We start from the raw sequence: 70,657 nt of genomic DNA, 5'->3' as shown, positions 1-70,657 counted from the left end.
CAGCCCAAATTTCATGAAACAGCCAATTACCATACAGGTGTGCAGTAGGGAGAGGAAAATGCTTTGCATTATCTTTTAGTGGGGAGTTGATTTGAATTGCATTTATTTTTCATTGACCTGATTTTAGTGTTACATTATGCTGTTGTTTTCTTCTATTTGTGAATCTCTTCCTCCAAGGAGCTTGGAGTGGTGTACCAGGTGATGAGTGGGTAGGGAATTGAGCATTATATTCACAGCTACCCTGTGAGCTGGGCTGGGCAACAGAGAGAGCAGCACAGGAACATAGGAAGCTAAGTGTATGTGATTTATTCTAGCCTAAGTATTTTTGTGGGGAACATTTATTTATACCTTTTATCTAGTTAGATCATTGGTCCCATCTAGCTCAGTATTTTCTACACTGTCTGGTAGCAGCTCTCCAAGGTTTATGGGGTCTCTCTGCCAGCCCTACCTGGAGACACTGGGGATTGAACCTGGGACCTTCTGCATGTAAGGTGGATACTCTACTGTTCTGCCGCTGAGCTATGGACAGACTCGAGGCTCAGGGTTCACCTCTGAAAATAGCTGTATCTAGAAACATAGGAAAGCTGCCTTATACTGAGCTAGTCCATCTAGTTCAGTATTGCCTGCACTGACTGGCAAAGGTGTTCTCCAGGATTTTAGACCTACCTGGAGATCCTAGGGATTCAACCTTCTGGTTGCAAGGCAGATGCTCTGCCACTGAGCTGCACATTAGCATATACACAACTACAACTTAAAAGCAGCCTGCAGCAACAGAGCTCATAGGACTGCGCCAAAGACGGGGAATTTTTTTTTAATGTATCTCTTAGATCCCCAACTCCATTGCATCCATGAAATCCCAAGAAGGAAGTTGAATCAACTTGAGGCCAGGCCAATATAAATATAAACGTTTTAACAGTTTACTTTAACCTTCCAATGGGAATGGAGTTGCTTAACTCGATTCATATTGCCAATGATCTCCCACCACCCCCAGCACCATCCCACCACCCTCATTTCTTTCTGGAAATCAGGATTTTCCTTAACAAAACGTCTTGTGGTCTCTTTCTAGCTTTTGTTCCTTCATGAGCTCGTCTCGATGTTAGTTTACTTTGGCTACCCCACAGAAGGCTAAGTGATTTCCTTTTGAAGTTTTTATTGATGAATGATCTCCTATAAATAACTCTCCAGAGTAGCGGCCTGATCTCCCCTCGTGTTCTGAAGCAATCGTAGTGACATGATTAAAACAGGGGGAGTGGGTTGAAATTTATGACCTCCTGATGTGGAATATTTCAGTGGGCTTCATACTCTTTTTAACTTAATCTCTACAGATGTAAAAGTTGGAATGCTGGATCGCCAACAACTCTGATTACCCACGTCCCTGATGGGATGGAAGTAGTAACAAAGCACGCTGTCAAAGCTATGCTGCTAAGACTTTAATGTTGTGGATAAAATTCACGCCTTGGGATAACAGAAAGAGTCAGGTGGAAGTCAGCCTCTCTCCAATTTCGGGGTGGATGTAAACCAGCTGACCACATTCCATGCATGTGGACACCTGTATTCACCCAGTAGCAGGCAGAACATCCAGAATTTTATGGCAGAATTTGGCGCCTTGAAAAATCTCAGCATCTGTATTTTTTTAAATGCAAGGCACTGCTTCTCATTGCGGCAAAAATTATGCTTGCAAGTGTTAAGATTTCCTAGAGAGAAGTGGACAGTGGGGCTCAATCTGAGCCAGAGACTTAGCCACCAGAATCTGATCTCGATGTCATTGAAAATATGGAATGTAGTTATTTGGTGGTATGATGCACTTAGCACATGCTCAGAGGGAACTTTTCCAGGGCTGAACCCATACATTCTCTTGCCCCTTCAGGGAAGGATGAGAGGCCTTGTTTGAAGCTCCCTGATTCTTAGAAGTAAAATGAGCTGTGATACTAGGTGAGGACTTGTTTATCATGGCAGAAATTCTTTCACTTAGTGCAATGTTGAATTATTGTGGCAGAAATTCTTTCACTTAGTGAAATGCTGAATTCCACCCTATAGTCATTGCTCCACCCAGTTTTCCCTCTGGCCCCGCCTACTGCTGGTACGTTGCTCCCCGAAGGGCTGCCTGCAAGGGAGGGCTGGAAAATGTTTCCCGTCCCTTGTGTACAGGTATATCATGCAGGCCTGAGATCAGCACCAGGCATCCCTGGTGATCCAGCAGGGCCACTTCTGATGCCTGTCCTGGGGCCCCGTTTGTTTGTTTTTCCTGGCTTGGTGCTCCAACTGAAGAGATGCAATTTTAATTTTCTGTCATGCAATCGGATGAAGTGTTTCCCTGGTGCATCATGGAGGATCAAAATGATCCTGATAAGCTGCCCACAGTTCTCTATCAACGTTACAAAAGCCCTCCAGGCCCCTACTGATGGAGGAGGGGCCCCACACAGGAGGGCAGTTTGTCCCTTAAACCTGCAACCAGACCTGAGCTCATAGCAACATGTTACAAGGTTAATCGTGGCATCCTCCAGTTCTGGAACTGACACATGTTCCATTTAGCCTGAAATAGGAAACATGCTCTGTGTTTGCCGTGTGTTTTCCGGTGTACAAAAAAAAAAGCAGCTCTCTTGTGCAAGAAACGGCAGGCATTTTTTCTTCTTCTTTGACCTGGTTTCCAGAAATGTGGGAAAGTTTATTTATTTCTCCATGCATTCCTGATTTGCAATGTGCTCTCTAAAAATGTCGCTCAGATTTAGGCTGAGTGAGCTCATGCTAAATTTAGCAATGATCTTTTAAACAAACATTCTTTATGCTTTGCTGAATGGGCACTGAAGCTGGATTAAAAGGCAATTGCGTTTGCATGGATGTTATTCACAATGTTTCATTCTTCTCTGAGCTCTTGTCTAAATTGCTTGTAATCTGATGGAGCGGAGGGGTGTGTGTCTAAAAACCTGTATGATTTCAATCTGACTGTGGAGTGTGGGAAAGAACCCCCAAATCAGAACCTGCTGTGAAGCTCAAAGGATCTTGGCTTTATTTTATTTCTCTCTTTGAAACACCAAGAACAAGGTTCTAAGCCTTAATGTTTGTAGGCAGTTTCTGTGCGCGCTCAGTGGTGGTTGGTGGCCATTGGGTTTGGTAGGGCAAAAGGCAGGGAGGCCAACAGTAGGTGGAGCCAGAGCCAATGACAGGCAGAGCCTACTAATTCTACTTTATTCCTCATCTTCCTCCCTCCCTTCTGAATTCTACAAGGACAATAGGAAGAACATAAGATGAGCCTGATGGATCAGGCCAATGGCCCATCTAGTCCAGCATCCTGTTCTCACAGCCAACCACATGCCTGTGGCAAACCCATAAGCTGGAACACAGCACAGGAGCACTCTCCCCTCCTGCAGTTTTGAGCCACTGGTATTCAGAAGCATTACTGCCTCCAACATGGCTAGTATCTCTCAATAGCCTTTTCCTCCATTGATTTGTCTAATCCTCTTTTAAAGCTATCCAACTTGGTGGTCATCACTGCCTCCTATGGGAGTGAGTTCCATAGTTTAACTCTGTGCTGAATGAATAAGTAATAATCAGTCCTTACCTTTCCAATATGCAGCTTCATTGGATCTCCCTGAGTTCTAGTGTTATGAGAAAGGGAGAAAAACTTCTTCATAGGGGAGAAGCTTAAAGGAGAAGGAAGCTGACAGCCAGTGTTGGAAGATGGCAGACAGATTTAGGCTGGTTGAGATTGGTGGGGTGGTAACCCCTTAAACTTAATGGTTTAGTCTCTGCTACACACACACACAAACCTAAAGATCATAACCCATTGAACTGGGCTTCTTTCCCCATCCAATTATCTGTCTTCACCTTCCCATGGTGACTAGTGGCCATGTGTCCAGCTTTACAAAGGACTGTTCTCTATCTGAAGAGCTAGCTGGTCCAAACCCAATGGAAGGATAAGGAACACTAAGAAATGTGTATTTTTGTGAGTGTATTCTGCAACATGTCGTTGGCCACATTCACACCGTACATTTAAAGCACTGTTGTTTCCTTCAAAGAGTCCTGGGAGCTGTAGTTTGTTAAGGACGCTGAGAGGAGACCCACTATTCCTCTCCCAGAGCTACATTTCCCAGAGCTGTTTAGACCTTCTGTATTTATTGCCTTTTTATCCTACCTTCCTTCCAAGAAGTTGAAGGTTGGGATGCATAGCTCCCCCCCTCCCCATTTTGTCCTCATAACAAATCCTGTGAGGTCATTTCTGTTGAGAGTTGAGGAGTGGCTCAACAAGATCAACAAGTGGCTAGCCATCTATCAGGAAGGCTGTAGTTCAGGCTCTGCAGATGTTGCTGAACTACAACTCCCATCATCCTTAGCCATTGGCCATTCTTGCTGGAGCTGACATACAGAGGGCCCCACAGCTACTGTACTTGAACCCTGCACTGAGTGGGAGTTGACCTCTAAGCTCTCTTCCAGTTCTAAACACCTGTGACTCTATATCCATACAGTGATGTAGTGTGTCTACTAGATACTTAAAACACCCATTTTGCAGTCCCAAGAAGGCAGCAGAAACAGCAGGCTTATAAAGACTTGTCAGCCACCACTGACTAGTTGTTGAGCTGGACTTGACTTGGTAGATCAAGGATTGTGCAGGCTTGAAATAGGCTCTGGAATCCTGTGCTGGATATTAAAATGGGGCCCAGCCCTAATGTTGCAGACACACATCACATCTGCTATAACACCTCAAGGAATCATTGGATGTGGACCTCTTTGAACACTGTAGCTTCTGCATTCATTTTGGGTGTTAGTCCCTATGGAACGGCTGCACAACCAACTTCATGGTCTGTGAAGTCCACAAACCAACCTTGGAAATATCCCTGACACTTCCATGCTCAGGCTATTGCTTCCTATTTGAATATATATTCAATGAACTCTATTTGGTCTCCTGACTCATGTTCGCTATTTTTTACTAGCTCATGAGCCTAATTCCAAAAGCTCTTTTTCCTCCTACTGAACTTGTGCTGGAGACCATGAGAGGTCACTGTTTGAAGGATCTGGCCCGTTATAAAGCACTTAATGATATGTCTGGATGAAGCATTAAAAGAATCCTACAGGGAACAATTCAGGCTATGGCCAGACAGATGAATAACAGACCTTAATGGGCCTTTTCCCATCTGCAACATTTCTTACTCAGTGGCTCTCTCTTCTTGCTCCTTAGGCTGAAATCAGGACTGCCTGTGTAACATCAAGTACTTTCTGTGGGCGGGGGGTACTGGGGGATGGAATTATGGTTTGCCTTTTGGTACTTGCATAGATCTGGTAGTCTGGTGAAGTATTTCATGATAAAAACCCAGAGACTCATGTGGGCGGGCAGAAAATGCAACCTAAGAAGGAAAACGTCTACCCTTTCCATTGAAAAAGCATCATCTCATCACTAAGAGGCCACCTAGTCGGGCATCTTGTTCGTATAGTATTCAGTCAAATGCCCCAATGGGAAGCCCACAAGCAGACCCTGAGTGCAACAGCACTCACTCTCCCCACTTGTGATTCCCTGCAACTAGTATTCAGAGGAAGACAGACTTCAACCTAGAGGGGGAACATAGTCATCATGGCCACCAGCCACTGATAGCCTGGCACTTGCCACTAGCTTAAAAGGAGTGTGCCAAGCTTGCCTCTGGTTGTTCAACAAAATATGTGTCACAGAATTTTGCCATTTCAGAGAAGGGAAAGGATAGCTTTTGTGTCCTGATTTTTTTCTGATTTGAAAAACTGTTGTGTGACTTTCTAGATCCTCAAAGGACTGGGGAGGCACAAGTTGATAATGACACCTGTTTGAAGGTGCTAACTTTCAGAGGGAAAGGTGTCCTGTAAGGAAGGATAGCTTTCCAACTCAAATCTTGTTAGTTTTGATTCCTCATTTTTCCAATCCTGTCAATCCAATTTCTGTCAGATTTTCATTTTTCTGCACATTTCCACATGTTGTTGTTGTTGTTAAAAAGTCCACATGAAAATTCACCAGGGAATTTATTCTAATATACACATTTATGTATATGATTTGGCCAGCTGTACCCTCCTTTGCAAAACAATTTCCCCTAATATAATGCATTTTAATGTTATTCTAATATTCTGGTCACGAGCATGTGCCTTTTTATACATACTTGAACAAAATCTATGCATATTTGTACTCATTATTTCTCTAGAGAGCTTCATTGCAAAATGTGGAGATGTGCAAATTTTGAAGTTTGGCTGCTTTTCAGTTCATGCATTATTTTGAAAACAATTAGGTAGGTGTGCCTTTAAACGTGAACTGATTTGAACTTCTCCCTTCCACCATCTACAGTATAAGCAAAGTTTTCTTTAAAGTTTGAGGAAAGGAAGGAAGGAGTCAAAAAATCTGGTGCCTGGTACAAAATAACACCAAGGAAACAAGGTGGCCAGCCTGTCTGTTAACTGTACCACTTTAGAATAAAGATGGATGCTCAGCTGGTGGAATGTTCCTCTATGCCCTCACCCTCCATAACAGCAACAAACAAACAACAAACACCCTGCATATAGAAAACTAGTGTGTCGGGCAAAAGGGGTTCTAGCCTAGCCTTATCCCTGAGATGCTAGTTTTTTATGTGAAGCTAGGAGTTTATGGGGGAGGGGGTTGTTATGGGGAATCATTCCACTGTGTAGGTCCTCACCTACAGTCTGAAGGGGCAGAGCTCCACAGAGATTTACTGCCCCATCTACTATGTACTATGGGTGAATGTGAATGTGAACATAGCAAAAACATCATATCTGGGGCAACGTTAAGCCATAAATCTGCCAATGGAATTTTGTTTAATAAAATTCAACCATTCAGAAATTCCCAGAAATACAATAATTCAACTCACCTGCAAAGTGGGGGTATGTGGCGAACACATTTGTGGGAGCTGGTTCTGACTGAGGGTGGCACAGGGCAAGAGAGGATGAGAGACAGTGTGTGTTAGTTATAGCTGCAGGAGCACTGCAACACAAGTTGCTGTGGTATAGAGATATGCCCATTGCATTGCACTGCATTGCTGAACATGGTGTGTGGGCATGACTTAGGCTTGAAATCTGACCAATGTACTTCTGTTTAAAATCCTCAGAGTGGAGATGTTGAATCTGATTGGCTGACTCCGTGCAGGCATCTCAAGCAGCAAATGTGGAGACCTGTTAAAGGCTAACCAACATGCAATTATTTAATTGTGCAACTGAGTCTGAGAACTGTTTGTCTGTTCTTATATATGTGCTTTCATCCTCATCCCATAATGCACCCATTCCTATGCAAATGCAGCTGAAATCATAGCAAAGTCTCCCCCTGTTTAAAGCAACTCCATTTTCCTCTTCTCTTTTCTGTTGTGCAGCTGGTATCAAATGTTAGATTGTAAGCTTTTTAGAGCAGAGACCTATTCCCTTGTGCATTGTAAATAAAGGAGAAGAAACAGGAAAAGAAAAGGGAGGAGGAGATTGGAGGAGGAGATTGGAGGAGGAGGATTTTGAAAATGAATTTTGAGTGTATTGGGGTGATAAAGACAGGGTATGCTATAAAACAATAAACTGCTTCATCATAGCCACCCTGACATGTGGATGTGTGCGTACCACTTGTGTATTTTTGAAGGGGAGGGGATCAAATGCAGACTATCCTATGAGAAAGGAATGCTGTTTGGATTTTCTACCTCAAGTACCAAAGCATCTTTGGATGCTGCTGCCCCAGGTCAAGGGTGGGTATATCTCCTACTTTACAAAGAGCATTTCTCTATTAGAAGACACCCTCTGTTCAAAGGGATGACCAGTCCAAATTCAGTTTTTAAAGACTGTAGGGAAGCTAGGGTCACGTCCCTCTACCTGGTCACACACAGATGCTCCAGAGCAGGTATGACAGGAAGTCCTCCCTGTCTGGAGCAACATTCCCCTGTGTGTCCACTCTAGGAAACAGGAAATGTTGTATTTGACAGCTTCAGTGAATGATATGTCCCACACCCATCACCAGTGAGCACCCAAATAGCACGCCGAGCAGGAGCACAGCTCCCCTGGTCGCCATCATCCCCAGTATGTTGACAATAGTGTATAAAATACTGAGTTGGATGGGCCAATGGTCTCACTCAGTATAAGGCAGTTTCCTATTTTCCTATGCTGAAATTAGGCTTAAAAATCAATAGAAAACTGGAAAGCTTATAGCCAATAGGATAAGTTGCTATGGGAGCTAATATGCAACATGTGTGTGGTGCTCACAATGGTTCCCCCATTTTTTGCCCAAGGGCCCAATAAGGTTAGGAACCCCATGGTTTATGTGGCAAGGCTCAGGCTTCTGGATTTTTCACTTCCTTTCCATTTCCCCCACCCCCTTCCTTTTTTTACAGATCCTTTCCTCCATATTATTCCCAGCCTTCCTGCACAAGCCTATGGTTGTGGTTTGGAACAAACAGCAGTTTCCTGTTACGTCCTAAAACTGTGGTTTGTTCAAACCATTGTTAGTTAACATGTTGAAAAGAATAACATGCTACATACAGCTCTCCTGGGACCACACCACTTCAGAATGCAAGTAGGGGTGTCAAGTTCAAATGATTAAAAAAAAACATGTGAAGGGGAATGAAAACCTTGCAGTTAGTACTGTAGTGTATGAGAGAGTGCAGTGGCGTAGCGTGGGGGTGCAGGGGGGGTCGGCCGCACCGGGCGCAACATCTGGGGGTTAGGGTTAGGGGGCGCAAATCCACGGGTTAGGGGGCGCAAATCCATGGGTCAGGGGGCGCAAATTACTTGCCTTGCCCCGGGTGCTGACAACCCACGCTACACCACTGAGAGAGTGTTAGGCTAGAACCCACTTTTATAAGCAAATTTTCCACATGCAAGGAGGGTTGTTGTTGTTTTAAGGTGGGGCATTATTAAAACAGGCAATCCTGCATTCTGAAGTGGTACAGGTCCAACAGGGACCATGTGATTTCCCTGCATGTGCAGATAAGCTCTGTCAGTCCCTGCAGTAACACTCTAGCCAGGAAAATTTGCGGAAGGAAGGAAGACTCCTTACTTGGAAGAGCTGTGTGTGTGTTTGGCTGACAGTCTCTCCCCTCTGAGCCAAAAGTCACCAACGTTGGATCAAGGAGAGGTTAATAAATCCATGATGTTGGGTTTCTCCAACGTTTTGAGGAGATGCATTAGGACAGTCCTAAAGTTTAGGGTCTGGGCTATGAGCCATGGAACTGTGGTGGATCAGGAGTTCTCAAGAGCCAACAGAAAAAAAGGCTGAAAGCCAAGTTGTGGGCAAAGCTGAGTGTGTATGTGTGTGTTTTGTTTAGCCAGGGATATTGAAATGGGGTGGGAGAGATTTATTTTTGTGTGTGCGGCTCTGACCCTGCACACAAAACCAAGCATTTCCCATTTGGGTAGGAATTTACAGGAACTTGGCAGCTGGAGGGTGAAGTGGTGTGGTTATGAAGAACCAGGATGTTGCAGTGGTGTGTCAGGAGGGGAGGGGTGCAAGCCTGAACTTTGTAATAAGGACTTTCTTTCCTCCTTGAAGAGTGAAACAGGCCTGGGGAGAAAATGGACACCCCATTCCATCTTGCCTCTGGAATACTAAGGTTCCTTCCATAAACTAGTATATTTTACTGTATATTCCAGCTGCAACACTGAGCTCATCTCCAGGAGTGTTGTTAGTCATTCCCTGAGTTGGTGAGGACCATTTGACAACAGCAAGAAACTTGTGGGTTTTGACTAACATGGTGTGTAAGAAGAAACACCAACAAGGTGGTTCTTATGACTTCTTCACTCCTGCAAAGAACCTGATAGGTAGCCAGCCAGCCTCTGTTAAGAAACTTCAAGAGTTTCATCCTCTGAGGAGTAGGATATTTCATGTAACCTTTAGACATTATTATTTTTATATTTTTGCCTGTTGGTTCAGGACCTACTTTCAGAAGATTTGTTTCACCATCTATGTGGAAGCACTTCAGCTGTTTGATGATGGCTAGCCTAGTGCCTCTTCTTTACTCTAAACATGCTCTTCTCCTTCAACCACTCCTCCGAGGGCTTGGTGTCCTGGCCTGCCGCCATATTTGTCACCCTTGTCTGGACAGCATCCTCAAAGGGTGCAGGAGATTTTTTTTCCTTCAAATGGCTGAGGACAGCGGTCAAATGACTGATATAGTCATCATCTTCATCTGCGAATTTCTCCAGTTGTTTTTAAAGCCATCCAAGATACACACACAGAGAGAAAGAGAGAGCAATAAAACTCCATGTGTATATACTGCTGGCAGATTACAAACATCAACAGTAAATATTAATATAACTACAGTGGTACCTCGGGTTACAAACACCTCAGGTTACAAACACTTTGGGTTACAGACTCCGCTAACCCAGAAATAGTATCTCAGGTTAAGAACTTTACCTCAGGATGAGAACAGAAATCACGCGCCGGCGGCGCGGCAGCAGCAGGAAGCCCCATTAGCTAAAGTTACCTCAGGTTAAGAACGGTTTCAGGTTAAGAACAGACCTCCAGAATGAATTAGGTTCGTAACCAGAGGTACCACTGTATAAACATTTGTCAATGCCATTAATAAACATCAATATATAATTATCAATCACAAATGATTTCATTAATATAGCCTATTATTCTACATCCAAGCACATTGTGGGCATGACTCCAACTTCCAATAGCTATTTTGTGGAGAAAAGAAGGAGAATTGCATTTGCCCAGCAATTATTCTATTTTAAGCTTGGTTTGTTGGGGAGATGTGTGATTGCCCTAACAGAACTCTTTTCTTTAGAAAACCAGAGGTGGGGTGCATCAGTTACACTGTGAAGTGGATGGGGGACCTGTGGCCCTCCCAAATGATTGTTGGGGTTCAATGACTGCCATCAGCCCCAGCTGGTATGGCTAATGGTCAGGGACGAAAGAGCTTATAGCCATGCAAGGGCTGCAGGTTCATCTACCTTTGGTTTTCCTTCAGGAAGGTTCTTCTCCAGCAAGGCTGCCATTTATAGGCTCCAGAAGGGCATGAGAGAGGAACACAGGAAGCCACCAGACACTGAGTCAGACCAATTGGCCCATTGACTTCAGCATTGTCAACAATGACAGGCTGTAGCTTTCAAGCGTTTCAGACAGTCTTGCCTAGAGGTGTCAGGGACTGAGCCCAATAGCTTCTGCCTGTGAAGCAAAGCCAGACTTCCAGGCCAACTCTTGAATCTGTTTTTGATGTGAAGCTTCTAACCTTGTACACATTTACTTGCTGTGACTAAGCCCATTGAACTTCATGTGGCTTACTCTTGAGTAAACATGCATAAGATGGTGCTATCATGTTTTACTATAATTTCTTGAATTTACTTTTACCTCATAATGAATAAAGATGAGTTTTCCTCAGAGCTGTCTTTACCCAGGGGTGCAAGGGGTGTGGTGCACCCGGGCATCAAATTCTGGGGGGCATCAAATGCATTCTTACTGCATAACAGTCCCTCTCAATTGGTGGCAGTGAAAAGCAATGGAGTAGAAGTCCCCACCCCCTCTGTCGCTCTGTTACAGGTGAGCAATCCCCCCCAAAAAAGCTCAACAATTCTGAGTCCCCCCCAAAAAAAGGTCAACAGCTAAACTAAATTTGGGGGCGCATAAAACCTGTTGTTTGTGGTGGGCAGGATTCCCCACTTGGGTAGCATTGGGCAGTCTAGCTCAGTATTGTCTACGCTGACTGCCAGAAGCTCTCAAAGTTTGAGGCAGGAGACACTCTCAGCCCCACTTGGAGATGCCAGGGATTGAACCTGGGACCTTCTGCATGCAAAGCAGATGCTCTGCCACTGAGCTATGGTCCTCCCCAAAGCCTCTGCACATTTATTTGGGAATGAATCCTACTGAAAACAATGTGATACATTTACTTGTCAGCTGCCATGCATAGGTTCTTGGCCTTCTGAGCATGTTGTCATAATCAAATACACACACATCCCACCCTGCATAGGAGCCTGCACAGGAAGTAATGGTCAAAAACGACAAAATGAATAATTAAGCCTTGTTTTGACAAAATATTTTATTGAATATAGGTTTTTGTTTCATAATGAAAATTCAAAAAATAGGCTTTTTATGACAAAAAAAATCATAAAGATATTTTATGACTAATATACAAAAGAGAGCCTTGTTTATTTATAGCAAGAATAAAAGATTGTCTATGATGTAACTTTAGATTTTTTAAAAAAATAATATTATTATTAAAAGCTAGGAGAAAGTGTTAATTCATATTTCTGGAGGGTTTCCCTAGCTTTCCTTTAAGCAGGGCTTCAGGTGGGGGTTCTTTAGAGTGGTCAGTTGTTTTGTTAGTGACTCTAACGAGGTCCAGTTTGAGATGCAGACAGCTCACCCCCCGCCCCCCCAAAAGCACCATGTGCTATGTTTTCTGTCTAAACAAAGACACGCTATTGAAAAGCAAACCGTCTGAAATGACCCCCACCTAGAGCTGCGCGCCTGTGTGCGTGTGTGTGTAGGGGGGAAAGTCAATTCAGCATGGATTATTATTGTTATTATTATTATTATTATTTAGAAAACAGCTGTATTCGTATTCATTCAGAATTCTACGGCACTTTCTTTCCCATTTCAGAAAACGTCGACGGTCACTTTGAACGAAACGATTAGGTGCCATTTCTTCGGAGGCCAGAGGCTATCAAATCAGACATGCAAAAACGACTGGAATAAAAGAATGATAGAGGCACAGAACCGGGGAGGGAAAGAGATGAAGAGAAAACTGAAATTCCGCTGCCCAGAACGTGATTTGCATGTTCTGTTTACTCAGAAGTAAATCCCACGCAGCGTTTTCGTGAGATGGACTGCTGAGCCCGGTTTGCTTAAGGTCTCAGCCTCGCAACGCAATCCTAGGCACGCTTTAATCGAAAGGAAAGTTTCCCCAGGAAAGTGGGCACCGGGTCGTACCACCTAGCAAGTTATTGCGATGCTCGAGGGTTCATACATTATCTATCAAACAAGCAAGTGGCTGGGTGGGTGGGGGACGCCCCAAGTCCAGGAATGAACTCATTCCCTTTGGAGGTGCGATCCGCAAAGCAGTTAAGCAAGCGCTTCCCGAAGATCGTCTTCGAGCTCGAAAGTGAAAATGACTCGAAGTGAAAGCAATCAGCTGAGCTGACTTCGAAGTAAAGGAGTAGCGTAACAGGCGTTTACATTCCAGAGATCAAGACAGACGATTTCCGCTGTTTTTTGGAGGGTGGGGAGGAAGACTTGAGAGGGCTGACCCGGGTTAGACACTGCATGTGAGAATCCCATCCCAGTCTCCCTCGGCAGGCATACCGAGCCACCCACCTGTCCGACGTCTCCTTGGTTTGCAGCGTCTTCGGAACCGACTCAGAAGCAAGCGGCCGTCGAGGGAGGGTTTACTGGAAGTGAAACACCGTCTCAGGGAAGCGGAGAGGCACGTAAGACAGGAAAGGGATTCCCAGCTGATAAAATCTCCCTTGAATCTGGGAATCTAGCACCAGCGAAGCGTTGAAAGCCGTGCGCGTCTCGACGCCGGCAAGGAGGCAATCGCCGGCGAGGCCGTCCAGTTTGGAGATGCCTTTAGCCGGCCTGTGGAGGGCTTTCTTGGAGAGGATGCTGTCTATGCTGAAACTCTGAGGCTTAGCGGAACTCCTCGGGGCGTCGGGGTCCGCCGGGTTGGCTGTGGGTGCCCCTGAAGGTGTCGATTCCTGGGGGAACCTCGCCCCAGCATCCCCCAAGCCGCCCTCTCCCTCGAGGAGCGCATGATCCTTCAGGGAAGACTCGGGGCGCGCCGAGTGGCTCCTAATAGTCGCGCATCCGGACGGGGTCACCTGGAGGTGATGGCGGAGTCCGCTTGGGCCTGATCCAGGGCCGTTCCCTCCTCCTTTCTCCCCTCCCTTCGTGAGGTCCAGCCTGACCCTGGAGTCTTCATCCTTGCCCAAAGTTGGCGCCAGGTCTTCCTCGACGGCGGAGCTAATGGTGAGGAGATGGTGGTGGTGGTGATGGTAATGGCGGTGGCTCTCCCGAGGCTTCTTGCCTTGCTCCTCGGGCGCCTCTGCACCACCACCAGAAGAGGTTTCTCCGTCCCTCTCCATCCCCTCGGCATCCTCTCCACCGACGGCGCTCCCCGCTGCTTTGGGCTTCCTCTTCCTCCGCCGGTAGTTCCCGTGCTCGAACATGTCGAGGCACCGGGGGTCCAGCGTCCAGTAGCTCCCTTTGCCCGGCCGCCCCTTCTCCCGGGGGACCTTGACGAAGCAGTCGTTGAGCGAGAGGTTGTGCCGGATGGAGTTCTGCCAGCCCTGCTTGTTGTCGTGGTAGAACGGGAATCTCTCCATGATGAACTGGTAGATCCCGTTGAGCGTCACCTTCTGCTCCGGCGCTTCCTTGATCGCCATGGCGATCAGCGCGATGTAGCTGTACGGAGGCTTCTGCGGAGGCTCCTGCCGCGACAGCACCCCCGCCGAGGCGAAGCCCAGAGCCCCGGGGAGCCCTCCCCGCTCTGTCCCGTACAGGTATACCATGGGGGAGCTGCCCAGGGCAGCGGGGAGGGAGCCTCTGTACAGCTGGCTCATGGCAGATCCGAAGTGACTCGGGCTTGCCAGGGCTAAGGGAAAGTGGGGCTCCCTCTAGGACTCCCCCAGATCTGCCTGCGCTGCAAGGATCGTGGTGGCGCCCGTCCCTGCTCGCCTCGCTTTGGGCTCTTCCCCTCCTGTCGCTGCTTCATAGCGCTTTTTTCCCCCAAGGGGGGTGGATGGGGGAGAGAGAGAAAGGAGAAGAAGAAGGGGGGCGGGAGGAAATGTGAAATAATTGTTGTAAGTTTGCGATTATATGTTGACTTAGCGCTGGAAAATAAATTGTCTCCGATAAACAGCCGTTTGTGCGCCCTCGGCCCACCCACATTAATTAGAACTCTGCGCGGCGACTGCAGCCGTTCCACGTGGCTCGGCCGTACCAGCCAATGGGTCTCCCCCGCGCTCCCTTCATTTGTTTATAGCATTAGTCTGTTGATAAGTCTGCCCACCCAAGACGAATCAAGCTGTGTTTATTTGGAAAAATTTCCGGGCACCCAATATATAAACGCACTGATCTGATGTTTGAAATCTCACGTCCACCCACCCCCACCCCACCCCGCTCCTTCCTCCCACCCACCCCAACCCCTGGAAGCACACACAAAAGCAAGAGATCTTATTCGCTGCTGCAGCTTAGAAGGGAAAAGACGGGGAGCCAGCGGGGAGCTCGTTATCCTGGCTTTCTGGCTCTCTTTCCATTCCGGGGATGGGGAAGGGCCGTGGCTCAGTGACAGAGCATGTGCTCTGCATGCAGAAGGTCCCAGGCCCAATCTGCGGCGTCCCCAGGTAGGGCTGGGATTTCCCCTGCCAGAATTGCAGGAGAACCGCTGCCAGTCAGTGTAGACAATACTGGGCTAGATGGACCAACAATTTGACTCTGTATAAGGTAGCTTCCTGTACCTTCTTGCTATATTTCAGTGGGAGAGCATCTGGTCTGCATGCAGAAGGTCCCAGGTTCAGGCCCCAGCATCTTCAGCGAGCTCAGTGTAGACAATACTGGACTTGGTGGACCAATGGACTGACTCAGTAGAAGGTCACTTTCTCTATCCCTATACAGTACTAAACTCCTACCTGTGGCCCTTCAAATGTTGTTGGAACTCCAACTCCCATCAGCCCCAGCCAGCATGGCCAACAGTTAGAGATAATGGGAATTGTAATCAGCAGCATCTGGAGGGCCACAGATTCCCCATCCCTACCCTACTACAAGGACAGGGCTATGTGTGCTGTGGCCCTCCAGATGTTGGGAGATTTCAGGAAAGAAATAGTTGTGGAATTGGAGACTCCAAGATAATGGTGGGAAGCTCCAGGGCACTTTAAAAGAGAGAGAAATGCATGGGAGAAGCAATCAATGGCTACTAGTCATGTTGCATCTCGTGTACCTCTGAGCATCACGTTCTGCAGATCAGGAGCAGACATAGGCGCCGACTCCATGGGGCTTGAGGGGGCTCGAGCCCCCTCAAAAAATTTTTTGGGGGGGCTCAGCCCCCCCAATAATCTCGGGCGGGCGCCCTTTCAGCAGAGCGCCGCCGCCGTCCCCCGCCTCCTCCTCCCTCCGCCTGCTCCTTCGCCAGCCAGCCAGCCGCGCGCCCTAATCGGAGGCACTACCGGAAATCCCGCGAGAACAGGGGAATCCCGACTGGCCACACCTCCCAGCCAGCCAATCGGCTGGCTGGGGGCGTGGCTTGCCCTATTTAGGGCCGGAGCCACTTTATTTGCATATTCATGAGCTTATTTATTATTCATGAGCTTTCCCGGGCCCCCCCAATATTTTTTCTAAGTCCGCGTCCCTGGGAGCAGAAGAAACCCATTGTACTTGTCTACCACATCTGGGCTTTCCAGAGACATCTGCTGTCACTGTTGGAGCAGCTTGCTGGACTGGATGGGCCTGGCAACTGATTCAACAGGGTTCTTATTATCTTCTTATCTCTCTGGACTCCCAGTGCCTTTCATTTTCAGCCAGCATGGTCAAAGATTGTGGGAACTGGCATCCAACAATATCTGGAGAACCACTGGTTGCCCACCCCAGCCCATCTGGATGAGGCCAGAACAGCTTTCTGTTTCAGCAGTGGGTTGCCAGATGCGTTTTTGAGAAGAAACCCACAAGCAGGGTATAAAAGCAACCCCCTCCCCCCGCGCCAATTTATTATGAGTCCTTGGTATATGGATTTCTTCCAATCCAATAACTGGTCTAATGAGATGTCCCTTTGAAGAATCTATGCTGGTAGCCAGCAGCAGCACATCTTCTGAATGAATTCCATAGCTTAATTCTGCCTGGTTTGTGAAGATGGACTTTCTTTTGTCCTGTAGTCAGTGCCACTGAACAATCCCAGTTCTGGAGTTACTCTTTTTGTAAACTGCTTTTAGGTTTTACTACAATCAAGCAGTATATAAATCTTGTGAAATAAGAAAGGGAGAAAAACGATTCTATGGCCCTCTTTCCACACACCATGTAATTCTTTAAATGTTGTTTCATGTGCCTCCCTCCCTCTAAAACCCAGCCCTACGCATATTTATTGGGGGGGGGGGAATTCCACTGAATTCAGAGCAGCTTACTCCCCAATAACTGTGCATTGTATTGCAGCCTCGGGGCTCATTTATGCTTGCCCTGTATATCAGTCAGATTGTATACCAATTAATTCTCCCAGGTCTGAGAGTGCTTGGAAAAACTTCCCAAAATTTATTAGGGAAGAAGAGAATGAGTATGTGCACGAAGGACCAAAGCCTCTACCATGCCATATTCTTTCCCCTGCTATAAGTGACCCCAAGAAAGATGCTTGACAATGGAGGCTGGTTCATTAGGGCACATGGGGCACTGCCCCACCAATCTTGGTCTGCCCTTAGCTACACCCTCACTTCCTGCTTCTTTACAACCAGTCTAGGCTGTCAGCTTCCTACTTACTCTCAGTGTTGTCCCTTATAGAGAGCAGCAGCGATGATGGCAAAACTAAAATTAGTTGGCTGCACCTGTGATTGGCTCTGGCTCCACCTTCTGCTGGTCTCTTTGCCTTCTGTCCCACCAGTTCCAACAGACACCGGCCATCTCTGATGCCTAAGCCCCTCTCCCACAACTTATCCTATGTGCAACTGCAGTTAATACAAGAGATGACATGTGATGGTGTTGAACGTTTTGGTGCCTGTAGCAGAAACCCAACATGGGGACTGGAGAAAGTAAAGGACTTGACCATTTGCTGTCCTTTCCTGATTCCACCCCCCCCCCAGACCAGCTGCCTCTTGGCAGGTCCATCCACCCCTGGAGAGAACTCAGCAGAACAATCTCATGTGTGTGCTGCATCTCAGCCAATAGGTTACATTGACATCCGGAGCTGATTTAAAACTAAGCCAATTGAAGCCTTGTAAAAAAGAAAAACCAGGCTGCCTCTTGTGTCTGCTTTTCCTTAAATCAGCCTGTCAGTACCAATGTAAAACCTGCGTGGTGTATGGCGCTTGTGAGTGTGCAATTTCTCTCCCACGCTCAACCTTGCACTGGCAGCATTCACACGTGTTGCAAAGAACACAAGAGAGAAAGGCACCACAACACTTCTCCCTTATTTTCTAGGGTTTCTTCTTCTTCTTTTACTTCCTAGTGTGAAAACAGGCTGGCATCTGGATTGTGTCAGCTGTAAACATTGCAAATGTAGGAAATAAAAGCATGGAAATAAACTTGTTTTAAACAAAATGTTCATTCTGGTAGCTCACAGATGGGGAACCTGCGGCCCTCCAGATGTTGCTGGACTCCTATCCTCCATGGCTCCCATCATAAAATATTGGGGGGGTAAGCTCCCCCTTAATGGATCACATGACACAATGCACACACACCATTTGAATGGGAATGTGCATCAACTTTGTGGGAGCCTGCCCTCTCAAATATTTTATTGTGGGGGCCAAAGCCCCCACGGCCCCTAGGAGTTGGCTCCTATGGCTCCCATCCTCCATTCGCCTTGCTGTCTGAGGCTGATGGGAGTTGAAGTCCAACAACATCTGGAAGGCCACAGTTCTGTGTGTTGGTTCTGCAACACTCCCTGTTGTCCATGTGGTCTGGTGACCAACCACCACAAACTGACAATAGAGAAACAAAACAAAAAAAATCCTTCCAGTAGTACCTTAGAGACCAACTAAGTTTGTTATTGGTATGAGCTTTCATGTGCATGCACACTTCTTCAGGTAGTCTCTCCTGATTTGTCTTGAGAAGTGAGCCTGCAATGCATTTGAACCCTCACATGAAGCAGCATGGGAAGGTGGCTCAAAGATCATGAGAAGAACAGGATTTTATGCATGTGGCAGGGCTGGCTTGGGTAAGCATTGACAGCCTGCTGATGAAACCCCCACTCCAACAGAGTGGGGAGGGCACTGCCAATTCCCAGAGCTGTCTACTGTTTGCTGTTGTTGACCTATCCTTTCCTGATGTGTGAGTAGTGACAGCAGCATGGAACAGCAGCCTTCAGCAGCCTTGCCCTCTCCCTCTGAGGTAGTGATGCGCATTAGACCCAGAGACAGAGGCAGTGGAGAATGGACTATTACAGTCAATGGGACACTGCTCCACCAACTTCCACCAGGTGTCACCTGTCTGCCTTCAAGCAACCAGCACTGGTTGTCAGCTTCTTCCTCAGTCCCTGCATTGCCCATGCAGAACTCAGCAGAGAGAAGAAGGTGGTGGGGGGACTAGAAAGAATTAGCTTCCCCTCTCATTGGCTCTGACTCTGCCTACTATGGACCTCCCCACCCTCTGCCCTATCAGTCCCAACGTCCAGCACCAACCACCACTGGACAGTGGGCAAGCAAGTTCAAACCAAAGTGATTAGGAGGAGTTGGGGCCATTTGGGGTGGAACCCTTGCCATGTCCAAGTCCCTGACACACCCCACCACCACAAAAGCAAACCTAGGAAGAACCAGTACCATTTTGTTTGTGGGCAAAGAACATCAGTGCTGGAGCAAATCCATAAACATGGGTTTCTGTTTGAATGCACAATTATAAATCTTTCAGCACAACTTGTTAAAAACACACATCGTCTTAAAAGTATCTTTTCAATATCCTTTATTTGCTTTGAAGAAGGAAGGCGGGCCAATTTACATGGGTGCTCTGGAAAAGAACAATATAACCAATCAGAACATGTACAAGCTCAGGAACACAGCCTTTCAATGTGCTAGTGTGCTTCAGGTTCTATAAAGAAAAGGATGTGTTAGGAAGCCATACTCCGGAGGTGACTAGCCCCCAATTTGAGGGCCTGATCTCCCACCACCATCACCAATCAATTTTGTATTTCCCTACCCCCAAGACCCCACTGGGTTTGGCTTAGGTTATTATATTATGGTTATGATTTTATGACCTCTGTTTTGAGGTCACACTGAAATGGCAATCCCCAAAACGTCATGAAGAGGGGAATACTTGGCAAAGTCCCAGGGGAGCCTGAGTCTCCGTGTGATCAGGCCTGTTGCTTTATATTATGTACTTTCCTGTTTATAACAAAGAAAGGGATTTATAACAACTTTAGAAGTGCACACAGCTGCTTGGTGCTTACATTAGGCATTTGGGATGCTTGGGTTTTGTGTAAACGTTCGGTGGGCTTGATATTTATCTCTATTTTTATTTACTGGCGTCATGGGTTGCATCGAAGGTGGTTGCAATTCAGAAAAAAAGGTATGTGTGGGGGCAGAGTAAGTATGGCAAAATAGAGGATCCCGCACACGCACGCACATGCACACAAACTTTGCTTCCTTATGCCCTCCCCTTTTCTGTCCCACAAGCTCCACCCCCATTTCCTGCAACTCAGATAAGGGGAAAATTTATCACCCTGTGAACCATCTGTTTCCGTTTTCCAAAAAAAATCAAGTTACTAGTTCCTATCACTTTGGAAATCGGCTTGATTGAGAGTGCACGGGCAAAATCACACAGCTAAATCACACAGTCTGAGATGGGGGAAAGGAGACTGGTTGAAGATATTTTCAGAGAAGAGGGGCAGCACTTCAGTGTTGGTCAGAGGTCTTCACTCTTTGCCTTGAATCAAGACATGTTCATATGTTCTTATACATAAATCACTACAAGTGGGGTTAAGCAAATCTAGGTGGTTTGCGGGGGGGGTGTATCAGTGACTTAGCCATGATATCAAAATGGAACCTCCATATATAAGAGCAGCATGTGGCAACTATGAAAAGGCAAGTACTATGCTAGGGATTTATTACTGAAAATAAATCTCCCAGAATTGTACTGCATTTTATATCAGGGTGGATGTGGGGGGTATTTTTCAGCCTGAGTTCTGCGTGGGGTGGGGTGAGGGTGGTAAGCTATAGCTGAGGTGAATAGTGTGGAGAAAATGAATGTGGAAAGATTTTGTTTTTCCTTCTCAGTGCTAAAAATCATGGATGTCTACCTCCAGTGTGGGAGGCAGTGTGCTTCTGAATACCGGTTGCTAGGAATCCCAAGTGCAGAGAATGCTCTTGCTCTCAGATCCTGTTTGTGGGCATCCTATAAACATTTGCTTGGCCACTGTAAGAACAAGATGCTTGACTAGATGGGCCACTTGCCTGCTCCAGCAAGCTTGGACTTCTTATGAGTTGGAGGGTTCCTTGTAGACTTAGTCTACTGGTCCAATGAAATTCTGGTTGCTCCACAATGTGTGGATGGTCACTACTTTAGATGGCTTTCAATTGGAAGTGGATAAATTTGGAGAAGAGAGCTCTATCAATGACTGCTAGCTATGATATAGATGGAGTGTTGGTCTAGGCTGGACCAGGGTTCAAATCCACACTCAGCCAAGGACATAACAGGTTCAAATCCACACTCAGCCAAGGACATAACAGGCTGACATAACATTGATCCATCACTGTGCCTCTCAGCCTCTCAACAGAGTTGTTTTGGGGACTGGTTGAGAAGGGGAAGGACCATGTATGCCACCTTGAGATCCTTGGAGGAAAAGGTGTGATATAAATGCAATAAGTAAATTCAATGTGTGTGTGTAAAAAATATCAAAGTGCAGAACTTTATACGCCCAAATGGCACCATCCATATAAAGGAAGTATCAGAAAGCTTGGAAGAACTCCAGCATTTGCAGAAATATTTATGGGGCAAACCAAAAAGGGAAGGGCAAAGGTAGAGGAAAGAAAAGGTCACAGATGAGAGCTGGCAGGGCCTGTCGTTTTCTTTGGAGGCCAGGATTGAGAGCTAGCTTTGGACAGGGAGGAGATTCTGTATCAGTTCACAGTTTTTGCGTTTTAGATACTTTGCTGCTGATTTTTCCCTCTTTTATTTTTTATGCTGCTGCTGCTGCTGTTACAAGAATCTGCATTTTATTATGCATTCCCCATTATTATAATTGTATCTACATAACTGTTTTGATTTTTATCTTGTCTAGATGTTATTGTTATGTTATGTTATGTTATGTTTTGCTGTGTTGTGTTATGTTATGTTTTATGTTACATAATGTATTGACATTTGTATTCTATTTGTAAACCACCCTGTAGTTTTTTGACAAAATATATAAATGTATTTAGTTTTCCTATCATTTGAGAAACAGAAAGTGTGTGTTCATGAGATACACAAACACACACACTTGAGACTGTGTGTGTAGGTACTTAATTATATGTTTATCAGCTCTGTTGTATGCACATTTACTTAGAAGAAAACTCATTAATTTCAATGGGTTTTACTCCCCATCTGATGTGCTATCAATGGGATTTACTCCCAAAGATCTGTGCATAGAATTGCAACTTGTATGTATGTGTTTACACAGAGAGAGAGAGAGCAGCAGCACATTTAATATTTGAGTATTCATTATGATTTATGTATGATGCAAAGCTCTTATATTTGCTAATCCATTTACTTGCATCATTACTGAAATAGTTTTAAGCTTGAGAGGGCTGCTTTGAAAGCCGGGCCAAAGCTGTGAACATCAAAAGCTGATTGCAAGTCAAACCCCCTTGTGCTTTATTAAATATTTGAAGGATAAATAAAAACAGAATGACTACTAGATGGGTATGAAATAAATAATACCTATTAAGAACACAGGTAAACATACATCCATAATGTAACATGCCCATTGCAGAGCTTGAACGTGCAGAGGGGAAACGCGTGGTTTTAAGATCCAAATTCATGGAAGAAAAAAGGGAGAAGAAAAACATTCCACCCGCAGTGCCAAGAACACTTACCCGGAAATAAATTCTGTTAAAATAAATGGGGTTACTTTTTGAGGAAAGAATGCCAAAATTAAAAACCAGGAGAGAAAGAGTGGATCGAATGGGTGCGGTTGCCTCCTCTTCAGTCTTCCTGAAGCCACCAGATCCCGACTCCTGAACATATTAAGCAATTAAGTCCACTCAATGATTTCGGTGGGGTTTCCATGATTGAGGACCGGAGAGCATCTGCTGTGTAAGGACAATGGGCAGGCAGGGCGTGGGGCGAGGTTGTTGAAAATAGAATCTTGACTCAGGAGCCAGTCGTTCGAAGTATCCCCGCCCGCTCCCCACTGAACATCAATTCGGATCATAAAAGTGAATGCGGATCAAAGTTCCGGGTGGTTCTGGCTCCTCAGCAGGCTCCGGAGCTCAAATCGCGGGGAAACCGAAGTGAAGTCCCCAAGGAAGTTACCATCTCTCTCTCTTTTTTCTCTGCCTAACCCTTTCGTGGGAAAGACGGCTGGAATATCGGCGCTCTCTCCGCGACAAAAGGGTAGTGGAACAAAAGGGCCATAATAAATAATACTCCTTTAGAGCGCAGGGTAGTCGGATTTAGGAGCAGGTTTGCGCGCGACTCCAGAGAGAACTGACGCTGGCCACGTTTGTAAGGGTGGGGTGGATGGGACACTTAAAAAGGAAAAAATATGCGGCAGTTTCCTAGAATTAGGAGAAATACGGTAACACACTAGAGACGCTCAGGCCACCAATCAAAGGCCCCCGAGCTTGTGATTGGGTAATTTAATGTCTCTTCTCCATTGCCGAAAATGAATGAAATTGACTAGAACGCCTCGTGGCTGGAGAGAGAGGGAACTTACATTTATTAAAAAAAACACAATAAGAAGAAAGGCGTGGGTAAATGGTGTCTGAGCATATGCAAAGAGCTTTCCCTTTGAGCATCAGTAGCAGCCACCGCACTTAGGAGCACAAAGAGTTTCCAAAGCTTCCGCTGAATCCGGCTTCATTCCTTGGAAATGATCAGAGGGCAGAGAAATAGGAAAAGGTCGTCGCTCGACGGTCAGTCACTTGCTTTGCACGCAAAAGTTCCCAGGTTAAATCCCTGGTATATCCAGTTAAGAAAGGATCAGGTAGACGCATGGGCGTAGCCAGCCAAAGTTGTGAGCTTTTCTTGGGAAATCAGGGGTAATACCCCATAAATGGGGGGGGAGGCTTCTGCTGGGGGTACGGGGACAGAACCTTAGATAATTGAGTACTTTGAATGCTTTACAATAATATTTGTGGATCTAGGGGGGCGGCTGCCCCCCCCTTGGCTACGCCCACGGGTAGACGACGATATGGGAAATAGCTACGGGGGTGAAGCTAGCCGGGTTTTTTGCTGCGGGCCTCCAGGGGCGTCCCAATGCTTGTCACTGAGGCTCCCAGTCTGTGTGGGTATGCCCGCAGATGTGAGTGGAGGGATGCCAAGCTGAATCTTTGACCCGGGTGAAATAAAGCCTAGTTTTGCCCCTGCCCTCTGGCTGATACCTGGGAGGGGGGTTGTGAGTTGGATGGAGTTGGACATTAAAGTATTACTGAGTCAAAGCACTGGTCCATCTAGCTCACTTGCCTATACAGAGAGCCGCACTATTAGGATTCAAGCAGCGGGAGATTGAACCCCAAAACTTCTGCATGCAAAGCAGATGCTCTACCACTGAACTACTGCCCTTCCACTTCACTTAATGAATGGAAATGTTTTGGAGAGCCCCATAGCAGCCAAGTCACTGAGGGGTCTTCGCCCCCCCCAAAAAAAATATTTGAGAAAATCAATCACCCCCTAAGTTGATGGGCATTGCCATTCAAATTGTGTTTGTACCATGTCATGTGATCTATTATGTGGGGCGGGGCTTACCTGGGCCCCCCAATAGTTTATTCAAGTTGCCACCCCTGGAGAGCCCAAAGAAACTTCCCCTAGACCAGCCTGCTGTCCTCTGCTGTCCTCTGCCAGGAGTACAGCCTTACCACTTTCCATTCAGTTTCTCCCAGAGAGGAGGATAATTCTATAGTGGGGGTGCACAGATAGGTAGTCTTCATTACAAAGAAGTGTATAATGAATTTCATTGCTCCAATACCTTTTATTTCCAGCTAGCAAGAGTTTGAGAAACACTGTGCTTCTCATTAACTGTATTAATTGAATTATTACTTTTTATTTAATATATTTTTGATTGATTTTCCAATATCATTCCAATAGCAGCCTCATTATGACAATACCAATTGTGCCCAATTAATACAATTATTAATGCCAGTTATTCAAATGTCAAATGATACGATTTAATTAAACTGGCCCCCTCACATGCTAGAGGGGGCCAGTTTAATCTAACTGAATTAATATTAGTACTAGTTTGGCACCACCCACACTTTGGAACTCCCTGCCTATTGATATCATGCAGATGCCTTTACTGCACTCTTTTCAGTGCCTGCTAAAAACATCTCCATTTAGGCAAGCCTGCCCAGATATGTAGAAAGTTTATGTATATTTTCATCTGTTCTTAACTTGTAATTGATTTTAATTTTTAAAAATGTTTTAAATAGTTGTTTTCAACTGTTTTTCCTGTTAATTAAAAAAAAAGCAGATTGCTTTGAGAGGTTTTTTTACTAAAAAATCAAGTGGTATAGGATTCTTATGAAATCAATTAAAATCAATTAATATATTATATCATATCATAATCAGCGATAATTCAAGATTGTAGTGCTCCTGTACAAAGCCCTAAATGGCACAGGGACCAAGTACTTGCAGGTTCATCTCCCCCAATTCCTGCCTGCCAGTGCTTTGAGATCTGCAGCAAAGTCCTCTTCACAGCACAGCCAGTGAGTATGGCTTGGGACAGGTCCTTCTCCATGGTGGCACCGTTTCTGGAACTGCCTCCTGGGGAAGTGCACCTGCTTCCTACATTGTTCACATTTATTTGTGGGCTAAAGACATGTTTTACTTGCGGGCTTTTGAAACACAAATGTTTGTGGCATGAGTTGCTAACCTTTTGCCCTCCAGATGTTTTGCTGAACTACAAGTCCCATCATCCCTCACTACTGGCCATAGGAGTCAATTTATAGGGAATGAAGGCCTCGCCCCCCCTAAAATATTTGAGGGGGCCATGCCCCCCAAAGTTGCTGGGCATTGCCACTCAAATGGTGTGAGTGCACTGCATCATGTGATGGATTGTGTGGGGTGGGGAGAAGAAGAATAAGAGGAGGAGGAGTTTGGATTTACCGGTAATATCCCACTTTATCACTACCCTAAGGAGTCTCAAAGCAGCTAACAATCTCCTTTCCCTTCCTCCCCCACAACAAACACTCTGTGGGGTGAGTGGGGCTGAGAGACTTCAGAGAAGTGTGACTAGCCCAAGGTCACCCAGCAGCTGCATGTGGAAGAGTGGGGAATCGAAACCAGTACACCAGATTACGAGTCCACCGCTCTTAAGTTCACACCTCTGATACTGCCAGGGCCTGATAGCAATTGGAATCCAGCAAAATCTGGAGGACTACTAGGCCCCCCCAGCTCACCCCCAGTATATTGCAGTCTTGACATTACAGTCATACCTTGGTTCTCAAACAGAATCCATTCCAGAAGTATGTTTGACGTCTGAAAACTTTCGGAAACCAAGGCGCTGCTTCGGATTGGCTGCAGGAGCTTCCTGCACTCAATCAGAAGCTGCAGAAGCCACGTCGGACATTTGGCTGCCCAAAAAAGTTCACACACCAGAACACTTACTTCTGGGTTTGCGGCGTTCGTGAGCCAAAATTTTTGAGTCACAAGGCGCTTGAGAACCAAGGTACAACTGGACTTGGATTTAGTGTTGAATAATGTGTTTTCAGAAATGATGTATAGATTGTGTTTTGATGTCATTTCATCTCTCTGAACTCCCATGAGAGAAAGTGGGGGGTATAAAAATGAAACAAATAAATAAATAGCAAGAACCTGGAGTGTACGAGCAGAATAAAATAGTATGGCATTTTGAGCCTTCAAAAAATGCTCTAAAAATTATCTTGCCCATCATCTTTTTAATGTGGCTTTTAATCATCATAAAATTAACATGAAATTAGTACATATATATTTGGCACCTTTCCCTTCAAGGAACTCGAGGCAGCTCACATTTTTCTCCTCACACCAACCCTGTGAGGTAGGTGAAAGAAAAAGAGGGAGGGAGAGAGAAGAGGAAGTAACTGGTCCAATGTTGCCCAGTGGCTTTCATGGCTAAGGGTGGAGCTCAGCTGAACCTCCCTCAATGGGCATCCTTAACTGCTACACCACACTGGTGGTGTGAGAGAGCTGATATAGCTCGGTGGCTCAGAAACCTGAGCTATAAAATCCCTGGTTTAAAGGCTGCCTTAGCCACAAAATAGGCAAACCACCTTCTCACAGCCTCAGTCCTCTCCCACATCTTCAATATGGGGGTGAATAGTAACATAGGACTTGCCGATCAGAAGGTTGGTGGTTCGAATCCCCGTGATGGGGTGAGCTCCTGTTGCTCAATGCCTGCTCCTGCCAACCTAGCAGTTCGAAAGCACACCAAAATGTGCAAGTAGATGAATAGGTACCGCTCCAGCGGGAAGGTAAATGGCATTTCCGTGAGCTGCTCTGGTTGCGCCAGAAGCGGCATAGTCATGCTGGCCACATGACCCAGAAGCTGTACGCCGGCTCCCTCGGCCAATAAAGTTAGATGAGCGCCGCAACCCCAGAGTCGGTCATGACTGGACCTAAATGGTCAGGGGTCCCTTTACCTTTACCTTTACATGCATGTGAAGAACTTTAGAGTAGGGGGTGGGCAGACATCAAGTTTATCTTATATGCTTTGGGGCTGCTTTGTTACTAAAAATCCAATATCTGCACACGGGAACCATGTGCAAAAAGACATATATTTAGATTTGGTTTTTTTAAGGGAGGGTCCTTCTGAGCACATTCTGAACCCCAGGAATTTGTTTATCAGGACTGAGTTGAGTGCGTGGCCTTTCACACCCAAAATTGCTGCTTTCTTCATTTCAGCAACCTTATTTTGGTAGGAAACATCCTCTCAGTGCTGCTATCCCTAGACAATTAAGAAACGGAAACACTTGGAGATCTATTGCAAATTATTGGAATCGACCAGAAAATCCTTTCTGCTCAGCCTTGCTTTGAAATATTCTGAACTACTCTATAAATGTTTCTGTGGTTGTAGCAACTGAAGAAGCTGCCATTAAATAATTGTTGCAGCTGTGGTAACAAGCACTGGATTTGCAGGACCTGGGTGCAAATCTCATAAACTGAGGCAAGGCATATGCCCCCAACCTCGGTTTTCTACAGTTTGTAAAAATGCAAGCACTAGTGAAGCTTCTCACATGGTGGTTGTGAAGGAAAACTGTCAAAAGGCATTTTTTCTGGCTACAATGCTGTGTAAATAGTCATGTTTATTATCAGTAGTAATAACAACAGTAATTGTGTTAATAGATTGCTGAATAAAGCACTGAATAAGAATAGCACCAACTACCCTAACTGGAACTACAACCTGGTTAAAGCAATGTTAAATCTTACGATTTTTAGTCCATTTATCTATTGATTAAATGTGCATTCAGTCTGAACCCATCCAAGGAGCTTCCTTGCCAGAAAGAAGATTCTCCTCCAAATGTCACTTGCAAAAGCAAGGAAGAGACAACACTGTGGTCGTATCCATCAGCCAAAGAACCACTGATTGCTATTCAGGAAGAACACCAGCAAGGAAAGATCAGCCTGGCCTGAACTGCTTTTAGCATTTAAAGCCTTAAAGAACTTGGGATCTGGTTACCTAAGAGACTGCACTCCACTGCATATACACTGCATGTACCAGAGGTGCACTTGGTTTGTACTAGAAACTGGAAACTCCAGCCCTCTGGAATAAGGTCCCAGCTGAAATTAGACAAGTGTCCAGAGTCTTGTTATTTAGGCAGCTACTGAAGATGCTTTTCAGAAGTTAGTTAACAGACAGGATGTATGTTTCTTTTGTTGTCTCTTTACGGTGGGTGTTTTGTTTAGCAATGTCAGCACTGGATCTAAGAGAACTTCACGTTTCCATGTTTTTGTTATTCTTCTAATTATAATCTTCCAGTACTTTTGTGCATAACGACATGGTAATATGCTTCATTCTGCATTTTGTACTCCCAGCATATTTTCAAATAATTATAATCTGATCCTTTTTAACCAGAGATGCTGGGAACTGAAGCTGGGACCTTCTGCACCACAAGCAAGTTTTCTGTCTCTGAGCTCCAGTCCGCCATAGGCTCGGCTTTTCAGCCAGGCAATTATGCTGAGGGGCAAGGTTTGACCAGAGTTCAAAAGTTCCCTGGTTCAATTCCCAGCATCTCAATATACGACCGAGAGAGATTCACTGTCTGAAACCCTGGAGAGCTGCTACCAGTCTGTGTAGGCAGTACTGATCAGGCTGCAGTCCAAGAATCTGACTCTAAGACAGCTTCTTGTGCTCTTAAACTGGCTTGCAAAAAGGACCCAGCAATGCCCTGTAGCAGGTGACCCGTATGTTTCAAAAGTGAGGAATCAAGGAACCCCCATTGGCTGTATCCCTTCCTTTAATCCACAGCAGGTGAATTTCTAAAAGAATCAGTTAAAACTCTCTTCTGTCATGTAACAGGGAGGAAGCGCTGTTGTTTGTTGCTTTGGCTGACAGCACTGGAAAGAGACACATGATACAAAAAAGCTCCCATTGTTTGTCAGGCCATACTTTGCCAGATTAAATTGGGATGGGGTGGCGGGGGGGAGGGATAGACACTTCTTACGCCCCCTGCTCCTCGTGTCTAAAGTTCTAAGTGAGTTTGGCATTTGGATTTCTCGATATTCCCTTGCACAGGCTCCGCGAGGCCAAAATAAACTCAAAGTCCATGCAGGAGGCAGAGAGGCAGAGTCTTATAGACCCCGGAGTAACAAACAAGCCATTGTTCTTCAAGGAAGGCTTCGTCTCCCTACAGCCATTCCGCCAGTGTAAGGAGGGCAGCACCCACATCCTGTCATCTTAAGTAGGCAGACCCTGGTCAAGTTTGGGGGGGGGGGGAAACTGCTTGGTTTGCAGAGGTGTCAGGTAGCATCATAGGAGAATCAGAAGAGCCCTGTTGGATCAGCTCAAAGGTCCATCCAGCTCAGCATCCTGCTCTCACAGTGGCCAACCTGGTGCTTATTGGAAGCTCTTGAGGAGGACCTGGGCAAGTGCAACAGCACTTTCCCCACTTGCAATTCCCAGTGGTATATACTGCCTCTGACACTGGAGACAGAACATAACCATCAGGTACAGCCTTCTCCTCCACAAATCTGTCTAACCTCTTTTTTAAACCATCCAGCCCTGCATCTTGCTATAGCAAATTCCATAGTCTTAACTATGTTCGGTATGAAGAAACACCACCTTTTGCCTGTCCTGAATATTCAGATTCACTGCATGGCCCCACGTTCTAGTATTATATTGGGGAGAGAGAGTAGGGGAAGAGCTCTTAATCCAAGCCATGCATAAATTTATTCATCACTAGCAGGTCTCCTTACTTCCCTTTTGTCTAAACAAAAAAAGCTCCAGATGTTGTAAACTTTCCTTTGTTAGCAGTCAGAGCCTAACTGAAAGCAGGAGCTTGACCATCTGTGAAATGGACACAGCCATAGTAAGCTTTGTATAAGAATCAGCTCCATCCTATTATTGTACTCCCCCTACCCCCTGGTGACAGGCTACTTCCTGCACACTCACAATTCCAGCTATTTATCTAGAGGATGACTATGGGGTAGGTAGAGTGAAAGGGAAGGGCCTATTCTTTTACAATCTGAATTCTGCTGGATCTAACCCCAGGTCCCATCTAGTTAAAGCAGAAGTCTTCAGCTTTTTCACACTGTTGCTTAATTCTTTCCTATATAGTTCTATGGTGGTTATATTGCTGTTGCGACCCATCTTACATCAGGCCACAACCTGGCAGTGGGTCTGGACTCCCAACCCGTCCATTGAAGGCTAAGGAGTTAATGCAATTTGTTTCCACCAGCAGCCAGTTCAACATTCCACTGATTGTGCACAGAATCTGATATTCAAATGTATGTTTCTTCTGAAAGCGGAGGTTTCATTTAGCTATCATAGTAGCAACTGTGCCTCTTCTTTAATTTTTTTTTTAAAAATGTAGGAAGGGTGGTTATTGGTTTGTTTTTGTTTTATGTATTTTGTGTTCTTATGTTGTATTTTTATGTTGTGAGCCACCCTGTGATCTTAAGATTAAAGGCAGTATACAAATTTAAACAACAATAATGAATACCATCATTAATAACTATTGAACTAGCTATGATATATGCATACTGTTGATAGAGCAGTTTGGGTGGTTTTATTATCTTTGCCTGCTCACCCCCAAGTTTCCCAGGATTTATTTTCTTCCTTTCTGAACAAAAATACAACCCAAATGCAGCTACAGCAATCCGGCTTGGTCCAATAATACTACAGCCAGTGACTCACTTTTAAGGAAAAATTAAGGTTGACACGGAACATATCCAACATTTCCTCAGGCATGGGGGCTGTGTTTCCTTTTAAAACTTGGTTTTAGATTTTAAAACTTGTTCCCTTTTAAAACTTGGGGTTTACATTTAAAATTATTATTTGGCTTTCCTGTCACTGAAATCTAAATTTAGTTGTCTCCTTCAAGGAGAAAAAAATAATAATAACTGGAAGTAAATGGTGAAAGCTTTTGTCACTCGGAGGCAGAGAGAGAAGAACTGGAGGACTGTTTTAAAAAAAGAAGGAAGGAAAAAGACTTCAGCAGTTTAGGCTTATATGGATGAAATCTCTTGTAGGCAGGGATAAAAGGAGGCTGTAATCTTAAGCATCCATCATGGGAAGCATATTGCATTGAAATCACTGGGATTTACCTCCAAGCAATAGACTAATTAAGACTGAACCGAAACACCAAACCATTGCATTTTTAGTTGAATTGATTCTAGTTAAAACTTAAATCTAGGTATCAGCAACAGTAAAACAAAAGTAGGCCTTCTTTCATTAGAAATGAATTTGAATGTCCACTGGGAGTGTGTGTCCCCCCCAAAAAAATTAATATCCTGAACTTTTTATACTTTTAGAAACCTGGTGCGGGAACACATCCAATGCCACTGCCTCAAATAAGATTTCAGCAATAACAGTTCTGCATTTTTCAAAGAAACAAAGATGGTGTTGGGAAGAGGATAAAAGTATGTTTAAGGGGAAAGAAAGGTAATTTGAAAAGGTATATAAGGTGGTAAAATATATTACAGTCGTCAGCACAAAAAGCCAGCCATTACCAGCATCAAATTGCATATAATTGAGCCAGCATCACCAATCACATATAACAGATCAAACGTTCATGTCACCTCCAATATCACCTTTCTGGACAGAGTCTGTTCACACATGCAAATGTGAATCACCAAGGATTGAAAAATCAAGTGATTTTGACACAGTTGCATGTGCAACATAGTATGTCCCATGATTACCCGAAGTGTTGTACTGCTGAATGCCCCATTTGTGAGAAAGCTATAAAATCCTCCTTTGCTAGGAGTAGAAAAAAATCCAGTCAAGTCCAGGGATCACCAGGTCACCACTTGGATGCTCTATTGTAAAATCAACCATTATCAGGTCCTACCTTTGGTAGGGGAAAATCAGCCCTAATGGATTCAACAATTCCTCTAGAAAGAATTGTCTGACTTCAAGCAATATTCCAGGGCTATTTATTTCCCTTCTTATTGACTCACACTGTAATTTTCACATCTCATTGGCATTCAACTCCCACCTGACAATTCTATCCTTTATATATCTACCAACTAAGATTTCACTTCATGCATCTGACAAAGAGGGTTTGTGTACACAAACACTTATTTTAAATTTCAGTCTTCAAGGTACAAGACTTTGGGGAGTGATGGATTGTAGAGCTTGCCTTAAATACATGGATTTGCCTCAGAGAATTTCCTCTGAATAACAGCTATCTAATACTTGAGGGAAGCAGTCTGCACATGCTTAGAGGTACCATTGGCTTTATTTCACCTCCTGCAGAGCGGGGGCTGCAAGCAGCATAACAGACAAGGATGGGGGGGATGGGCTGGGACTGTCCTACCACACACCAAGAATGGGGAATCTGTGGTTCTTCCTGTTTCTTGACTGCAGTTCCCCCATCCCTAACCATTGAGTATGCTATCTGGGGCTGATGGGAGTTGTAGTCCATCAACATCTGGAGTGCCACAGGTTTCCCCATCCCTGACTGAAGCTAGGTCTGCTCAGTGGTTAATAATAATCGTAACTAATCATCTCACTTTTTAAATTTAAATTGAAGGGTGGGCCTCCTTCCTCCACCACCATTGCCACTGGCCCACATCAAGCGTGGGAAATCAGCCAAAGTTTCCAGCTGAACAACAAGAGCAAAATTCTTAGGCTAATGTTGGCTTTAAACCCAGAACCTCCATAACCCAATGTTTAAAACATGAAATTGAGCAGGGCAGAAGTAAACACATAGAAGAGGGTAGGATGAAAGCAAGAAGTTGAGTCCCATTGCTGCTGCAATCAGTGGGACTTTGCAATCCAGGAACTATTCATTCTTTAATTGTAGCAGTTATTTGAGGCAGGGATGGTTGTATAACAGTATTTTTAAAAATAAAAAAGTTCTGCTTTTTCAGGAGTTCCTGAAAAGAAGACTGAGAGGGGGACCCTCCAGAGAGAAAGCTGTGAGCAGACTATTGCAATTATTACAATTCTTTATAATTTGGGGATGTGACTTGCACCCAAAGTCCTGGTATCAGGAATATCAGTAGGTAGCTGATAGAGTATTCTCTCTTTCTTTTGCTATGATCCTAAAGGGCTCCATGAGAAATAAATGTGCTAATAATCCCCAAAATAGGAGCTACAACTAGATTGCTGTATGACTAGATAGTAAACATTTTGGATCCTATAATAAAGCAGGGAATGCCGACCAGATGCAGAATTTTAATTGACTGGTTCCAAGTTCTTCAATTTAAACAAATGGCATATACACAAAACCTCTCTAAAATATTTTGAAAATAAGACAACAATTTAATAAACTGAAACATTCATGTTTATTAAAAGAAAAGGCCATGTTTGATTTTTAACAATTCTCTAATTACAATACCTGGGCCAAAATAAATACCCTGAAAATATTTACAAGTGTGTCCTAAATGTACATCTTTGATTATTGTAAATTCCCTCCTCCCTAACAAACTGAGCTCCTCTCTGAACCAATTTAAGTTTACCGTCTCAATAAAATTGTGAGACCCACTATTCTGTGGCCATTTACTTGAGAGAAATTCTCCTTCAGCAGAAGTATATCTGGGTATACACGCTTAGGCAGGTAGTAACTCTGTCTTACTGGTGGATAGATAGGCAAATGGAAAGACTAGATGCAGGGATTTTAATAACTTGGCAATTGGTATATACAGTGGCGTAGCGTGGGGGGTGCAGGGGGCCGCACCAGGCGCAACATCTGGGGGTTAGGGTTAGGGGGCGCAAATCCACGGGTTAGGGGGCGCAACTCCATGGGTTAGGGGGCGCAAATTACTTGCCTTGCCCTGGGTGCTGACAACCCACGCTACGCCACTGGGTATATAGCACTTTCCCTTAAATGCTCCCCATATATCAAGGACAGTCTACATTTAATCTTGAGGGGTCTGGATTTGTTGTTTAAAAGAAACTCTATGATCCACTACTGTGTGTTGTATTTTCAAAGTAAGAGTGACTATTTAGTACTCTCTTTGCTTGAGCTGGATGTGGGCTTTCCCAAGAAGAAAAGGCAAAATGGTTTGGGGTTTGAGAAGAGTGACAACTAAACGAGGACATGGAACATGGTTATAAACATGGCAGAAGTAAACAGGGCACAGTTTTTATTTCTTATAATGCACAAATCTGGGGTCAGCTAATTATGTCAATGCGGGATGCATAAAAGAAAATGCTCTTTGACAGACTGTGCTATGGAATTCACTGCCACAAGATGTGGTGGCAGCTTTAAAAGCAGCATTGGCCAACTTCATGGAAGAGGAGAGGGTCTGCCAATAGCTTTCCATCATGATAGCTAAATGGAGCCTTCACATATAAAGGAAGTATCCCTCTGTATAATACCAGTTGCAAACCACAGGGGAGGTCTGTTCCTTTCAGGTCCTGCTTGTGGGCTTTCCAGAGGCATCTGGGCAGCCACTGTGAAAACCAGGCACTAGATCAGGAGTGTTGGACTGTGGCTCCCATCAGCCCTAGCTAGTGTGGCCAATGGTCAGGGATGATAGGAGTTGCAGTCCATAAATAACTGAGTCACTAAAGGCTCCTCAACACCTCACCTATGAAGCTCCTTTTATGCTTGAAACTCTAAAAAGGCACAACTAATCTGTACTCTTGTGATCCTAAACATACACTCTTGGTTAAGAGTATAACAGATGCCTAGCTTGGCTGAGACAAGATTCTTCGCAAGAATCCTCACAATCTGCAGGCACTGGGCTGCCCATCAAAAATCAGCTAGTGACTTCCCCTACGCCTAGTTCTGCCATGCATTTCTTTCAGCCGTCCTCAACACAGCCCTGCAGGGTAGACCAGTGGATTGTCCCCATTATTACAGGCAGAAGCAGAGAGGTTGCCATATCCCACCAAAAGAGGCTTTATAACTAGAGATGGAGAAACTGGCCCTTCAGAAGGTGTGTGTTGGTTGGTTGGTTGGTTGGTTGGTTGGTTGGTTGGTTGGTTGGTTGGTTTTTACTATAGTTCCCATCCTCCCTTTTTAGTCTGCTGGCTGGGGCTGATGGGAGTTGGAGTTCAACAACATCTAGAGGGTCACACATTCCTAACCCTGGGGTACACCCTGCCCCTCCCTCCCATACAGTACTTGTATTCTTTAGATGTATTTTTTTTGCTACAGCTCTTCCCCACCTGCCCCAAACTGTCCACCTTTATTCTCTTCCACAGAAGACTTGAAATCAATGTAAATTCATCCAAATATTGGATTTGGAGTGGAAAGGGGGGGTTACTAATAACTAGGGAAAACATTTATTAGAAAACAGATTTTTTTATTTTAAAAAAAGGAAAGAGAAGAGAAAACAAGAGATCCCAGTATCTAGCACCCCACCCTAAACATCTTTTTAAACCCCCCCCCCCCATTTGAAATGTGGCCATAGCTATGGGCTGTAATAGATTCTTAATCCTGAAGGTTAAGAAATAACAATTTACGGTACCTTCTAAGCGGAGACCCACCGCGACTCAAATGTATATTGCCTTTCTTCACTACCAGCCTATCCTTCACAAACACAGACACTTCGCCGTTGTTGCAAAATGCTTGCAGGCTAGCGGGAAAGAGTAGCGCTTTATCCATGCTCAGAAACACATTACCTACTTATGTATTTTCATCATGGGCGTAGCCAAGGAGGGGCACGGAGGGGCAGCTGTCCCCCCCCCATCAATGAAAATCAGTAAAAATACATAGATGAGGTTCTGCCCCCCCCCTAACAAGAGGCCTGCCCCGCCAGACACAAAAGGCTTGCTCCCCCCCCTACAAAAATCCAGGCCACGCCTATTATTATTATTATTATTATTATTATTATTATTATTATTATTATTATTATTATCATTATTATTATCATTATTATTATTAAACAGTGGTGCTGAAGGCGGTATAAGGGAATGGGGAATCCCGGGCGAAGCTTACCAATCTAACCTCCTGTAAGAAGTTCCTATTGCGCTGACAGAGATTTTGGTTAAGGACGCAATTCCTTGGACGTCCTATGGAACTTCGTGGGATTCTCCCTTCGAGGCGGAAGCTACGGAGCTGCAGAGGGATTCGCTTGCACGACTGCAGTCCTTGATCCCATTTTGGGGGAGCAGATCCCAGTTTGTTTAGTGAGACTTGCTTCCCAGTAAGCGGTCTAGAGGATCCTATTCTATCAGCCTTTCCTTTGAAATCAGACTCAGGTATTAAATCGGTAGAGCTGCTTGCCAGCAGATAAATCGCATCGCAATCGGGACACTACTTCGAATCTATTAATTCGAATCGGGATGTTAATTTGAAAAGTGTTGTAGCGCAGCTTTTTGGGGGGAGGGGGGATGTGGAGAACAAAACCCAGGTGACCTCCCTTGGGCATTCTCCTGTGTGTGACACATTTAAAACACAAGCAATGACAATGTTCGTTTATCTAAGCACCGAGATATAAAAGCTATTATTATTATTATTATTATTATTATTATTATTATTATTATTATTATTATTATTATTATTATTATTATTAGACATCAAGATTTCGGAACCAACTTAGGAAACCAGCCTCTTTTCTTCTTCTTTTGTCTTCCAGCACAAGCCGGAATAAAGGCAAGGGGGGGGTAAATGAATAGAAAATAATCTACCCGAAAATAAAGTGAGGAGGGGGGACAAAGAGAATAAAAAATGGTGTAGGAGAGCATAATTAAACTGCTTCATTTAAAAAATAAGCGTTACATTGCCTGCTTTAATTTTTTTTTTAATCTATATTATTTTGTCTGCAAGCCGGTGGATTTAAGAATCGGGGTAGTGAATGTTCCCATTCCTCTCGTTGGGGAATGGGTTTCACTCCGATTTACTACATCTGTGGCAGGAACTCCCCCCGCCCCCCGTGATTGCTAGGAGATTTTTATTCTATTATTATTATTCTTATTACAGTATTATTATTATTCCTCCTCATTAGGAGCTACACTAAAGCTCTCCAACGGCGTGATCTTAACTACTCAAAAGGAAGTCCCATAAAATTTATTGGGGCTTACTCCCAGGTAAAGAGCGTTAGGATTGCTCCTAAGCGCGACAGCGATTTTCGTTCCGACAGCTTCGCACTTATCCGCAAGTGACCCTAGCGCAACTCTGGAGGGCGATTTTACTCGGAAGCGAGAGTCAAGGCATCCGTTGGGGATACTTTCCATGAAACATATTTAGAATTGCAGCTTTAAACCGGGTTTTGAACTTCGAAGGCTAACCCTACATTGCCTGGGGCCGTTCTTGTCCTGATCCCGTGTCAAGACCATTCACAAGTGACGCGCCTCTCAGAGACCTCCCTGGTCTCGATTTTTTTCCCCATCTCCTCAGCTGCCTTGCAGGCCTGCACTTCGTTTTTCTTATCATATTTTCGAAGGGTGAAGAGTGAAAGGGGAGGAGGGCTGTAAGCAGGAAAACTGCAGAAATTCACACAAACATGCGGCAGACTTTTTGAGGAGAAATAAACAGCACGGATTTATTTATTTTTTTCCAAGAATGAGTACAACAATTAAGACCACATAAGACAAAACAAACGTGACAGAGAATTCAAAGAGAATGTGTTTTTTCCCTAAATGCATTTTGTCGGTTTTTAAAGGATCAGTTCAGAGTGGGAAATCTATTTTACAATTTTTTTAAAAAATCACACACTTGTTGTTTTCTATCTCTCTGTTTTTCTACTGAAAGTATCAGATACTTTACTCTTTAAAAAAATGTGTGTGTTTTCCAATACTTCCCATCCACAACAGTTCATCAAGGGGAAACAACAATAAATTATTCATTTTTTTGTAATTCACTTTTAAAAGGGAAAAGGGACTTTTGATGCGTATTTGTTCACAAAACCCGAAGAAAACAGGAGGACGTGTACTGATCATTAATTTGACAGATGGAAAAAGATGGGCAACATGGGAAATTTTTAAAGGAATAATCCAGTGAACTCAACTTTAAATATTATATTAATAATGGCTCTCCACTTAAGCCTGATTTCCACACATATTTACAACGCAATAAACAGAAACTCCCCTCCAAAAAAAAAACCCCCCCAAAACCCCCAACACCAAAACGTATACTTTTATATAGCTGTATCTATAATTATTTCTTTCCCTTTCAAAAAAAAATCCTATAAATGGTCGTTGTGGAAATGGTGATTCTCTATAAGTTAACATTGTCCGAGATCACCGTCCTTTTTTCTTTTCACAAAATAAGTTTTGCCACTGTCCTTTACTAATATATTTAACTTTCGTTAAAAAGATGCCTCCTCAACTCCCCCAAGTATAATTAACATGAATTGAAAGAAGGCACTGAAGAACACCCCCCCCCCCGCACGCACGCGCGCGCGCGCACCCCAAACAGGGATTTTAGGGTTCGTAAAGTTCTATTTTGTGAGGCGGGTCACTTTTTCGCCCCAGTCTTTCGTTTGAATAAGAGGTCGTTTAAAAACAAAGCACAGCGCTAATTTCCTTCTATGCAATCTGAAGGGTTGGCTTAAACCCCCTCCCTTGTTTGTTTGTTTGTTTGTTTGTTTGTTTGTTTGTTTGTTTGTGTTTCCCAGGAGTCGCTCAATCAATACTTAGTGCAGTCATAGGAATAAGGGGTGGTGGTGTGGCGGTATATGGAGGGCGCAGCTCTATAGGGGATCTGACAGGTGGAGTTGGTGCTCACCTGTTGCTCGCTCAGCGCTGTCGAGGTCTCTAGCCCCAGCCGGTGAGTGTTGAACATTTCCCGCACGTTGGAGAAGTTCTGCTGTTGCGCCCCGAAGGCGTGGCTGGGCAGGTGGTGGTTGATCTCCGACGTGTGGTTCAGGTACCAGGAGGCGGCGGCGGCCGTGGCTTGGCCGCCGGCTTGGTGGTGAGGGAGAGCGTGGTGGTGATGATGGTGGTGATGGTGGTGGTGGCTGGGGGTGAGGGTCCCCTCCTGCTGCTGCCCCCCGCCCGAGGCCAGATTCATGGAGGTGAGGGGCGAAGAGGCGCCGTTGCTTTGCTGCTGCTCCGAGATGGAGGCGGCGGCTTCCTCCAAGGTGGTGGGCACACACAGGTGAGCGTTCCTCTCGCCCGTGTAGAGGCTCATGGCGCGCATGCTGCATTGGTAGCTGCCCCCGGATTCCCCCAAGCCCCCCTGGCTACAGGCCTGGCTGTAGATGGACGGGGCTTGCGCCTGGGCGTACCCGAGGGGCAAGGAGGACACCATCCCGGCCGTCCTGCTGACGGGGCTGAGCTCGCCCGGCGGCGAAGTCCGTAGAGTCATGATGTTCTCCACGCTGAACCCCGACAGCCCGTTGGTGCCGGCGCCCGGGTGGTGGGGATCACCCGGCAGCGAGCTCTCGGTGGACACCGACGGCGTGGACGCCACGCTCCGCGGGCTGTCCTGCAGGGCGCTGCCGCTCTCTGGGCTGAGGGTCTCTACCTTGGTGATGATGGGCAGGTCCGGAGAGGAAGCCTCGCTCTTGATGACGATCTTCTTCTCAGACGGGGCGGCCGAGGAAGAAGGCGGCGGCGGGGCAGAGGCGGACAAGGAGGCGTTGCCGCCGGCGTTGTTGGACTGCGGCGTGTCCTTGGAGACGTCGGCGGCCTTCAGGGTCTCCTTGAGGTGCCTTTCCCGGAGCGTGTCGTCCTTCTCCTTGGAGACGTCTTTCTTCTTGAAGCGCCGGCGGCGTCGGAGGAAGCTGCCGTTCTCGAACATATTGTAAGAATCCGGATCGAGGGTCCAGTAGCTCCCTTTGCCCGGCTTCTTGTCGTCGCGAGGCACCTTCACGAAGCACTCGTTGAGCGAGAGGTTGTGGCGAATGGAGTTTTGCCAGCCCTGCTTGTTTTCCCGGTAGAAAGGGAAGCGGTCCATGATGAACTGGTAGATGCCGTTCAAGGTGATCTTCTTATCCGGCGCGTTCTGGATCGCCATGGTGATCAAGGCGATGTAGCTGTAGGGCGGCTTCACCAAGTCTTTGGGCGCAGTGGGCTGGTGAGGGTGGTAAGGCCCGTACGAGCGCCCCATACCGCCCGCGTACTGGTCGGGGTGTCCCGGGTAGACCCCCATGGAGCCCGCCATGCTGCCGTAAGTCCCAGCCGTCCGGTAATAGTTCTGCTCGCTCAGATAAGGGACCACTCCCAGGGCGTTGGGGTCCGAGACGGAGTAGCGGGCCTGCATGGCGTCGGTTTTTTCAAAAAAATTCCCCTCCCTCCAAAAACGACAACAAAGTCAGATCTGGTAGAGGGAGGGCGAAGAAGGAAGGGGGAAATGTGCCCCCCTATGGCCTAGTCGCGTTGTTCTCGGGAGGCCAAATCGCTGCCCCCCGCCCGCCCCCTCCAATCTCCTCCGCTGAGCGAGGCCTCCTCCTCCTCCTCAGAGCCAAAACATTCTCCGAAGCTCCTTTGCAAAATGGTCGAAACTCTCAAGCTCTTGCGCGGCGATCTGTCGCTGGGATCTCCTCCCGCATGGTTGAAAAGTGACGGCGATGCTCTTGGAAAGAGGAGCAGCGCAATCAGTGCACCGGCGTACCAAGTTTGTTTGTTTTTTTTCTTTCTTTCTGAAAAGCAAAAGCAAAAAAGCAAAAACAAAAAAGCGCGACGACAGGCCAACTGGACGGATGGAGAGGCAGATTTTCGCAAAGGAGGGAGGGGAATGACAGCAATAATCTTGCAAGAAGAAAGGGATGAAGCCCTATCGCTCAGGGCTCTTGCTTGCTCCGCTGTCTCTGCCCGCAAAGGCTCGCGACCCGCCGGCTCCGTTTGTCCCGGGTGAAAGCGGAGCGCGTGTAAACAAAAACAAGCCGTCGGAATCCAAATAAACGGTTCCTGTGCCGGCGACGCGCGCGCCACTCTGGAGCACAGCGCGAGGGGAGCCTCCGGGAAGCCCCGCGCCAGGCGAACTCCCCATCGAGGGCTGGAGAAAAGTTTCCAAAACTTCCCTTGCGGAAGGCCCGTTTTTACTCCTCACTGGCCACGCCTCCGCCCTGCGGTCTCATCCAATGGCGGCCCGGCTCGGGCTCGGGAGAGCCAATGGGAGAGTCGGAGGAGAGCGCCGTAAGGACGCGGCGGGGCTCCGGGAAGCGCGGCGAAGTTCGGGGTGGCTTCTGGCGTCCGCCTTCGCGGGTGGAACAGGGGCGATTCTGGAGCGCGAGGAGCAGGGTGGGTGCCGGGTGGGAGAGGTGCGATCGGTGGGATCCGAGGTCTGATTCGGTTTAAAGCCGAATCAGAAGTCGTTACGCAAAGGCATCCGCGTTCTCAATTTAATTCCATCTATTTTAAAGATTGGAGCCACCATCTCCGAAAAGGCTACTGTTCTAAAATATTTCCCCGCACTGGCAAATCTCCTATATGAAGCGAATTTTCCTTTTCAGGGTCGTTCGACTTTTTTAAAAAATGAAATCTCTCCTCATCCGACACCAGCGATAACAATGCCTGAGCGCCAGTCTAGGCTCTTTTCTTAAATTTTAAAGGGCGCTTAAGACAGCGCAGGGGATTTGTTCGCTCCCCTGTACCCGATGCGCCAAATCGATTTGCACTGCAAAGGAAAAAGCAAAGTTGTTTTTTTAAAAAAATAGAATTACTTGACACCTCCGTCCTAACCTCATTTAACACCTCGGTCCTAAATACCTGAGATTAAGTTCCAAGGAAAGTGCTTCCCCCGCTCTCTTTTTTTTCCTTTTTTCTTTTTACCACCGAGGCTCCTGCTTCGAATGAAATTGTGTAGATTTCAGTTGAGATTTCTTGCGCGTCGAGAGTGCCTAACGACTTCACAGCTAATGTGCTTCAATTTAGACATTCAGTTTCTTTAAAAAGATGGCTTGAAAGGGATTTTGTTAGACTGACGACGCCCCCTCGCCGCCGCCCAATTCGACCCTCTAATTATTCCATTAGAGGCAATTAGGTTTGGTTAATTAGGGACGCGAGCCCTCAACCTAGGTGTGATCTCTCTCCCCCCCCCCATAATTTCCCGGGTCGGGACGCTCCGCTGTGCAAAACAACTGCAAACGGGGCGGAGAGGAGAGGAAAACAATTATATTTTATTCCTTCACTTCCAATTCCATTATTATTATTAAAAATCTGACAGTCAATTTCGATGTTTAAACCATATCCAAACTCATTTAGGCTTGCTTCCTTCCTCCCCACCCCGGTTTAAATGTGTTTTTCCCACAAAATTTCTGCTGCGATTTTTAAAATGAATAATATGGCTCCGGGGACGGGTGAAGTGCTCACCGGAATGTTTTACGGTGCAATTCCTAGGCGGGTATGTTTTTTAATCCCACTACGATAGAGGGGGGGCTTTATTCCTAGGTAAGTGTGAGGCTAGAAAGTGAGGCAGAACATTTCCAAACTGATAACAGACCTATAAGTGTCGACGGCTCCTTTTGCCGCCCCAAGCTTCTATTTGATTTGACTTGATGTGACTGATTTCAATCCATTGATTTTCAGTGCTTCTAAAATAATGGTGATGGCAAGCCTCTAGGATCTTGGGAGAAAGATTCCAAGGTATTGATAGCTAGTACAGGATCTTTTGCAAACTAGAAAGATCTGAGGCAGAGGAGCATTTTACTGTTAGGAGGCCCATTTGGGAATTTATTTATTTGAAAAGGAGAGAGGCTCAAAATACCGACCATAAAAATACAAGAAAAAATATCCATATCCTTTGAAGTATTTCTAGAGATTCTGAATCTGTATTCTTTTTTTAGAGGGAGGGGGATATAAATACTCTTTCTTTTGGAACACACTGGTCTTGTAGCCAGCTGTTTTGTGAAAGGATGGATAAATGACTTGAGGTGGGGGGAATAGTACCATATATCAGAATTTGTTTGTTGTCGTGAGATTTCATGGTCCTGAGATTTCATGGAAGCCCTTCAAATAAGAACACCCAAAATATGCCTTGTAAGAAGAAAAGAAATAAAATTGCTAAGGAAATTTGAAATTAAGACATGATGAGGTTGCAAATATTCTTGAAATGCCCTCTTCCAAATTTTGTTCTGTTTAATCCATCACGCTGTTACAATTAAATCCAGTTTCCCAATTTCCCTCGGAATGTAACTGAATATGTGAAAAACATGTCACGGATTTGACAGGCAATGCAGACAAACTGGATACACAGTAACGGGAAATCTCAACCTTCTTATTTCTGAAAAACAGACTCGCTAGCCAGTATTTTATAAGAAATTGAAATGAAAAGAGACGGGGAGATTTCCCATCTATTTTTGGAATGATTGCTCCTGTTTTCCGTTCTTCTACCCTGTTTCTGAAGTTCCAAGACTATTTAACTGAGTTACCAAAGGAAAAAAGAAAAAAGAAAATTATTCATAGATTCCCACAAAAACAAGCAAGCAAACAAAAAGAGGGAAAGGGAAATAAATAAATCCCACGCACCTTTAAATAAACTATCCAAACAATGTTTTGTATCTCAGATTAACTCCTTCCGAAGTTAAAATAATCGCCTTATCGTAAAATAGGAGTGATTGGAACGGGAGGGATAAGCTATATCGCTCCGATGCGTCTTTAAAATCCTCGAAGCAAGCTTCCCAGATACACAGAACGCTTCTTCGGACTTACTATTATTTATCTAATTTAAATAAATTTAAATAAATTCAGCGGATGTTGCATGGGTAGAGTGGCATTTACCTTTACATAGATCGCTTCCTTCATCCCCTTTTAAACTTTCCCATTGCTGCAGTCTTCGGGGATATGTTTGTCGGAAAAGACAACAGTTATAACGCCTGTTGCTTTGGAGCATCATCTAAAGGCGTTCGCGCCAAGCTCACGAGCTGGAGTTTGCTGCCCTCCACAGCTTAAAAGAGTGAATTGAACGATGCCCTGGAAAAACCTCCCGCCTGTGGAATGGAGACAGCGACACCTTGTGGGTAAATAACAGCAGCGCACACATTGTAGAACGTATCTGCCCGTACAGTAACACCCATTGGACGGTGTAGGACTTACTCATAAGAACCAACTCCTAGGGGCCGAGGTCACTTCGCCCCCTCCAAAAAAAATATTGAGGAGGCCATCCCCCCACCCCAATTGATGAGCATTCCAATTCAAATGGTGTGTGCGCGCCCCCAATATTTTATTCAAGTTAGCACCCCTGGACCTACTTCTGAGTAAGCATATGATTGCGCTACGCATCTTTCCTTTCACCTATCACTCGCTCTCTGTTCCTAGAAAATGTAACTTGAAAAAAGCGGCATTGCACATACTTTTGTAAAACGAAATCTAGAAAGAAAGAAAGAAAGAAAGAAAGAAAGAAAGAAAGAAAGAAAGAAAGAAAGAAAGAAAGAAAACAATAGAGAGCAACATCTGAACTTTAAAGGCTGGAAGCGAGCATCATTCATCCTTGACAAATGTATTTCCAAGTAAACGTGCGTGAACGGGATCAAGCTATAAATTCAAAGTAAACAAAAAATTATCCTAAAGTGCCCAGTTTATTGAAAATTCTATAGGGGTAACCGTATTTAGTCTGCTGGAAAGAACATTAGTGAGTAACAGAGGAAGGGGGGGTTGGTTGGTTGGTTGGTTGCTTCAGGAGCACTGTTTTCACCTCTATGCAATTTTTAATCAAATATTTAACTGCAAACTTCTCATCCTTTATTGACTGCAGTACTTAGATGCATTGCTGGACCTTTTAACGTTTCTTTCATTTTCTCCCGGCGGTAGTGAATGAAACAACCAGACTCTGCCGCTTGCAACGCACCCTTTGCGCTTGCCGAACTGCGCGCAGGTAAGCATGCAGCGGTCGCCGGAGGAGCTGCGGACTCCGGTACCTTCTTCCGCGCTCAGTGCTGTCCCTTCTGGGTTGCCGTAGTCCGCGTCAGCACGTGGAGCGAACGGCAGCTGGAGGAGGAGCGACAATGTAACTGGCTGGGCTGACTCGGCCAGCTCCGGGGCAGGCATGGAGCTGGCGCAGCAAACGGGCAGCCCCGGTAATGAAGGGGACGCTGGGCTTTACGAAGTGGGGCAAGGACCTTCCTGGCAAAGCTCATGCTTTGCACGCAGAATGCCAATCCTTGGCACCTCCGATGTGCAAAAGGTGGCCGATTTGGGCATCAGCTGCTGAGGCAGCCCCGAAACAGAATCCAAGTCGTGCCGGTTAAGCAGCATTCTGATCCCTTGTTCCTATGTGGCAAGTGGTGTGCATGGGGCAGAACTGGAGCTCTGGTAGTTGGTTCTGCCAGGACCGGCCCACCTATGAGGCCAAGGGAGCATAGCTGTCAACGCCCCCCCCCCCTTTAAGGGAAATTCCCTTATTCCAAATAGGATTCCTCGCAAGAAAAGGGAAAAGTTGACAGCTATTCAAGGGAGGCAACTGCCTCAGGCGGCAGGATCCACAGGGGTGGCAAATGCCAATGTCGATCTTTCTCTCCCCCCTGCCCCCCATTCTTGATAATAGCTCTTCACTCACTCCTTCTTCCCTGGCGGGGGGCGGGCACCAGTTTGCCATCCGCCTTGGGTGCCAAAATGTCTTGGGCCAGTCCTGAGTTCTACTATGAAGGGAGGTGAGCCAGGAAACTAGGCCCTGCGGTTCAGGGATGCATTCAGTCCCTCCACCTCAATATCTGGCTGTCCAACATGCTGCCTTATTCTGTAAACACCTGGCTCACTAGCCAACTAGCCCCCGCTTTGTTTGCCTCCTACTTGGGAAACTAAGCCAGGAAGAAGGCTTGCTCTTTCCTCTGCTTTAGGTGCAGGTGGTCTACTCGTGCTCAACTGGGGGTTGGGGCACTTGTGTGCTTTTGCAATTGCAAATAAATCAACCACAGAGGTGCTGAGGGAAGGGAGGAAGCTGTGTGCAGGTTTCTGTGCAATCTGCATAGGAACATATCAAACATTGGTCCATCTAGCTCTGTGCTGTCTACACTGACTGGCAGCAGCTCTCCAGGGAACATTCCCAACCCTGCCAGGAGATTGAACCTGGGGCCTTCTGCATGCAAAGCAGATGCTCTTCCCACTGAGCTATAGCCTATTCCCCACCATCTAGACTGATCTAGATTCTGAAGGGGCGCTGGAAACTGTTAAAAAATAGAATGCTTCTAATTTATTAAATTTATAAAGAATAAATAAATACTTGATTAAGGCTGCAGTCCAAACCCCACTTTCTTCGTAACTGAGCCCCAGGGAATTCAAGAGGACTTGCTTCTAAGTAGAAATGGTTGTGCTTGCACTATAAGGTATACCTAGAGTAAAGGTAAAGGGACCCCTGACCATTAGGTCCAGTCATGACTGACTCTGGGGTTGCGGTGCTCATCTCGCTTTATTGGCCGAGGGAGCCGGCGTACAGCTTCCGGGTCATGTGGCCAGCATGACTAAGCTGCTTCTGGCGAACCAGAGCAGCGCACGGAAACGCGGTTTACCTTCCCGCTGGAGTAGTACCTATTTATCTACTTGCACTTTGACGTGCTTTCGAACTGCTAGGTTGGCAGGAGCAGGGACCGAGCAACAGGAGCTCACCCCGTCATGGGGAATTGAACCACCGACCTTCTGATCGGCAACTCCTAGGCTCTGTGGTTTAACCCACAGCACCACCCAATTACCTCAGTAGACCTGTTGAAATCAGTGTACTTCTCAAGGGTGTGCTCTGAATATGTCTAGCATTGGATTTTGTCCAGGCTTATGTGGAAAATGCCAGTGTGAATCCATCCTGACTCTCACGTTCTCTTCTTTATTGCAAGGAGTTTCCAAGTGGGACATCCGCCATAAAATTTGGGACTACATGGAAGCAAATAACTTGGCTGATTTCCCAAGACCTGTCCATCACCGGATTCCCAATTTCAAGGTATGACAACATGGCCTCCAGGTGAAAATTAAAACACACAACATCTATTGGAACACATTCCTGCTTATTCCTACAGAGGAAGGCTGTCAATGGTTGGGACAGGTTTTGACGAAATACTGACAGTGAGTTTATTGAGTAACACGGCATCCGGTATCACCTGCAAATTTCATTCGGCTTCTGCATGCGGCCCTTGAGGCCTTTTGGGGCGGCCCTCGGCAACATTTGATTCCCTTCCCACAGCCCTTGTGATGCCTTCCCAAAGCCAGGTAAGTGAGGCAGTAGACTTTGGGAAGGAGGCATGAGGGCTCTGACAGGGTCCTAGAGTCCTTCCTCCTCCCCACCAAAGTCTATTTACTGCTTTTTCCAGCTTTGGGAAGAAGCTGGAAAGTCACCAGGACCCTGCCAGAGCCATGCATCTCCTTCCCAAAGCCTAGACCAGGGCTGGTTCCTGGGCCTTAAGTTGCCTGCCCCTGGCCTAGAGCCTTTCTTATTCAGCTTTGGAAAGGCAGCGTGAGGATTGTGGGGTCATCAAATTTTGGCTTTGCTCCCCCTCCACACTGTGTGACAAGGCAGTGTGCGGCCCGTGGGTTCTGTATCAAAGTAATCTCGTGGTCCACTTGGTATGAGAAGTTGGACCGCCCTGTTCTAAGGGCTATAGCTCAGTGATCAGAACATCTACTTTGCATGCAGAAAGTCTCAGGTTCAATCCCCAGCATGCAGGGCTGGCAAAGAGCCCTGCCTGAAACCCTGGAGAGCCACTGTAGACCAGTCTTTTTCAACCTTGAGTCCACAGGTGTTGCACTACAACTCCCATCATCCCTGACCACTGGTCCAGCTAGCTAGGGATGATGGGAGTTGTAGTCCGACAACATCTGGGGACCCAAGGTTGCAAAAGGCTCCTGTCGACAATACGGATGGACTGACTTGGTAGAAAGCAGCTTCTCATGATACTAAGGGCTAAGCCTCTTCCACATGTCGCTTCTTACGAGAGATATCTCACCAAAACAGGATGCACCACGTGCTTCCGCAAGGCTTCCTGATTTGCAGGAGTTCCAAAGTGCCAGGACTGTTAAAGTCAACCCTGATGCCCCCCAGAAGAATGCCCGCTTTTTAGCTCTGGAAGTGAGTATGCTGCTTTCCCCACTTTCTCCCTGGCGCAGGGATCTTTCGAGATGAGCGGCTCCGCCCAAGCATGGGATGTCTTTGATAAGGCCAGGGAGGTCAAGGTGGATCCTGACAAACCTCTGGAGGGAATCCGGCTGGCTGCACTGCAGGTAACCAGACCTTCGCTCCGAGGGGCGATTTTGTAGGCTCATTTTTGTGTGAACACCCTCCTGTCTCCTCTTCTCCCAGGCCAGGAAAGCTCTCTTGGTGCCAACCCCACGCCTGCGGACGGGGCTGTTCAACAGGATCATCCCTCCCCCTGGAGCAACCAAAGAGATGCTAAGAAAATGTGCCACCTCTCAAGTAAGAACGGCAGGGAGGAGGAAGCAAGAACAGTTTTTTTGGTTAATTGATTTCTACTGTGCTTCAAAAAGACTGCTGAGCATCAATGGGACTAGCTAGAAGGCGATTGAAAAGTGATTAAGTTTGCTAGATGTTTCTGTTTCCTCGCTTTCTTGATTTTTTCATATTGGTATGTGCAGACTGCAAAGCATTTCTACCATTCCAGGCCAAATAAACAGCATCCCCTATAAGGAATGGCTTGTTGCTGTCTTGTAGGTCGTAAAGTGGGGTTTTGGCGCCCTCCAGTGTTGGAATGCCAAAAGCAGGCAGGCGTTATGGGATATATTTTCCAGAGGAGTGCCTGTGTTAATCTGTTGCAGAAAAACAAACAAGCACAGGATCTTGTTGCAATGCCTTTTAAAGAGCCACAGATTTATCCCATGGCATAAGCTTTCGTGGGCTAAAATCCACTTTGTCAGGTGCATGTAGTGTGTTAGACCTCACGGGACTAGGACCTGGGAGACCAGGATTCAGTTCCCCAACCGGCCATGAAGCTCACTGGGTGGCTTTGAGTCAGTCACTGTCTCTCAGCCTTAGCTACCTCACAGGGTTGTTGTGAGGATAAGATAGGGAGGGACAGAACCATGTACACCCCCTTGTGTTCCTTGGAGTAAAAGGTGGGATATAAATATAGTCAAAATATTATTAATAACTAAAACGTTACTTAGTTAAAGGTAAAGGGACCCCTGACCATTAGATCCAGTCATGACCGACTTTGGGGTTGCAGCGCTCATCTTGCTTTATTGGCCAAGGGAGCCGGCGTACAGCTTCCGGGTCATGTGGCCAGCATGACTAAGCTGCTTCTGGCGAACCAGAGCAGCGCACGGAAAAGCCGTTTAGCTTCCCGCAGGAGCGGTACCTATTTATCTACTTGCACTTGACGTGCTTTTGAACTGCTAGGTTGGCAGGAGCAGGGACCAAGCAACAGGAGCTCACCCCGTCGTGGGGATTCGAACCGCCGACCTTCTGATCAGCAAGTCCTAGGCTCTGTGGTTTAACCCACAGCGCCACCTGCGTTACTTAGCTAGTAGTTAGTTAATAGGTTCGCATACGTGTACATATATACATACATATATTGGTGTATATTCATATAGGCAGTGCTGTCAAATGGAACTAAATGTAAAAAATGCAGTCTCTGATTATGGTCACATTCACACCATACATTTTAACAGTCTTGGAGAATCCTGGGAACGGTAGCTTGTTGAGGGTGTGGGAACTATAGCTCTGTGAGGTCAGCACCCTGTGAGGCCAGCACAAACGATAGTTCCCAAGGTTCCCTGTGACTGTTAAAGTGGTAGGATAGTGCTTTAAACATACAATGTGGATATGAATAAATCCACTATAAGTTTAAATGTAAGCAAGATGACCATCCACTGCGGCAGAAACTGATAGTAACATAACTCCAGTGGAGCAGCAATCCATGATCGCAGTAGAAGCTGCAGGTGACAGAACTGAACTGCCTGATTAAGTTGTCCTTCTGCAGCTTGTGCTGGAGACCCCCTTTGAAGCTCCTTTGTTCGAGAATGAGCACGTTCAGGTCAGTGGCAGAACAGAAAACCTGGCATTTCTGAAATTGGGTTTAGGATGGGATTTCCTCCAAGCTGACGTTCCCAATTGCTTGAGAATCCCAGAAGAACAACTTGGCTGGCTTCCAAGAAGAGAGCAGGACCGGCTGTGCTGGATAGAGGAGGCTTCTGTTCTCTCTCAATAGACTGTTGTTTCATGCGGTGGGGGGGAGGTTTGCCAGGGGGAGGGAGAAGAGAGCAATTCAGGCTGACGGTGAGCATCCACTCTTCTCTTCCTCCTTTCTTTCTTTTCTTTTTCAGGGTGTTCGGGATTACAGCGTACCTGTTGGGCTGGACGCAAAGGTCCACGTGGACCTGGTTGTGGTAGGATCTGTGGCTGTCTCTGAGAAAGGTACTTGGCAGAAAACCATGTGGCTGGGAACTTCAGCCAGAGGGAAGCTGCTGAAACAAATTCCAGATAGCTAAGCCTGGGCAGATTATCTAAATAGAATAGAACCTCCATGTTTAGTGGTAGTATACACTCCACTGAGTATCAGTTGACGGGTGAAAAGATAGTGAGGGAGGGCTGTTGCCTTCCTGCCCTGCTTATGAGCTTCCTGGAAGTGTCCAGTTGGGAAGATGGACAAGGTGGGCCACACCATTGATATGATCCAGCAAGGCTCTTCGTATGTTCATATTAGTCATTATACTTGAGATCAGAGCCCCCATATACCAAGGCAGTATACCCCCAAGTTGGATAGCAACATAGGAAGCAGCTTCATATCAAGACAGGCTATTGGTCCATCTAGCTCAGTCTTGTCTACACGGACTGGCAGCAGCTCTGCAGGGTTACAGACAGAGGACATTCCCAGACCTTCCTGGTGATGCCGGGGATTGAACATGTGGGGTCTTTTGCATGCAAAGGTGGGTCACGGGTCTGAAAAGACCACAGTGTAAGATCATGGTCTTTGAGCAGTTGTGACTGGTGCCCATTGGGAGCTGTAGAGCCGAAGGCAGGGAGGTTGACAGTAGGTGGTGCCAGAGCCCATAGCAGGAAGAGCCCACTAATTCTAGTTTTGTCCCATCCTCCTCCTGCCTGCTGGGTTCTACAAGGGCAATACTGAGACTTAACAAATGGGGAACCTGACAGGCTGCAGCACACCCAGAAAGGTTGTAAGAAGGCAGGCAGGTAGGGACTGGCTGAGGGCAGGCCAAGGTTGTTAGAACAGTGCCCCATTCACCCTAACAAGACCAGCCTGCACTGTCTTTGAGTCGTGGCTTGCAACAAGGAACGTCTACCAATCACAAAAGGAGGAGTGAGATATGAGGTGGTCATATTTGGGAGCCAGTGGAGCATCAGTATCTTGGCTAGATGCAGTGGCGTAGCGTGGGTTGTCAGCACCCGGGGCAAGGCAAGTAATTTGCGCCCCTAACCCATGGATTTGCGCCCCCTAACCCTAACCCCCAGATGTTGCGCCCAGTGCGGCCGGGCCCCCCTGCACCCCCCACGCTACGCCACTGGCTAGATGCAAGGCTACGTCAAAGTTTTAATTCTGAATGAAAGTCAGCAGCTGAATTTTTACTATAATGTAAGGAAGAGAAGAGTGGATGCTACCTGGATCAGGTCAGTGGCCCATCTAATCCATCTTCCTGCTTCTCACAATGGCCAATTAGGTGCCTCAGTTGGAAAGCCTGCAAGCAGGCCCAAACACAAGAGCATTCTGCCTTCCTGCAGTTTCCAGCAACTGGTGTTTAGAAGCATTGCTGCCTCTCGCTGTGGAGGGCAGAGCATAACCATCATGGCTAGCAGCCATTGATCATGTATCCTGCAGTCCTCTTTTGTAGCCATCCAAGCTGGCTCCTGTGAGAGTTAGTTGAACTATACAGACCTCATTATAAATAAATAAAGGCAATTAGTTTTCCAGGTGGGGTCCACACTGTGCAGTGGTTCTGTTCAGGCTATTCTACTCCAATTCCCTCACCCTTCCTCTCAATATTCCATTCCCCCTGCAGTAGTCCATGCCCACTGAAGATGCTCAGTTCTCATTGGGCTCCAATGGCCGAATTTTTGCCCTCTCAGGGTCTCCCCCAACACACACTAGCTATTTCCTTGCACTTTTCCAAACCTTGGAGTTATCTCTAGCCTGCTGAGACCTTCCTCCTGAGGGTGAGTCATGCTGTTTTGGTTAGATAAGCTGCAGTGGAGGCTGGTCAAATGGGATACTGCCCAACCAACCTCAGTCTCCCCTCAGTCAGCCCCCAGTCCAGGGGGTGGCTTCCTCCTCAGTCTCAGTGTTGCCCTTGTAGAACTCAGAAGGGAGGAGGATGGGGGCAAAACTGGAAGTAGTTGAGTCCGCCTCTCATTGGCTCTGGGCCTGCCTATTATTGGTTCTGGCTCCACCTACAATTGCTCTCCTTGCCTTATGCCCTACCAATCCTGGTGGCATCAGTCACCACATTTGTACAGCTAAGTTTATGACTAGAGAAGAGAGAGTGTGTGTAATGATTTTCCAGGACTGTAGGTGGCAGACTTCCTCTTAGAAAAAGGTACTTATCTCTCTGACTCCAGCAAAGATAAATCCTGCAGAGGTGGTTTTAGAGGCGGCCACACTGGGTTTTGTGCTGCAGGGGGTAGAACGGTGTTGTAGAACGGTGCACAAGAGTCGAGCAGTGCTGAATTTTAGCATCGCATGGGACACCGCTGAAATTTGAGAGACCAAGGTCTGCTACGGAATCCCTCTTCTAGCACTGGCTGCATCATCTAGAAACAAAGAAAGTGTGTTGGCTTTTCTTCAGAAGAATCCTTGTAGATTTAGCTGAAGGATGGATGAAATAATAAACAAAAGCTTCTATGATGAGCCAACCTAACAGATTTTGTTAGTCCGGTAACTATGGAACTCTCTGCCACAGGAGGCAGTGATGGCCACCAACTTGGACAGATTTAAAAGAGGATTGGATAAATTCACAGAGGAGAAGGCTACCAATAGCTACTAGCCACAATGGCTATGTTCTGCCTCCTTGGGCATAAGCAGTAATGCTTCTGGAAACCAGTTTCTGGAAACCACAGGAGGGGAGAGTTCTCAGGTCCTTCTTGTAGGCTTCCCAATAGAGGCATCTGCTAAGTCTCTGTGAAAACAGAGTACTGGCCTGGATGGGGCCTTGGCCTAATCCAGCAGGCAATTCCTGCTTATGTACAGGTATATAAACAATGAATCCGTGTGGTTGTTTCTTCTTCTGGTCTCTCACTTTCTCACTGCAGGCTTCCGAATCGGGAAAGGGGAAGGCTTTGCAGACCTGGAGTATGCAATGATGGTCTCCATGGGAGCTGTAAGAGAGGACACAGTAGTTGTCACAGCCGTTCATGACTGCCAGGTAACAACAGCTGCATGGAACTGGGGCAACTCGCTACCTGGCAGGGTGAGGCTTCCTGGGCACTGGGCAAGATCTGAGCTAGGAAACAAATTTTGGTGATTTCTGTGTGATATTCAAAGTAAGCACTTTGCAGAATTAAACTCTGCCCCTTCAGATCGTGGTCAGGGGAAACGAGACAAGTGAAGCACCAAATATTGCACTCCCCAGAAGCCTACTGATTTCCCAAATTCAATAATCTCTTTGTAAAGGAAAAATATTTGGATGCAAGATCAACCGTGGAAGCAAAAACTAGAGGAGATCATGAGCCTCTGTGATGAAGCAGGCAATGGATTTAAATTTCAGCTGAGCTATTTGCTCTGACTGCAGTATTTCTCCTATTCTCTGAATGGAACTCACTCCTGCAGGAGGCGATGATGATCACCAACTAGAATGGCTTTAAAAGAGGATAAGACAAATTCATGGTGGATAAGTGGTTAATGGCTGCTAGAGCTGTGATGAGTATGCTTTGCCTCCACAGTCAGAGGCTTCTGAATACTAGTTGCTGGAAAATGACAGGAGGGGAAAATGCTCTTGTGCTAGTCCTGTTTGAGAGTTTCCTGTAGGCATCTGGTTGGCCACTGTGAGAACAGGATGCTGACCTAGGTGGGCCATTGGCCTGATCCAGCAGGCTCTCCTTGCCTTCTTATGGTGCTAAAGGGCTCTGCATTTGAAAGCCACCTATGAACTGATGATATTTTTCCTCCTCCTTAATATAGGTGGTTGACATACCAGAAGATCTGCTGGGCGACCATGACCTAACTGTGGATTACATCCTTACCCCAACGAGAATAATCAAGACAGGGTGCAACCACCCCAAGCCACAAGGGATCCTCTGGCACAAGGTAGGTGGCCTGTTCTGCAATCAGCAGTTTGCTGGGGTGCTAGAGAGGCATTTCAAGTGTCTTGCAGAATGTGCATTAGATGTGCTATAAATGAGTAGGTTGTTGGTGACAACAACTAACTATTAGCATCAAAGTCTGAGGCGTAGGGCTAGTGGGTTAGATGCAATGTTAGTCCTATGCAGATTAGACCCATTCAAATGAATGGGCCTAAATTAGTCACGTCTTCTGATTTCAGTGGTTCTGCTCTGAAAAGGAAAAACACTGGGTACAGTCTATTATTTAATTCAATTTGGTAGCAGAAGGCTGGACTAGAGGAAGCAAAGATAGCCCTATGTGTGGGGGTGGGCAGGGGGGGGAGTGTGACTTTCCATTTTTAAGGGGAGCTGTTATTTTTACCACCCACCGAGAATAAAGCTAGTATGTGGACAGACGTATGGGCCTGTTATTGTTTTATAAAGTATATCAATGTGTGGTTTTTTAAAATTGATTTGATGTTTGCATTCATACAAAATTTGAGACAAAAAATAAATAGGAGGAAGAAGCACGATATTAGAAGACCAATAACAGAATGACAAATAATTCAACCAGAGGCAGTGAGCAGTTTATCGATTCATACAATCATACAAATATACAAAAAATTGCATCAGAATAATAATTATTATCCTGATATAAATATAATACTTATAAATACGTTAATGTAGGTGAGGAAGTTTGCCTGAGTAATTCTCCTAAAATTTTAAGTTATTGCCATTTATTTATACTAGTTGTTTATAATTTGAAGTTTGGGAAGAATCATTATCATACCATCTCATAACCGAAAAAGCGTTGCAGCTAATCCTCCATCCCACCCCCACCCTGTTTGCCATTCCAAAGTTTTTAAAACATTGTACATTCTTGTCTGAATCTGTTTGTTTTCATTGTTAAATACTGCCAGGATGTCTAGGAATAGAGAGCAGCTCAGGAATATTGGAAGCAGAGTGGGGTGGAGACAAGAAACATCTCAATTTGAATCTTCAGGCTGATTGGCTCAGGTGTGTTGCTGTGGTGCCCATTGGCTCTGGTGGGGTGGAAGGCAGGGGAACCAACAGTAGGTGGAGCCAATGAGCCAGTGACGGGCACCACTGCCCCCTGATTGGTTGTAAGTAAGAAGGCAGGCTTGAAGCTGGTAGGTCAGAGCCCCATTCAGCCTAATGAAGTAATGTTGTGTTGATTACTTCATAACAAAAGCACTGAGGGATGGAGAGGGGAGCCTGCAGATTTCTTTTTATTTCCTTGTTTGTTTAAAAGTATCTCCACCTGCCTTTACCGCTGCATAGCCCTGCAAGTGGTTTGTTGCAGAACCAAAAATGGTTGCAGCAAAAGTAGCACGTCAGAAAGCAATCAGACCAAAGGTCTAGCCCAGCATCCTATTCTCACGGTAGTTGGCCAGATGCCTGTGAGAAACCCACAAGCAGGATTCAAGCTCAAGAGCTCTCTCCCCAGTTTTGTACCCCAGGACCTGGTATTCAGCAGTACAGGGCCTCTGACAGTGGACACACAGCATAGCCATTGTGACTAGCAGCCATGGATAGCCTTCTGCTGCACAAAGTTGTCCAATCCTCTTTGAAAGACATCCAGATTGGTGCCCATCGCTGCTTCCTGTGGGAGTGAGTTCCATAGTTTAACTATGCACTACATGAAGAAGTATTTACTTTTATTTCCCTTGAATCTTCCAACATTCGGCCGAATCGTCCAATCCAAGTGCAAGAGCAGTCTCCCCTCCTGAGGTTTCCATCAACTGCACCCAGAAATTTCTTGAGAGAGGGATGAAAACTTCTCTCTTAGCCCCATTCTCTACAAAATGTAAAATTTATTTCTCTTTTTGTTTGCGGTGGGGATTTTTGTGGGGTGGGTGGGGAATATCTATTCATTCTCCTTATGTTTTTGCTCTCCCGTGGCGGCTGTTGTGATGGTCTCCCCCCCCCCCCACAACAACTCCAAATTTAGTTGGCCAGAAATGCAGCAGTTGCTGAGCTAAAGAGGAAGATTACAACCCAAATCTGCCTTTGCGAACAGATGGCAGGACGAAAGGAAGCACAACCTTTGTCCCAAGGTAGATCACAGGCTTTAATCTCTCTCTCTCTCTCCCCCCCCCCCCTAGATAACAGAGTTTTTGATATACAGTCTTCCCTGCAGACCAATCCTGTCTGCCGGAGTGTGAAAAGCAACACAAGAGATGAAAGAGTTCCTGGAGGGAGGGCGGCCTTTGCCAGAGCTAGGCAGATCTTGCTTGCGATTAGAAGTGGGGGAGCCAGAGATGGCTGAGGAAGTTATTTATGGAGGTTGCATCCTGACACTAGATATGGCAGCCATCAAAGCAGTGGGGAGAACTCCTAACACTAGAACTCGTGGACATCAAATGAAGCCGGTCGCTAGAAGATTCAGGACAGATAAAAGGACTTCTTATTTTTAATCTTTGTTGGAAGCCGCCCAGAGTGGTTGGGGAAACCCAGCCAGATGGGCGGGGTACAAATAATAAATTATTATTATTATTATTATTATTATTAATGCAATATATAGCTGAACTTTGGAAGCAGTGGTGGCCACCAACCTGGCTGGCTTTAAAAGAGGACTGGACAAATTCATGGAGGATCAGGCTAGTGTTGGCGACTAGCCATGATGTCAATACTCTGCTTCCAGCCAGAGGCAGTAGTGCTTTTGAATACCAGTTGCTGGAAACCACAGAAGGGGAGAGTGCTCTTGTGTGTGAATCCTGCTTGCCGGTTTCCCACAGACATCTGGTTGGCCGCTGTGAGAACAGGATGCTGGACTAGATGGACCATTGGCTTGATCCAAAAGACTCTTCTTGTGAAAATTAGAATTATTCTGCTCTCTTTGTATATATTTTGCTTGGTTTTTCATCATTGCTTCTGCTAATCCTGGGAATGGTTGAAGGTATGGCCGCTTGGACCGGACATAGTGGCAGGCAGAGGACACCCCCCCCCAACCCTGCCTGAAGTTAGGAGTTGTCTTCAAGAGAGAGCAGGGAGGCAAATCATTCCCATGTCTTGAACAAGGATCCCACCCTCCTCTTTTGCTGTTATGACTTAGCTAAATAAAGACTCCAAATACATAGAGAGAGGAGTTGGATTTGACTCAAGAGGCATTTATTTGCATTGGGTCCAGGAGTGATCAGCGATGTGAAAGTGGGTCTGGAGGGAGAACAACTCTCTTTGGACCATTTAGCAGAGTGTTTGTGCATTCCGCAAGGAAATTTGACGAAAACCAACAGGAGGTTCTAAATCGGGGCTCCAGGAGAAACAGAGCAAATAAAAAACACTGTTCCAAGCCAGTTTGGTGTGCTTTGCATATGACGTCACCAAATACTCTCCAAAGGGCAGTTTGCACAGCTGAAAATGCTTTCTCTGGAATCAGCAGAGATGCTGTTCAAGCACTGACATTGTCCAGCAATTGGCTGGAAGCTCCTTTTTTTCATGCCACTAATAATTTGCCTGGGAGCGCTGCTTTTATTAGTCAAAAGCCAGTGTTGTATTGTGGTTAGAGCAGGGGAAGCCAACATGGTACTCCCCCAAAGTTGCTGGACTCAAACCACCCATCAGCTCCCAGGCAGCAGATCCAACAGTGAGGGGATGATGGGAGCTGTAGTTCAACAACGTCTGGAGGGCCACAGGTTTGGGAAGGTGGCGTGTCGGGCTAGAAGTGAAAAGCCCTGGGTTCAAGTTCCCACTCAGCCATGAAATTCACTGGGTGACCTTGGGGCAGTTGCTGCTTCTCAAGCTAACCCTACCTCATAGGATTGTTGTGAGGATTTTTTCAAGGGTGTTGCGTATCCACCACCTTGAGTTTCTTTGGAGAAAAAGCCAGGTATAATTAAATGAATGGTGTTTTTGTACTGCTTACGTTTTAAACTGCACATTTATCTCTTGCTCTTTTAACCAGAGTTTCTCAAGCAAAGGGGGGGGGAGGGAGATGGGTTCTTCTCTCTGAAAGAGCTTACAATCTAAATCATAACTAAGGTGAAGGGTGAAGAGAAACTGTCTAATTTTTTGCAAGTAATGGAGTTGTAAGTGCTATTGTCCAGACTAGATCAGAGCCAGAATGAAAGGTCTCTGAGCGTACCAAAGGAAAAACAGGTCATAAATGTTATTAACATGAACAGTGCTCTCCTCCTGCCCCCCATCACAGCTCTACCCACCTAGAATGGGGGAGCCAATAGGGAAAGTTGAGGAGGAAGGATCCAGCACAGCACTGGATCATGCCTAGCAAGTCTGTCAGGACAATGTGCTATAATATGAATAGCCAACATTGGTGAAATGGGTAGTATTTCTCAGCAGCAGCTTAGTCTTCACAGATGCTAGGTGTGCTTTGTGTATCTCTTACGTCATCCAATGCTACTGGCAGAACTGTGTGATTGCCTGGTCTTGCGTTTTGAAGTTTGGGTTCAATTTAAGGAGCAGGGGAACTAACTCTTCTCCATGCTTTAGATCAATCACGAAATGCTGGGGAAGATCCCAGTCCTCAAGAACCTCCGCCACAGAGAGAAACAAGAAGGCAAGGATGTTGCCCTCAAGGACGAACAGCGAGATGTTCCAGCTGCTGACAAGCCAGTGAGAGTTGCCAAGAAGAGCAGACCTGAAAGAAGCAGTTTCCAGGATCAGGCCAGCCTGTCCCAAGCAAGTCCAGAAGGTGGGGCATCACCAGACAGCTCTCCCCTCCCTGATGCACCTGTCGCTGTGTATGTGGGCAGCATTCCTCAAGGGACCAGAGTGGGCGAGTTAAAGGATGCCCTGAGACAGCGCCACGCAACCCCTTCAAGACTGACATGGCAAGGAGCACAACACCGGGCATTTCTCAATTACAGTGATAAAGCCGCAGCTGATGCTGCTGTTGTGGCTCTACAGGGCTTAAGCCTCCACGGTAGTCCACTGAGAGTAGAACTCGCCAGGAGCCAGCTGAGCAAAGCAGGAAGCAGGCCCAGGTGAAGCTGAACGGACAGGCAGGTGCAGATCTGGGTACACCAATGGAGTACAGCGTGCTTGAAGGGTTTTCAAAATTGGGTGATCTTATCGATCTTGGAGGCTACTTCTTTGGACAGGGACCCTGGGTCTTCACAAAAATAACTGGTATTTTAATGAATGCTGAGGCTTTAGAACAGATTTTTTTAGCTACTCCAGATGTTGGACTCCAACTCCCATCAGTCCCAGTTAGCATAGCCAGCACTCAAGGATGATAGGAGCTGTAGTCTAGCAAATCTGGAGGGCCATGGATTCCCCCCAAGCTAATCAAAGCTACATTACCCAGAATCCTCAGCAGGGGGCAATGTCAGGGCTTGGTCTACATGGCAGAACCAATGAGTCTGCCGTCTCTGCATGTTCCCTTAAGTCGAGAACTAGCACGTCAAGAATAGTTCTAACCCAGCCCATTCCCTGTTTGCTAGCTTTATGCTGACATGGAGGTGTTTTCTTTCAGTTTTTAAAGATAGTGGAGCAGGCAAAGATGTGATATGCCCCATCACCACAGTCAAGAAATGGAAAAGTCCCTTCTAGCATATCACTGCTCTTGACACCTTGTACTTCTGCTGGTATAAATCAGTTTAAACCACTTTGAACTGACCATGTAAACATACATTCTATGGAGAAACCATTTAGACCACTTTGTGCAAATCCTATTTGGCCATGGTATTGCTTGATGAATCAAAATTATACGCACCTGCCCAGCTCTCTGCTGCTGCTCCCTTTATATCCATTTACTATTTCGCTGCATTCAGATATGAATTATAATACTTGATATTTGAGTACAACTACTGCATTAGAGCTCCCATCATCCCTGACTATTAGGCCATGCTGGCTGGGGCTGATGGAAGTGAGAGTCCCACAATATTTGGAGGGCTGCAGGTTCCCCATTCCCTTGTGAAAGAGGGGAATGCCTCTTCTGAATAGAGTCATTCTTCCGTCTCTTCCAGGCAGCAGAGAATGCTGCTTTTGAAATGAGGGATAGGGGACCTTGTGTTGCTGGACTACAAGTCCCACCATCCCTGACCATTAGCCATGCTAGCTGGGGCTGATGGGAAACGTGGTCAGACAACCTCTGGAGAGCACCAGGTTCAGAAAGGATCCTCTGTGGAGAAGAGTTGATGTGAAGAGTGCATTTAGAACACGTGTGCACAAATGCCTTTTACAGAATAAAACTAATCTCTTGGATTTCCCCTCCCTCTCTAATTGTATGTTTCTTTGTTTCCTGAAAAAACTGGTGGGATTGTGGCTGAACCTTTTTTTCTAAACAGAAGCTCTTTTGCAGCCGATCTCAGGCAAAAAGTCAAAATAAGCATTGCGATGTTCTCTTTCTTTGAAAAAGAAAATACAAGAGTTGGAAATATTTTTCATAGCTCCAGGATGTACTCTTAAGTATATTTTAAGCCCATTATGATGCCCCAAGAGAGGCAGACCTTTCAGAAAGCATTAAAGAAAACCTTTTCAAGGTTGTAGAGTTGCTTTCTGGGCAAAATCCCACAGCCTGTTCTGCCTTCTCTTTTTTGCAACTCCCCTTTTTTTTGCCTTAGGAAAACAAAAGCTAAAAGCAATTATATTGATGCCCTGCAACAGTTTGAAGGAAACCACACAATGGGAAAATGCCTCTTCCCGTCCCTTCTTTTTTTCCCCAAGAGCTTGAGCACTAGGAATGTAGGAAGCTGCCTTATACAGAGTCAGACCATTGGTCCTTCTACCTCAATGTTCTCAACACTGACTGGCAGCAGCTCTCTGGGATTTCAGGAAGTTCCTTTTCCAGTCCTGCTTAGAGGTGCCTAGACTCAAACCTGGGTCCTTCTGAGTGTAAAGCAGTTGCTGTGTCTCTGAGCCACTGCTGTTCACCATATTATACTACTGGAGCTTATGGCTTGCATCCGGGGTTCTCATCCTATACAGAGGAGACCCATTCAAAATAACGAGTGTAGCTAACTCTTACGTTGTAATTAAACTAAGTTGTATTCAGAGTTAGCTACCTACTCCTAGGACAGGGAACATGTGACCCTCCAGATGTTGTTGGGTCTCCAATTCCCATCAGCCCCAACCTGGATAGCTAATTGGCAGGGATGGTCAAACAAAGAACTGTCCTGTGTGAGCTCCATCCATCAAAAGGGGCTTCTAACCTGCTCTTCTTAAATAGTAGCACCATCTTTCCATGCCACCCTGCAGATATTGCATTTCAAGCTCCTTTGGAAATTCTGCAAAATTTCAAATGCAATTTCTGATGCAATGGGAAATGCTCAGAAGATGGGGGCCAACATTTTTCTTGAGATGGTAAACACAAACCACCTCCACCTACTTTAAGTAATTCTTTGGGTTGGGGACCATGGTTTCCAAAAAGCATAGTGATTTTCAAGTCAGATGATCCAAAGGATGGTCCCTTTCCTGTTCTGTACACTGGGTTTTTAATCTATAGAAACCTCTGTGGGGAATAAAAAATATAGCTAATCAGCCAGAAAAATAGAAAATAAAATTGCAACATTGTTTAAGCAAATGATTAGACCAATTAATAGACTGTGGGCTGAGTAAAATTGGAGTCCCTGGTGGAAAGCGGGCGTGTGTTTTTGCTTTCTTTTTAATTTTATTTCCCTATAAATAGAATAAACAAAATGGTGAAATAACTTGCATACAGTGGTACCTCTGGTTATGAACTTAATTCGTTCTGGATGTCCATTCTTAACCTGAAACTGTTCTTAACCTGAGGTACCACTTTAGCTAATTGGGCCTCCCGCTGCCGCCACACCGCTGCCACACGATTTCTGTTCTCATCCTGAGGTAAAGTTCTTAACACAAGGTACTACTTTTGGGTTAGCGAAGTCTGTAACCCGAAGTGTTTGTAACCTGAGGTACCACTGTATATGAGAGCATGTGGATAACGCATTATCAAAAATATTGACTTAGGCCATTAAAATACAAAGTTTTGGTAGAATACAAAATATAAAATAAAAACATCCATGTAGCTATGATATAGTAGCCTTTCCAGTATCTGAGTTTCCCCAGAAAGCTGTGGTAGTGGTTTTTCTCTATTGTGAAATGGTATCAGCATTGACAACTGCGTTTCTTACTTCCTTGCAGGTAAGAAGGCTATAATACGTGAGAGGAGTAGAGATATTGTTAAAAAGAGATTGCAGCTAAGTTAACCAGATGGCAGGAGGAGGGGGGTTGTTCATTTTCTGGGACACTGGCAGAGCATACATTATGAAATCAAACCAGACAGAAGTAAAATTGTCTTTCTTATTTTGTCCCCAGCACATCCACATCTGTTTGTCAGTCTTTCTAAGAGAGCTGTTTCCCACACCAATTTGTACCAGTTAGTTATCATGTGGTGCTTAAAGCTCGCCACTGTCCCTGCCTTATAAACATCATGTAGAAAGGTATTCCAGAGGGTGGGTGCAATTTTGACAATTGCCCATGTTGACTGGGGCAGATGAGAGCTCACCAATAACTGGAGTGCCACAGTCTTGCAAAAGAGAAAATAAAAATACCTTCCTCTTGTTTTGGTAAGAATTTTAACAGTTGCTATATTAAGAGCTGGTTGCCTTCGTAGATGATTTCTATGACTTTGGACTGTTTCATTTACAGAAAGCAAAGTTTTCATCTCCGAAAGGAAACAATCACTCAAGTTGTTGATATATGGGAGTCATTCTTTGCTGCTGCGTGTAAACAGGCGCAGCAATTCCTATTGTACATAAACTCCTGGTTCCTTGCAAATCCCCAGGGAAGCATTATTATATCCTGCTTCTTCCAGGTGTGGCTTTGCTTGCTGACCATTAGATTTGGAGAGCTTTTCACAGAAAGGAGTATATCCCAATACCTTGGGGCTATTTCTGGCATTTCAAGATTAATTTCCATTCCAAACAGCAAGAGGATTCAAAATCTGATGTACCAGGAAATGGAGGGAAAACTCCAGAAATACTTTTTTAAAAAGAAAAAAAGAAACCTAAATGAATTGTTGTAATATGATTTAGGAGCATATGTCTGCCTGGCTAGAATTCACCAACATGTCCCCCTTTTGAGCAACATCCTTGTAAATGCATTTACAAAAGTGTCAGCATCATAAAGGTATGCAGGTCCTTACCTTTAAAAAAATAATTCTTTTTTTAACACTTTATGGCTAGAACTCTATGCAGGTTTGCTCACTTTCAAATAAACTTGTATAGGATCAGCTGGTAAGTTACAGAGTTTTCCAAAGTCACTCACTTCTTAGCAGTCATAAATTCCATGAGTGGCCAGCAGGCAGCGCAATTGGCGCATCAAACATCCATTGAAATCTTAGGCCATGCATCTCCACATGGTTTTTAAGCATCTATCTTTCCCTCTCCTACATTCCCCAGTTTGTTTGGTTTTATGTTTACGGTTTTTATATTTTATGGTCTGTTTTACTGGTAACCACCGTCAGTACACTTTGGGGTGGAAAGGTAAGTTAGACGTTATTTAAGTAACCAAATAAAACTGATCATAAAAAGTCATACTAATTGAGATGTTTGGTATGTGGGCATCGGGGGGGGGGGTGGAGAGCAGGGAACAGGGAGTTATGGTCTAAGTAATGTTTCAAGGAAACATCGGAAAGGGGGGTCCAAAAATGTGATACAGTACTGAAATTGTGCCAGATTTTGAATTCGGTAAGAATTAAATATCTGCACCTCTTGATCAGTGTGTCTCACTGCTGACATAACCATTTCTCCTTGATTCCTCCCTCTGAATTTTAACAAGGACTGATGCAGGCTGTGGTGTATACCTTGTAGAGCTGTGGTATTCTGAGTCAACACATCAGGGCCTCATCCAGGCCCTGCCCCAAGCTATATTTACCTTTTACCTTGAATGTTTATCTTGCGAACCACCGTGAGATCTTATGATGGTGATACGTGTCTAATAAATAAAATAAATAAATAAAATGTTTGGGTTTTAATCTTTATTAATTACATTTACCCCGTGATTTTTCTCCAAGGAATTCCAGGTGGCATATGGGGTTCTCTTCATTTTTTTAATCCTTATAACACCCCTGTGAGGTGGGTTACACTGAGTGAAAGTGACTGCCCCTAGGTCTCCCAATGTGCTTCATGACTGAGTTGTGGGTCTATACCTGGGGTCTCCCCAGTCCTAGCCCAACACTCTTAATGCATTGGCCCAAAAAATCATTGCAAGCATAGAGGTTTATATACAACTAAATTACATTCAATGGGGTTGCATCCACGCTAGTTGTTTAATGTTATCTTTAAACAATCACAGCTGCTCCTCAAGAATCCTGGAGAATAGTTTGTTAAGAGGGCTGTTAACCTTCAGGTTCGCAGAACCTAGAACAAGCCACAATTCCCAGGATTCTTTGGGGGAAGCCACGCCTGTGGAGGTGGAATGGGCCAGGACTGAAAAAGTGCTATGTAGTGTGACCTGGATCTCCTCTGAGTAGAATTTAGAGTGCTCCAAAGGAACTCTTTCATGTTACGATGCCTTCCATCTTCACTTTGGTGTGATGGGGACTAAATCCAAGTGCGCAGGAGGAGTCTATGAAAAGCTGCCCTCCTCCAGGGAAATGAATGGAGGCTCCCTCATGAACGCTAGAGAACATCCAGTGCTTCGTGGTGTGGTATGTCATGGCAGCTACCAGGCCCCCTGAAATGCATTCACAAGCCAGTAAAAATGTTCATGACTGTCAGACAGCTTGGGGTGGAGGGAATCCAGTTGGCAAATCCTTGTGCGAAATAAATATTCCCCCTCCCCTATTACCCCTGCCGTGGTCTTTGCAAAAGAACAGGGTGACTGCTGTCATGTGTGGCTTAAACGGACCATAACCAGACACACTTGGTGTCTGATTCCCAGCAGAGATGTGGATTCTTGCTGTGATAAGAATAGACCTGGTGGGACAAGACTGCATTGGAGTCTGTAAAGTTTTTGGAAGCTGGCTGGGTGGCCCATTCCTTTGTTGTCAACATTGGTCTTCATGACAGCTTCATGGGTCCCTTGGATTCAATGCAATGGTGTATAAAACACCATTGGTGGCTGCACAGCAACAGCTGAGAGCCGATGATGATGATGATGATGTATTTTTTTGTACCCTGCCCATCTGACTGGGTTGCCCCAGATACTCTGGGCAGCTTTCAACACAATATAAAAGAACACAACAAAACATCAAGCACTGAAAGCTTCCCCAAACATGGCTGCATTCAGAAAGTGATATAATTGTTTATCTATTTGATATCTGATGGGAGGGTGTTTCACAGGCGGGCGCCACTACCGAGAAGGCCCTCTGCCTGGTACCCTGCAACTTCACTTCTCGCAGTGAGGGAACCACCAGAAGATCCTCAGAACTGGACCTCGGTGTCCAGGCTCAATGATGGGGATGGAGATGCTCCTTCAAGTATACAGGGCTGAGGCCGTTTAGGGCTTTAAATGTTCCATGTTCAGGAGCAGCCTACCACTGGAAGCCAGTTACTGGGGACAGGCTCAAAAGCGGAGAGGGCTGTTGCCTACTTGGGGTCTACCTGTAGCAGTGTCTGTTCAATACACATGGAAGCCCAGATCAAAAAGCATGGGGAAGGCTCTGTCTTTGCAGGGGCAGAGGCCTGGTGGGGTGAACTCATCCACTCTAGAAACCTTGGGGCCTTATCTTCACTTCCCTGTCAAAAGGTGCATTGCATGAAAAGGGGACCTGCCTGTTTAGTCTGAGCTCAATGGCCTGTGGAATAGTTGGCATCCAAGGCATCTTCTGGTTTGGCTGGTTCACTCAACACTGAGCCATCTGTAACTGTGCAAAATCTCACCTGGAGCCTGCAGACCAAGCCCCTTGGCAGGCATGCCCACAATTCAAGATGTGTCATCTTTCCTCCTTCCTTGTACAGGTACAGGAGATCAGGCTTGACACTTTATTGTCTGACATAAGTAAAGGCCAAACCTAAATGCTTCTTCATCGTAATCATGACCCTTTTTCTAAGTGGCCTACATACATTAAAAGATAAGACAGTCCCTGCCTGCCAGCTTACAAGGATACATAAGGGGAAAGGGATGGGGAGGAGAGAAGAACAAAAGTGCTGGAGCACCTGCTCTTTCTCTGGCCAACAGAAGGGAGCAAGCTGGCCTGCCCTTTGCTGATGTTCATCCTGGGAAGCTAGTGGCAGAGGCCAGCATTTGCCTCACTTTGCTTTTCCCTCCCAGTTAACTGGTCTTTGGAGAAGAGTGTTCTTTCAGGGAGGGAAGAGAGGAAGCAAGTTTCTGGGACCAACAGATCTAGATGATAATCAGGAGAATAAACCTGCAGTTCTCAATGGGGGATTTGAACTCCACCATTCTGCAAACATGTACACTTCCTAGAAGGGGTGGTTGCTTCAATGTCAAGTTTCTCTGGAATCTGATTGAGAGGTATTATTTAGGAAAGGGGGGGGGAGGTGAACAAACATATTGCTTCTCGAAAAATTTCTCCAGTATGCATAGACATTTCCTCCTCCCCGCTCCCCCCGGACTTCTTGCTATTACTATTTCAGTTAGGGCTTGTGATGGGGTATTTTTCTTTCCTTCTCTTTCCGCTGGATGAATGTTGCTTTACTAAAAAAAGAAAAACCCACACACAATCCCAACCTGCAGAAATGGCCAGCTACATGCCAAGCTTGATCCACACAGCGAGGCATTTGTGCCATTAATTGCCTCTGCCGAAGTTATTGATAATTTCATTGTAAGCTGAGCCGAGAGAAATCCCCCTTGGGCTCAGAATAATCAGGTCTGAGAAGAAACAGCTTCGAGAAAGGTAGATCTCCAGAGAGGCCGGGAACTGTGGTGGGTCCAGAGAGGAGAAGAGGGAGGTGTGTTCAGGGGGAAGGGAGATGGAGTCTTTAACTAGGATTTCATGCTAGTTAATTTCAGCCCGGAGAGAGCTAAAATTGAAAGGCAAAATGATAACATCCAGAATCCATTGAGAAGTTTCCCAGTAAGGATCCCATTGAAAGAAATAGAGGGGGGCACAGAAGATTGGGGAAGTGTTGACCACTAGATCCAGAGATTCTACTGCTGGAATATTATTATTGTCAGCAGCATCAACATTGAATTTATTACCCACCACCAGCAGGTCCCAAAGTGGGTTATAACAACATTGAAAACAGTTAAAACAAATTACATTCACAGGAATAGGGTGGGTCTTGGATAGAAAAAATATGTAGTAATAGTAGTAGCAATTAATAATTATAACCTGTCCTTCGCCCTAAGGTCCCTGGACAGGTAACAGCATTAAAACACAATATTAAAAACAGTTTAGAACAACCATGAAAAGAAAGCTTTCTTCTTGTTTTTGTAGGCCATTGGCAGTTGATGGTTGTTGTTGTTTTTAATTGTACCATTTTTAAATCATCTGCAAGTAATTTCAAATTGCAACTTTTGGGAAGTATCTCCAGTATATCAATAATTATTGTTAATCATAATAATACTCCAGGATATAATAATCTGTGAAGTAAGGTTTAGGGTCAGGGAAGGAGCAAACACGATGGGTGAAATTGGAAGATTAGAGGACTGAAATCTTGTACCCACATACCTGGTGATGAGACATGCTAAACTCAGTGGGCTTATTTCTCAGTAGGCTGGCAAGGAGTTAGCACTGTTAATCTTACAGAAAATTATGAAAAGTTTTTTTAAAAAATCAGTATCCACTATGTAAGTACATGGTGAGAACACTCCAGTTTAAGAATTGGATGCTTGAGGATTTTGTTCAGCTTGCATTTTAAAGTGGAACAGTTTGCACTTCCCAGACAAATATGTGAATTGGAATACAGTTATCCTTTGACTTTTGCACTTATCCAGACTTTTGGGATACATTTCCCACCTCAAAGCATACCAGAATGCATTGTAGGTGTATTTTTGCAAAATTACTGTGCATTTTAAATGAAAGAGTCGCAAATGGGATCGGATGGGATTGGACAAATTTATGAATAAAGACATGCAAAAGTGAATCATCTATCCCTACCTCTGTGTTCACACACAGGTCCCATTTATGAAATGAAGTTTGTGTTGGCGATCTTCCCAGTGGATGCCCCTTTTAAAAAAGGCTACCTTTCCCTTATTATTTTCCACAGGGCTGTTATATATTCATTTAAATTGAATTGCCATTGAAATTGCTGAAAAGGAGTGCATCTCTGGCATTATAAAATCCTGAATCTTGGAGGAAGACGGGAATAATTGCCCAAAATGCTGAATTAGTATGAACTTTGTGCAGTTTAAATCCCTTTTGAAACTACTTCTTTAAAACAGAGAGACAGAGAGGGAGGGACATATCTATCATAATCATATTCGTTTTTACATGTATCACTTCAAGTTATTTACCGTATTTTTTGCTCTATAAGACTCACTTTTTCTCTCCTAAAAAGTAAGGGGAAATGTGTGTGCGTCTTATGGAGTGAATGCAGGCTGCACAGCTATCACAGAAGCCAGAGCAGCAAGAGGGATTGCTGCTTTCACTGCGCAGCAATCCCTCTTGCTGTTCTGGCTTCTGAGATTCAGAATATTTTTTTTCTTGTTTTCCTCCTCCAAAAACTAGGTGCATCTTGTGGTCTGGTGTGTCTTATAGAGCGAAAAATACGGTAATCAATTTGAACACGTTTTGTAGATAAAAAAAACAGAAAGAGTAGAATTTTGACTGGATTTGGACTGTTTCACAGATGGAGGGGGAAATGTTGGCATTTGGAGTTAAAATGCCCATCAGAAGTTGAACTTAATGCGGATTCCCTACTGGAGGAGCACACTTCCATATTTTCCATCTTCAAAGTATCACTGTGTATACATCCAGGGTAAAGTGTCCTCCAGCAAGCAGGGCATTTAGTGCACACTTCACGGTTCTGCTGGTGCATTATAGTTCCTGCCCTGAGCAGCAGACTGGACTAGATGTTCTCTTTCTTCTCTGTCATTTTATCTGGAGCTCTTTGGAATAAGACCAATGGCTCGGCATCCTGCTTCTAGCAGTAGCCAGCTGGATGGTGGCATTAGCACTTGACACTGAATCTCTGTTGGAGGAGCAAACTTTACCCTGAATATAATCACACTGAGGCTCTGAATTTAAGAAAACAAGAAAGTTACACTTATTATAGGAAATGTATGCATGATAGGAAAGAGCCCTCATTCTATCCAAAGTAGGTAGATGTACCTTGAGCCATGCTTGCTGTTGCATCTCAGCAGGAGAGAAACAAACTGTTTCTCCTCTCCCCAGGTGAGAAGCAGGAAACAGGAAATGAGCCAAGCACCTGAGGGAAGGTCAGAACAAGTCAGAGAGGACAGTCTAGGACAGGCTTCCTCAACCTTGGCCCTCCCTGCAGATGTTTTGAGACTACAATTCCCATCATCCCTGACCACTGGGCTGAGGTTGAGGAAGCCTGGTCTAGGAAGCATGGAGGTTCCTCTCTCTAGCTACTCCTTCTAGTGCAGACGCATCAGCCCCTGGTGCAAGCTAAGTTGCATCCCAACCCTTCCAACAAAAAAGCAACAGCTTTTGCATAGATATTTGGAAGTGGGAAGTTAGGCTTATTTTTTGCATTGTAGATTTAGGATAATTTGTCTGTAGAATGGAGACGAGGCTGCACAGGTGGCACTGTGGTCTAAACCACTGAGCCTCTTGGGCTTGCTGATTGTAAGGTCGGCAGTTCGAATCCGCGTGACAGGGTAAGTTCCTTTTGCTTTGTCCCAGCTCCTGCCAACCTAGCAGTGTGAAAGCACACCAGTGCAAGTAGATAAATAGGTACCACTGTGGTGGGAAGGTAAATGACATTTCTGTGCGCTCTGGCTTCCATCACGGTGTCCCGTTGTGCCAGAAGTGGTTCAGTCATGCTGGCCACATGACCCGGAAAAACTGTCTGCAGACACATGCTGGCTCCTTCAGCCTGAAAGCGGAGGTGAGTGCTGCACCTCAAAGTCGACTGGACTTAACCGTCCAGGGGTCCTTTACCTACTCAGAGCAGACCCACTGAAGTTAATAATTGACTAACTTGGGTTCATTCATTTAAGGTTTAACTGGTGACAATGATTTTGTAGTGGCCTAGGTTCTTGTACTGAAAATATTCCAAAGTAAGTGTTGGGAGTTTACAGTGAAGAAGAAGAAGAAGAGTTTGGATTTGATATCCCGCCTTTCACTCCCCTTCAGGAGTCTCAAAGCGGCTAACATTCTCCTTTCCCTTCCTCCCCCACAACAAACACTCTGTGAGGTGAGTGGGGCTGAGAGACTTCACAGAAGTGTGACTGGCCCAAGGTCACCCAGCAGCTGCATGTGGAGGAGCGGAGACACGAACCCAGTTTCCCAGATTACGTGACTACC

General features: G+C 45.6%; 3 protein-coding genes across 8 annotated transcripts; 1 reads left to right on the top strand and 2 right to left on the bottom strand.

The window, feature by feature from the left end:
• Positions 1-11,994: 11,994 nt before the first annotated feature.
• FOXL1 (forkhead box L1) lies at positions 11,995-44,033 on the bottom strand. The gene is made up of 2 exons (XM_081201258.1): positions 43,950-44,033; positions 11,995-14,652 (listed from the first exon to the last, which is right to left on the bottom strand). The coding sequence occupies exon 2, from the start codon at positions 14,494-14,496 to the stop codon at positions 13,321-13,323; it is 1,176 nt and encodes a 391-aa protein (XP_081057384.1). The 5' UTR covers positions 14,497-14,652; positions 43,950-44,033; the 3' UTR covers positions 11,995-13,320.
• FOXC2 (forkhead box C2) lies at positions 22,234-41,244 on the bottom strand. Of its 2 annotated transcripts, none has more exons than XM_081201213.1 (2): positions 39,013-41,244; positions 22,234-23,137 (listed from the first exon to the last, which is right to left on the bottom strand). In XM_081201213.1, the coding sequence occupies exons 1-2, from the start codon at positions 40,489-40,491 to the stop codon at positions 23,096-23,098; spliced, it is 1,521 nt and encodes a 506-aa protein (XP_081057339.1). In that variant the 5' UTR covers positions 40,492-41,244; the 3' UTR covers positions 22,234-23,095. The 2 variants fall into 2 exon arrangements, with proteins under 2 accessions (XP_081057339.1, XP_081057338.1); XM_081201212.1 differs by lacking the exon at positions 22,234-23,137 and adding an exon at positions 35,782-35,920.
• Positions 44,034-45,145: 1,112 nt separating the features above from the next.
• On the top strand, positions 45,146-60,563 carry MTHFSD (methenyltetrahydrofolate synthetase domain containing). Of its 5 annotated transcripts, none has more exons than XM_081202145.1 (8): positions 45,146-45,244; positions 46,991-47,094; positions 48,255-48,368; positions 48,448-48,561; positions 50,427-50,517; positions 53,365-53,477; positions 54,233-54,358; positions 58,843-60,563. In XM_081202145.1, exons 1-8 carry the CDS (start codon positions 45,214-45,216, stop codon positions 59,338-59,340), a joined length of 1,191 nt encoding a protein of 396 aa, XP_081058271.1. In that variant the 5' UTR covers positions 45,146-45,213; the 3' UTR covers positions 59,341-60,563. The 5 variants fall into 5 exon arrangements, with proteins under 5 accessions (XP_081058271.1, XP_081058272.1, XP_081058269.1 ...); XM_081202146.1 differs by lacking the exon at positions 48,255-48,368 and adding an exon at positions 48,103-48,216; XM_081202143.1 differs by having other exon boundaries at positions 45,201-45,351.
• The last annotated feature ends 10,094 nt before the right edge of the window (positions 60,564-70,657 follow it).

The sequence above is a fragment of the Podarcis bocagei genome (assembly GCF_964188305.1).
Source record: "Podarcis bocagei genome assembly, chromosome: 7".
NCBI classification, from domain to species: Eukaryota; Metazoa; Chordata; class Lepidosauria; order Squamata; family Lacertidae; genus Podarcis; species Podarcis bocagei.
This window is presented reverse-complemented; position numbering and strand designations above follow the sequence as displayed.

Excerpts from the sequence above, each read along its gene's own strand:
- MTHFSD (XM_081202143.1), top strand. The coding sequence starts at position 45,303 with ATGCTTTGCACGCAGAATGCCAATCCTTGGCACCTCCGATGTGCAAAA. Across the intron at positions 45,352-46,990 it reads GCACCTCCGATGTGCAAAAG|GAGTTTCCAAGTGGGACATC; the intron begins GTGGCCGATTTG and ends CTTTATTGCAAG. Across the intron at positions 48,562-50,426 it reads GAAAATGTGCCACCTCTCAA|GGTGTTCGGGATTACAGCGT; the intron begins GTAAGAACGGCA and ends TTTCTTTTTCAG.
- FOXL1 (XM_081201258.1), bottom strand. The coding sequence starts at position 14,496 with ATGAGCCAGCTGTACAGAGGCTCCCTCCCCGCTGCCCTGGGCAGCTCC.
- FOXC2 (XM_081201212.1), bottom strand. The coding sequence starts at position 40,491 with ATGCAGGCCCGCTACTCCGTCTCGGACCCCAACGCCCTGGGAGTGGTC. Across the intron at positions 35,921-39,012 it reads CAGCGCTGAGCGAGCAACAG|CCTGCAAGCATTTTGCAACA; the intron begins GTGAGCACCAAC and ends CTTTCCCGCTAG.